A 72,089-nucleotide genomic window follows, 5' to 3' on the forward strand; every position below is an offset into this window, starting at 1 on the left:
AGTGTTGTAAATTGAGTTTTGATGATCAACAAAGCTGTTATATGCCAAGTCTCCGACCTTGGGTCTACTTGTGGATCTTGTACAACTCAGAGTACAATCGAGAATGGGATTCACTTTTGCGCCTGACAAGGATGTATATATACTATGCTGACCTGGCAGCCACACGTGATAATGTTAGGAAATCTTGGCATATTTTTATGGCTTGAGTTTAAGCCAAAAAATAAGGCAGCATTGACATTGAATGAGAATGCTTGAATGGGAATCATCTTAGCAACTGACTATAGACATGTACTTATGGAAGTAAATATTACTTCTTTGGAAGATCGAAGAAAAATCTTTTTACTTCCTTTATTTGCTAAGGTTAGGAGATTTCGTTCAACTTGGTTAACACTCTTCTATTCGAGGCCGTCTTCTTATGTATTCATATATATGGTATGAGTTTGTTTTTGCACAGGTTGAGCACCCATATATAAAGCTGAGAGATCCCTCTTGTGAGCAGCAACTTTGTAAAAACCCAAGAGCAAGAAGTAGAACCTAGTGTCAGAGATTGTTTCAAATTAGTTCATTTTGTCTTGATCTTGTAATAGGTGTTTTGAAATGTAATTTTACTTTGCTTGTATTGGAAGCTACTTGTAAGAACTTTTGAGTGACAAATCTTTGTTCTAGACTAACAAATTAGTTTGGAGTGAGAAGCTACGATTAATTTGATTGTAGACTATTGAACGACTAGATTTAATCCCTTAAGTTATAAAAGAGTTTTGTAACCAAAAACTGCTTGTTATTTTTAGTGAAATTGGTGAGAAAAATCCCAGAATTGGATCGTAATTTTTACTCCTTTGAGCAAGAAATTTTTAACGTAAAATTCATGTCTTCTTTATTTCATGACCCAAAATCTCACCAATATCGTTTAAGGTCTCGTGAAATTTTGCTAAGAATCTTAGATCTTATGGTTCCAAGATAGGATCATGTGCTTGGGAGGTTGTAGATAATTTTCGCAACTCGCAAGCTAGCTCGCCATGTCACACCTCCTTTTTTACACCCCGAGAGGGGTATACGGGAGTTTTTCCAATTAAAGTGACATTATTCGAAATGAGATTATTTAAATTATTTTCAGAGTCGCCACTTGGAATAATTTATTTGGTGTCCTAAGTCACCGGTTTATTTTAAATCCCAAATCGAGGAAGTTTTTGACTTTATTTAAAAGTCTGCGAACTAGAAATTCTAAGTAAAGAATTCTGTTAAACTGGGAGAAGGTGTTAGGCATTCCCGGGTTCCGTGGTTCAAGCACGGTCGCTTAGCAATTTGTACATGGCTTAAATTGCCTAATTACTTATTTTAGGACCTATGTGCATTTACCTTTTAACCGCTTTTAATAACTTGACTTATTCAAAAATTAAAGAATTGAGTTACGCATACGTATACTCTTTTCCTTTGGCGCGTCAAATCATGTCATGCGAACGTGTCCATGATTATTAACGCTTTTGTTGATTTAGAAAAGTTTGGTCGAAGTTGCGCGAACGCATCCCTCGGGTTACTTTTAGAATTAAATTTGCAATTATGTTATGCAAACGTATACATAATCGCAATACTAATCTAAATCGAGCGTAAAGCAAACTATGATTATTTAATTCATAAAAGCAACATTTGTGAGAGCCATGGATTTAGGGATTCGTTTATCGTGGCACGCCTCAAATGACTCTTTTTACAAGAAAACTTAATTATTCAAGGTCACCTAGAATACTCTTATTTAGGACTTAATTCATCAAAAACTAACTTATCACGGGAAAGGTCGGAAGAGTATTTTTGGGGCAAACGAAATGGGCCAGAAACGGCCCAGCTTTGAATCAACTTTGAGAGCTGAAAGATAGAGCTCACGAATGGCTCAGAATTCAGAAATCTATGACAAAATTGCAAGTTATGAGACAAACAGCCCACATTGGGCTAGGATTTTTTGGGCGGGCCCAATTGTGCATTGGCACCGACTGGGCCTATCCACCTCTTTGCATTAAAGCTTTAACCAAATTGGACAAGATAAGAAAAGCAAGGAGTGCAGTTCACTTAAAAGAAACTTCAGAAAATAAAGCACTTTGAATTCGAAGTTTTTGTCCAGCTACTATGACTTGCAAAGGAAAAAGTAATAAAGGTATGCATTTATATCAAAACTTAGGAAAGGCATTTTACACATTATTAAATTGTTGGGCTTAAAGCCCAGACTCAACAGCTTAAGTTTTCGAATCTGTTCGAATGGATCTCGACTTGGGCCTGGCTGTAAGCCTGGCCCAGTCAATGCTATGAAACATGAACAATGGGTCTTAATTGTAATGACCCAATACTTAAATAAACCAGAAAAAGGAGACTGAATTTTTAGAGTCATAGAAGTCCATTTACAATACTTGCAAGCCTAGAATATAACAAAATTTCTAAACCCAACACATTACTTTACACCTTTTGAATATAGCTAAATATACTGTATGGAACTACATTAATCAGTCTATAAGTTTATAAAGGTCCAGTCCAATTTATTACATATTCCAGGACTGAATAAGGTACAAAAATATTAACTACATTAATATCTTAAACTAAATTGCAACAAAATGAAAAGCAAGAAATTCCTAAGCTGCCACTGCTTCAGCCTTGAATGAACCAAGATTTTCATGAATTCGACCATGTGGGAAGGGTCAGACTCACAAAAGTATCTTTCCAGAAGGGACCTACAATGTTGCCAAGTTAGTCTTAATACTAAAGTGAATAAAGGAAGGATAATGTTGTCCATAGGTCTAACCATGTTCAAGGTCAACCCTATGGACATGTAAAAGTCTCCAAACCATGATTTGATCCAGGGCTTTCACTTCAGTAAAGAAGGAAAGAGGGAAAGGGGAAATGACTTAAACACATACTGAAAGAATTAAGACTATTATGCACTATTTAAGGGATGAATCTGACCATTTAAAGGGTCAGATTCATTGTCTTTTTGTGCTTCTACAGGAGAGAGGAAATAGTATGAACATATGCTGAATAAAAATCCAGATTGTTCTGCACTAAAAAAGGGCAAATCTGACCACTTGGAAGATTAAATTCACTTCCTTGTTGTGCTGCTACAGAAAAGAAACTTTGGACATGGATTCCATAAATGCATACACATACCCTATTTAGTAATACATCTCTACAGACTTCATGTTTCAAGCAATCAGGTAATACTACAATATAACCTAACTATTTAAAATATTCATGATTTCTAGACCAAAGCACAAAGATTAGCTAATTAGACAAGTTCCAAATGCAGATTTTTAGCACAAAACCGATTTCATTTAAGGTAGACATTGTACATACCTGGAAACTAAAGTGTTGACTGAAAAAAAATGACCAAATAAAGGTCAAGAAAACCAGAAGTAGCCAGAAAACCCAACTTCAAGACTGACCAAGCAGAGCAGCAGCAACAAGACCAAGAAATGAATCAAAGACCCAAAACTAAAAGACTAAGAATCAGTTTGAAATCCCACAGATCCGGCTAAGAATGTTTTGTTTCAAACCATGTTTCAAAGATTGGAATAGCAAGAGATTTTTGATGTTTGCTGAACTATTTTTGAGTATGAAGCCTTTCAGGGAAGAAAATGAAACCTTTTCAGAAAATTTGCTGGTAAAAATACCTGAGCCTCTCCCTTTTTCAGAGCAATAGAGGCTATATATAGGCTTTCTAATGGAAGGGCATCTTTTAGCATATTCCTTATCCTAAAGAATAATAGTACAGTCCTTTTTAGCAGCCCTTGGTATAGTTGTCCTATTTTCAGCATATTTTTAAACAGCTCGGACAGCTATACACTTTTTCTAAAATATCTGATTTTCAGCCTAATTAAAAACCCCTTTTTACCCTTTAGGTTATCACTTATTTCAGGTGTTACCTAAACTTTCTAGTCCAAATGGGTCCCTAAAGTTTCTACTTGTTCATATCAGTTTTCAACAGCACTTAGAAACCATTTTTTACAAAAATTAGAAATAAATTTCTAACAGAACTTAGAAATCAGTCTACAAAGCAAAACTGACTTGACCTTTTGAAAAAGAAAGAAGGGGGGCAGAAAGAAAAGAAGAAAAAGGGAAAACAAGCGATGAAAACTTACCAATGAGGAAGAAACAACCGTCAAACCCTTGGATTCCGCTTTCGCTTTGACCAACAGAAATCTTTTCTTTCAATAGATTCAGCCTTGCATGACTTTGGCTGGATCTTCATGAGACAAAAGGACTCCTGAGAGCCTCAACTTTGAAGGAAAAGAGAAACGAAGGAACTTTGGGATCAATTTGGGGAAACCAAGTTTCTAACCAGACCTTTAATCCAAGATTCAAAACGTTCAGCCATGATTCGAGGGAAATGGTTGGGGATTCATAGAGAGGGGATGAAAAGGAGTCTAGGGTGTAATTTTGGGGGGCTTTGGACCATTTAGGGTTTTCGACCGAAATTTTGATCCAAGATTCGAAGGGCTTTGGTCTGATTCGAGGGAAATGGAGTGGAGATTTAGGATAGGGAGGTGAAAGAGAGTCCGTAGTATCAATTTTGGGGCGATTAGACCACCGGAACCGCCGTGAGGCAATTTCCGACGGTGGTTCACGGTGGGGGCGGCGTGGGGTTCGTAGGCGGCTAGGGTTTGGGATGTTTGAGATAAGGGAGATGAAATGAGGAGAGGGGAGGTCTGATGGGAGGTTGGTCTCTTCAGACACTATTATAGCATAGGACAAAACAGTTCTGAGTCGTTGGATGATAGAAATCCAACGGCTGTGATGATGCGTGACCAAAACGGGGTCGTTTAATTTAGACAGGGGAATGGACTGGGTTGGGTAGGACTTGGGCTTGGATTTGGTCGGATAATTGAAAGGGAAATTCATTTGGGCCTGAGGAAATTTGAATAAAAAGGGCCCAAAATCTAATTCTCTTCAATTCTTTTCCTTTTATTATTTTTTTTTTCAAAATCTTTTCTTTTTTTCAAAATCAAAACCTAAATTAATTCTTAACACAAGTTATCCTACTAAATTAAATTAATTAACTCTAAATAATGATTACCACAATTAAATGCCAAATTAAAAGAAAACTACCACAATTCAAAACTAAAAATAAAAAAAAATGCAAAAATAAGTTAGTATTATTTTTTTTGTGATTTTTTATTTTTGTAAAATGTTAATTTACTAATTAATCAAGAAAAAATATAAAATTAAGTCCTAAATGCAAATTCAATGTATTTTTTGTATTTTGCATGAATTGAATAAAATTAAACATGCACACAACAATGCAAATAATCAGGAAAGTTCTACAATAATTCCTAAAATAACCAATAATTAAGGAAAAAATCTAATTTTGGGAATTCTGTAGGAGTACTTCATGTGAGGCAAAAATCACGTGCTCACAGCTGCTCCTCTTTTCTCGGAGACACGAAGGGTTTTCGAGCAAAGATAAAATGAGCAATTATGAGGGATTTTTGCTTGTTTGAAACTCCATGAGAAGCATTTTTGAAAAGAGTCCGACCGAACCTTGCTTCAAAGGTTGCCTACATATCCTTGGCTATAAAGGAATCAGGTCAGTGTAGTTCTGGAAGTTTTGGTAGCTGGGACTACCGAAAAGCTGTGATTTCACTGTTGTTGCTGCTGTTTCTGCTTGCTGAGCTCCTTATTACACCAAAATGGAAAGTAAAAAAGCTAAGCTAGCTGAGCCTATCAACTACGAGTTACAAGATTCCTATCTATAAATCTCTTGAAGCTTGATCTTGAGTCTTAGCTGGTTCTTGCTGTAGACTCCGATCTGAATCTTGATGCTCGTCAGTGGTAGGTGCTGGTTCTTTCTTCAGCTTTGGATCAAGGCGGGACATGCGAAGCTTGTGATTTCAATCATAACTTGAGTAGTCCGCATCTTTCTCCGCTTCAACCTTTTGAATTTATTTATTTTGTTCTTTTCCTTCTTTTCTTTATTCTATATAGAGACTCATTCTTTTGGTCAGTTCGAATCCTGTGCCTCGAGGTAAAACCTTCTCAGACACCAAAACAAACAAACGAACGAAATTTTTCTGCCCCAGTTTCGCTAGAAAAATTTCGCGAGTTATTTGTAGCTACAATCTACATTATTTCTCTATTGAAAGCAATAAAGTAAGGATTGTGTCTTTAAGAGGAAAGATTAGGGAGTGGAGCCCTATATCAAAAAACTCAACTCAGGGATTGGAGCCCTAATGTTGGCAAAAGGCGATTAGGGAATGGAAGCCCCATGTCTAAGATCTCAACTCAGAGATTGGAGCCTTAATGTTGATAAAAGGTGACTAGGGAATGGAGGACCTATGTCTAAAATCTCAACTCAGGGATTGGAGACCTAAAGTTGGCAAAAGACGACTAGGGAATGGAGGCCCTATGTCTAAAATCTCAACACAGGGATTGGAGCCCTAATGTTGGCAAAAGACGACTAGAGAATGGAGGCCCTATGTCTAAAATCTCAACTCAGGGATTGGAGCCCTATTGTTGGTAAAAGGCGACTAGGGAATGGAATCCCTATGTCTAAAATATCAACTTAGGGATTGGAGCCCTAATGTTGGTAAAAGTCGACTAGGGAATGGAGGCCCTATGTCTAAAATCTCAACTCAGAGATTGGAGCCCTAATGTTGGCAAAAGGCGACTAGGGAATGGAGGCCCTATGTCTAAAATCTCAACTCAGGGATTGGAGCCCTATTGTTCGTAAAAGGCGACTAGGGAATGGAATCTGTATGTCTAAAATATCAACTCAGGGATTGGAGCCCTAATGTTGGTAAAAGTCGACTAGGGAATGGAGGCCCTATGTCTAAAATCTCAACTCAGGGTTTGGAGCCCTAATGTTGGTAAAAGGCGGCTAGGGAATGAAGACCCTATGTCTAAAATCTAAACTCAGGGATTAGAGCCCTAATGCTGGTAAAAGACGACTAGGGAATGGAGTCCCTATGTCTAAAATCTCAACTCAGGGATTGGAGCCCTAATGTTGGCAAAAGGCGACTAGGGAATGGAGGCCCTATGTCTAAAAATCCCAACTCAGGGATTGGATCCCTAATGTTGGAAAAAGGCATAAAAGATTGAGGTTAGGAGTCCTCAGCTATCATTTTTGGATTTTCTTCTTATTTCTTTTTCTCTTTTCTTTTTTTTCTTTCTTTCATTCTTTTTTTTTCATGTTTACCTCATTTTTCAATAAAATGCAGGAAAGAAACTTGGAGTAAACTTCTCTTTTTGGAGTGGTAGTTGTGGCAAGCTGTTTCTAGCTCTTGTGCATCTTTTCCCTTCTGGTTGCACCTGTTTCTCACGCGGTTGCTTTGGATTACACATGTTTCAACTTTTCAAACAAAGAACAAATGTTAGTTTGAAACGGTGGTTGGTTTTGTGGCCTTCATTGTTTTTGATCCCTTGATTTCGGCCCAACTCTTTTGGTGAGAACCTTTGCTGCTTGCTGGCTTTTCTGAAGATTGATCTTTTATCCTAAAACCGAGGAACTCAGTTTTTTAGAATTCTTCATGACAACTTATAGGCTTTGTCCCTTTCACTTTATTCTGCCTCTAGGGGCTTTGACTTTGGATTTCTTTTCATTTTTAATAAACTCCGATTTCAGAGCATCAGTCATCATGGCCAATCGGGATTGACTTGATGCACCCGCTGAGGCCGGGTACTTTTATTTGGCTTGGCTTTTATTAAGCAAAACCCTGTAAAACCAATCTTGCCACCTTTTCTTTTCATTAGTTTCGGAACAAAGTTAGACCGAAAGGGGATTCAAAGAAAAGTAAACAAAGGACAGGAAAATGAATTTAAGGAGGAGTGTCTCTTTCAGGGAAGAAGGACAGACTTATCTGGGGTGCATGCAGACTTCAATAGACATGACATGCTTTTTGGACTGGATACCCGATCCGCATAACTATCCCAACTTCTCACAAACCCACTGCGACCCGTGTTTTCAAACCGAGAAACCTTGTCAGGACCCTTTCAGTACCAGTGGTGATGATGGGTTCTCCTTTTCGATCAACGGCGCCCTTTGCGGGTTTTCACCAATCGACCTCTCTCATTTATCTTCTCACCGTTGCCTTATAGTGCTCTTTATGAGTTTTCACTAACAAGACTCTCTCATTTTCAATTTCTCTACTTACCATCGCCTTACGGTACCCGTAGGTTTTCACCAATAAGACTCTCTCATTTTATTTCTTATCATGACTACATCAGATCCAAACAACTGCTTTCTTTGATTTCGAAAACCTTTCACCGATTGATCAGAAGGACTTGAACAAGGTTTGGGTAAAATGAATCTGGATGGAATTACAACTTTGGAACCGTTCTTGTGGGCTCATTGACGAACCATTATAACGTCTGCCCCAGTTTCAATTTTGGGGGAAATTGGATTTTTATTTTGGTGTGACTGAACCCCAGAGAGAGGATGTGTACGTATCCTTTCAGAATCAAGTCGAACATAGTTCAGGGAAACATTTTTTTTACAAACATCTTCGAGTTCCAAAGAGGGTAATGAAAGAAAAGTAAACAACTCAATGGGTTAACAAAGGATTGGAGTGTTTGGGGTAGCGAGAATGAAAGCCTTCGTCATCCTAATCGGGCAATGTTGTCACTGCAGAAAGATTAGACATAGTACCTTTTGACTGCATCTGCATTTACAGCTGCTTTGTGATCATTTCCTTCAATGTCTCCCAAGTACAATGCTCCTCTAGGCAATATCTTTCTGATGATGTATGAGCCTTTCCAATTGGGAGCAAATTTCCCTTTTGCTTCCTAATGATGGGGAAGAATACGCCTTAGAACGAGTTTCCCCATTTCAAAATTTCTAGGCTGCACTTTCTTGTTGTAAGCACGAGCCATTCTTTGGTGATACAACTGCCCGTGGCAAACTGCGGCCATCCGCTTTTCATCGATCAGGGTTAGTTGTTCCAAACGGGTTTTGACCCACTCACTTTCTTCAATTTCAGCTTCCACAATGATCCAGAGAGAAGGGATTTCGACCTTCGCGGGTATTACGGCTTTAGTGCCATAAACTAAAAGATACGGGGTTGCTCCGATCGATGTGTGTACCGTAGTGCGATATCCCAACAATGCAAAAGGCAACTTTTCATGCCACTGCCTGGAACTTTGGATCATCTTTCTCAAAATCTTTTTGATGTTCTTGTTTGCTGCTTCGACGGCACCATTGGCTTTAGGGCGATAGGGAGTAGAATTCTGATGCGTTATCTTGAATTGTTTGCATATCTCCCCTATCAAATGACTATTCAAGTTTGCAGCATTGTTTGTGATAAGAGTTGCAGGGATACCGAAACAGCAGATAAGATTAGAGTGCATAAAATCTACCACAGCTTTCTTGGTGACAGATTTGAGAGTGATTGCTTCAACCCATTTAGTAAAATAGTCGATGGCGACCAGTATGAATCTATGCCCATTTGAGGCTTTTGGCTCGATTGGCCCAATGACGTCCATGCCCCATGCAACAAATGGCCAAGGCACTAACATGGGATGCAATTCTGTGGGAGGTGCATGAATCAAATCACCGTACACCTGACACTGTTGACACTTTCGAACAAAACTAAAGCAGTCACTTTCCATGGTCATCCAGTAGTAGCCTGCTCGGAGGATTTTCTTTGCCAAAACATACCTGTTCATGTGGGGTCTACACACTCCTATGTGCACTTCATACATGATACTTCCAGCCTCTTCGGCATCAACACATCTTAACAAGTTGAGATCCGGAGTCCTTTTATACAAGACATCACCGCTCAAGAAGAAACCACTTGCGTGCCATCTAATGGTTCTCTTTTGGTCTCCACTGGCTTGCTCGGGGTATTCTTTGGTTTTCAAAAATCTTTTAATGTCATGATACCATGGATGAACATTTGGTTCTGCCTCAACCGTATTACAGTAGCTGTGCCTTTCCCTGATTTGGATTTCCAAGGGATCAATGTGGGCATTGCCTGGGTATGGCAGCATCAAGGCCAAAGTGGCAAGTGCATCAGCTAGTTCATTGTGGCAACGAGGGATGTACCTAAACTCTATCGACTTGAATCACTTGCCAAGTTCTTGCACATGTCACTTATAAGGAATAAGCTTGACATCTCGAGTTTTCCATTCTCCTTGAGCTTGTCGGATAATCAAATCTGAGTCTCCCATAATTAACAGTTCTTCGACATCTTGGTCGATTGCCATGTTCATACCCATAATGTAAGCTTCGTACTCGGCAGTGTTGTTTATGCAGAAAAATTAAAGCCTGACTGTGGCTGGATAATGTTGACCAGTGGGTGAGATCAAAATTGCCCCAATTCCAACGCCTTTTGCGTTTACCGCTCAATCAAAAAACATTTTCCAAGCATTGGCATCCTCGGATATTGCCTCAACTGAATTCACCTCTTCATCAGGGAAGTAGGTGTTCAAAGGTTGGTATTCATCATCAACTGGGTTTACATCCAAGTGATTTGCTAATGCCTGGGTTTTCATTGTCGTGCGAGTGACGTAGACTATATCAAATTCAGTGAGCAAGATCTGCCACTTTGCTAACCTCCCAGTGGGCATTGGTTTCTGGAATATGTACTTTAAAGGGTCCAACCTGGTAATGAGGTAGGTGGTGTAGGTCAGCAAGTAATGCCTCAGCTTCTGAGTAACCCAAGTTAAAGCGCAACAAGTTCTCTCCAACAAGGTATATTTGGCCTCGTAGCTTGTGAACTTTTTGCTTGAATAGTAGATTGCTTGTTCCTTACTCCCGGTCATGTCATGTTGTCTGAGGACACATCCAAAAGAATTCTCCAAGACTGTCAGATATAAGAAGAGAGGCCTTCCCGGTTCAGGCGGGACCAATACTGGCGGGTTCGACAAGTATTCTTTGATTTTGTTAAAAGCTTCTTCGCACTTGCCTGTCCATTTAATTGTTGAGTCTTTCTTTAATAGCTTGAAAATGTGTTCACATGTAGATTTCAACTGGGCAATGAATCCGCTGATGTAGTTCAATCTTCTGAGCAAACTCATAACATCTTTCTTGGTTCTTGGAGGAGGCAAATCTCGAATGGACTTTATCTTAGTTAGGTCTAACTCAATGCCCCTCCGACTAACTATGAATCCCAAAAGTTTGCCAGATGGAACCCCGAATGCACATTTGGTTGGATTCAGCTTTAGATCATATTTACGTAGCCGCTCGAAGAATTTTCTCAAATCTCACACATGGTCATCCTGAGTTTTGGACTTGATGAACACATCGTCCACATACACCTCTATCTCTTGGTGCATCATATCATGGAAAATGGTGGTCATGGCTCTCATATAGGTTGCCCCAGCATTCTTCAGACCAAAAGGCATGACCATGTAGCAATAGGTTCCCCAAGGTGTCGTAAACGATGTCTTCTCTGCATCTTCCTTGTCCATTAAGACTTGATGATACCCAACATAACAATCCACAAAAGACTATATCTCATATTTGGCACAGTTGTCACCGAGGATGTGGATGTTTGGAAAAGGGAAATTGTCCTTAGGACTTGCTTTGTTCTGATCTCTATAATCCACACACACTCGGGTTTTCCCATCTTTCTTTGGTACTGGAACTACATTGGCTAACCTAGTGGTGTATCGAACCACTCGGATTACCCCCGCTTTCAACTGTTTTGTGACCTCTTCTTTGATCTTGTCACTGATATCTGTTTTAAATTTTCTTTGCTTCTGTTGAACATGGGGATAATCAGGGTAAGTTGGCAACTTATGAACCACCAAATCAACACTCATTCCGGGCATGTCATCATATGACCAAGCAAATACATCTTTGAACTCAAACAAAAGTTGGACCAAAGCATCCCTAGTTCTTTCATCTGTGTGAATGTTTATCATGGTCTCTTGGACCTCTTCTAAACTACCAAAGTTTACCAGCTTAGTATTATTTAAGTTCGGCTTAGGTTTATTCTCAAATTGCTCCAATTCTCGATTTATTTCCCTAAAAGCCTCTTCTTCATCATAATCTGGTTCTTGGTTCATTATTTCACAGTTATCCCGTGTGTTTGGATCTAGGCAAGAAGTCCGCAAGCATGTCATGTTATTTAAAGCCGCATTATTAGAACTGAAAGAAGAAATAAAGAGAAAAATAATAAAAATTAGAAGGAAAATATTGCTTTCATTTTATTGAATTTGAAGATAACAGGGTTTACATTGGAAATTAAAAGACAGGAAACTAAAGAAAACCTCCGAGTTACACCCTGGAATAACTCGTGATGCAGAAAAGGTGGCAGGACAGGTCTATCGGGACTCCCGCCTGATTGGGAATGGCGTAGCCTTCCAATTCTGCAGTTTGGCATTAGGTCCCATATACAGCACCTCAGCGGTGCTTGAGCCTTCCCCTGGTTGGACCATGTGGGCTTCATACAGTATCTTCCTCATGGCCCCACATATTTCTTCAATTTCTTCAGTCGTAAAGGCCTCATCTTCCTCATTGTATTTCGGCTTGATAAATGTTCTATATAGATGCGGCACCGGCTGAGGCAAGACCCAACCATCATTCTTTCTATCATCTTCCCATTTTACATCAGCTGGAGTGGGTCGGAAGCCTACCCCAAAGAACTTTTCACGGGCGGTCAAGGTGATAGGTTCAACTATTCCTTGCAATAATCTCCCAAGCCCCTTCCCAGGTTTGTAGCCATGCCTGATCATTTCTTTGGCCACCATGATTGATGCATTAGAAAGAAAGGGTTGGGGGCAAGGGTTTCCTTCTCTGCATTGGTACGCGACCACAATTTCTAAAGCCTGATAGACTATGTGCTCTCTCCCCTCTCTTGCTTCAAGACACGGGACTGACGGATCCTGATAAATCGATTGCTCATCTTTCCCGTGAACCACAATCTCTTGATACTCATGTTCAAACTTCACCATCTGGTGGAGATTAGATGGCGCAGCCCCCGTTGCGTGAATCCACGGCCTTCCCAAGAGAAAATTGTATGAAGTGTCCATGTCCAAAACCTGGAAGGTTACTTTGAAGTCTACCGGGCCGATAGTTAGAATCAGATCAATTTTGCCTATTGTATCCCTCTTTATGCCATCAAAGGCGTGTACACACACGTTGTTGGGTCTAATTCTCTCAGTACCGATTCCCATATGCTGCAGAGTTGAGAGTGGGCAAATGTCTACCCCAGATCCGCCATCCAACATGACTCTTTTTACGTAGTACCCTTCGCATTTCACAGTCAGGTGAAGGGCTTTGTTGTGTGTGGCCCCTTCCAGGGGCAGATCGTCCTTGCTGAAGAAGATTTGGTTGATTGCGAAGAACCTCTCTGCCATTCTTTCCAATTGTTCTACTGTGGTTCAACGGGTACATATGCTTCGTTGAGGGTTTTGATCAGTACCTTTTGGTGTTCAGTGGTGTTCATCAACAAAGATAAAAGAGAGACTTGGGCAGGAGACTTTCTGAGCTGGTCGATTATCTCGTAATCTGCCATTTTCATTTTTTGAAAGAACGCCTCTACCTCTTCAGCACTCACTGGCTTCTTAGGTGGGAAATGCTTTTTTGTGGCATTGTTCACCTCTTGCAAATTGAAGTACTTTTCGGCCGGGCTATTTTCCTGAACTTCCGCCGATATCACTTTGCCTTTATAAGTTACCACTGATTTGTTATAGTTCCATGGAACAGCGGTGGGATCCATCGTGGGATTTTGTGGCGCGCGGCCAATAACCGCCTTGGTGGAATTATTGTCCCCAGCATTACGTAGGTTCCCTTGGGCACATACATTTGAACTCCCTTGTTCATCTCAAACCTTCTAGGAGGACTCAATGACATCTGTTCTTCCTTGCGGCCTCGAGAGACATAGAGAACTACATCTTTGGAAGGTGCTGCCCCAGTTTCAACTTCCACTTTCTTCTCTATCTTCTGAGGGGTGGTTTTGCTCTTTTTCTCCCCTTCTCTTATTTTGCGGAAACTTTTGGCTTTTTCTCCACATCAGCTATAGCAATCATGGCCTTTAGAGCCGGATTGAACTCTTTGTCTTCACAAATCATCCCAATAATTGGCCAGTTGTTGTGAGCCGGTAATGGATTGTTGGTTTCATTAGGAACATCTTCGTCCTTTAGCATGATTCTCTTTTGTTCTATAAGGTTCTCCACAGGCCTCTTCAAGGTCCAACAATCATTTGTATCATGCCCTTCTACCTCTAAATGGTAGGCACACCGAGTACCAGCTTTGTAAGCGGGCGATGTTGGATTCTGTCTTGTTTGGGGAACAGCCTGCAACAAAACCATCTGAACAAGTTTGGGGGGCAGGCTGGAGTAGGATTCACCGATGGGTGTGAAGTTTGGCCTTTTGGGTGGTTCACGTGCGGGGAAGTTGTTTTGTGGAGGCCGGGGATTATAGTGAGCTTGGTAAGGAGGTTGATTTCTGGGAAATGGAGTTCTATTTTGATTAAATTGTTGGTGTGGCCTGACGTAGGGTTGGGCATTCATTACTGCGTATAGCTGAGGAGCCATATCGTAGGCCACATCCTGGTGGGGGTAATAATGATGTGGAGTTCTTTCGAAGAAAAGTGGTCTGGGTGGACGGGGTCTTCTTGCATTGGAAGTGGCCATTGCTGCTTCTTCTTTCTTCTTTCGATTAGCTACACCTCTAGACCTACCTTGGATTTCTTGGGATGTAGCCCTTATTACGGACTGACTTAAGATTCGCCCTGTTTTCAACCCATTTTCAACCATTTTGCCAATTTTGATGGCTTCGGCAAACAGTTTACACATTGCTGACATCATGTTTTGAAAATAATCAGCCTCTTGGGCTTGGAGGAAAACTGTGACCATTTCAATCTCGTCCATTGGAGGCTTTACCCTGGAGGCTTGCTCACGCCACTTGACAGCGTATTCCCGGAAGTTCTCAGAGGATTTCTTCTTCAGATTTGTTAACGAGTTTCTGTCTGGGGCAATGTCGATGTTGTACTGAAACTGCCTAACAAAGTACCGAGCAAGATCATCCCAGATATGCCAACGGGATATATCTTTGTCCATATACCATTCAGACGTGATTTCGACTAAACTCTCTCCAAAGTAGGCCGTGAAGAGTTCCTCTTTTTCGCCCGCTCCCCGCAACTGGTTGCAATATCTTTTGAGGTGGGTGATGGGATCCCTGTTCCCATCATATTTCTCAAACTTTGGGGTTTTAAATCCCAAGGGCAGATGCACGTGAGGTAACATACATAAGTCGGCGTAGGATACAATTTTCTGTCCACTCAAACCTTGTATGTTTTTGAGACTCTGCTCCATGTTTCTAATCTTTCTCACAATCTCCTCTTGTTCATGGGTTTTGGTGGCTTTTTCTTGCCCTGCTGTGAACTCATACGGGGGTGGTTGAGAGTAGGTATAGGTGGGGAACTGTGCAGGTTTGAGTGGGAAAGATGGTGTTTAGAAAGTGAAAGATGATGGGTCAAAGCTAGGCCTGGGCAGTGTGGGCTGTGCAGTAGACAAGAAAGGCGGAGCAGTGAAGATATTTGAGGCCGCACCTGAAGCTAACACCTAGGGGCGAACCTCAGAAGGCGTTCTAACAAAGTGGGCCAAGATGGTAGGATACCCCAGTGGGTATTGGGGTGACTTATCGGGATGTTGGAGGTTCCACTTGCCCTAGGAAAAAGCTCAGGGAACCCAGGGATCACACTTGGTGGTTCTCTTCCATTGGCCCAGGCATCCCACATTTCCATTACGTGGAGACGCAAAATTCTATTTTCCTCGGCAACTGCCGATTCTGAAGTTGGGATGCCCGAGATTGGACTATCATCCTCAATAGGAATTGTTGGCAGAGTCATTTCCGAAGACATTTCAACGCTACCCTTCGACCTTGTGAAGTATGGATGCGAAGCCAGACTGCCACAAAACCAACCACCTTACTGTAAAACCTGGCTTAACAGTAGACAACAAACATGTCAGTTTGAAACAAATAACACATAGGTAATCACACGTTGGGGTATGAGGCGCCTATACAGTTTAAATATGTTTCTACATGTTTTGCAGCGGTTTGCATGTTTCATCCCAGTTGTTGCTTACCTTCCCCAATCTTCTCTTCTTGCCTCATCTCTTATTCCTTATTTTCCTCTCTTTTCTTTCCTTTCTCTTCTTTTTCATTTTTCTAGTTTAAACAAACTTAGGACATACCTTTTCTAGGAATTTAAAACAGACTCAAAACATGTTTTTTTTAAATGAAAATACAGACTCGAAAAGAAAAAGAAAATACAATCAAGAAAACATCAGTCCCTCCAACCCTGTCCTAGGAACAACCAACTGGTCTTGCAGCGGGCCTACTTGATATGTCATCTTGGAGCCGATATAGATCCTCCATTATCTGACGGATAAAGATCATTACAGTGGCGAAAAACATGGATCTGGTCATGTCCTCACACGCACTGCATTTCATTGCGATGTAGTCAGCAATCCTCCTGACCCTTTCTCTTATAATGCCCTTTTCTTGCAGCAAGCGCCTAATCTGTTGGGATCTAGCTTCGAAGACCTAGGTGGCAGTGTGATTTTGCTCTTGCAAGTGCTGTAGATCCCCTTCCAATCGTGCCATCATGGCACAACAATGTTCCCTCTCGGCTTTAAAATTCTTGGCTTGTTTAGCCATTTCACCTTCGAGGTTACTAATATCCTCTTCCCAACCTGTGACCCCTTTTTCATATTTTTCTTTCATCTGTTGAATGAAAGCTGCACGCCCCTCGGCATTTTTAGCCAACCTCGTTTGTGCTTTTGCTAGTTCAGACTCAGCTTTCTGCAGGTCATCTTCATAGTCACGCACCTTTTGGGTAAGGTTGTAAATGAACCTTTCATCTTTCTTGCTTCTGCCCGGGTTCTCGACTGCTATTTTTAGCGGTCGAACCTGGGCTCTAAGAACTTCATTTTCTCGAACCAATCTTCTCCTCTCACCCTCGGCCTCTTGTGCCTGTAAATCATTGTTGAATGTGACATTTCTCAACTTTTCTCACAAAACATGAATGGTGTCCTGATATTCCTTTTCCTTTTCCCCCAGGCTAACCTTTCTTGAATTTTGTCATCGAAGGCTTGAACATAGGGCCTTTTGGCGGGCCTCATGGGTTCGGGCTCGGGCTCCAGCTCATCGTTCACATAAAAGCTACTTTCAAACCAAACAGCATAATTAGGATCAACTTCTCCCTTAGCCGGGTCTGGTACCTGGGTGTTACTTTTTAGATACCGACAACAATTCCAGTCCCTTTGAACTAAAGCCTCAGGGATCGCTGCTTCCGGGTGTAGATCAATGACTTGGGTGCTTAAGTCTGCCTCTTCGGGTATCACCTGATATCTTCCCAGTTGTCTTAGAACTCTTTGTGGTGCATATGGTTGTATACTTCTTGCTCCCATCATCATCAAGTAGCCCTTTGAAGCGGTCACATATATGATCTCTGTTATCGGGACCCATCCTATGGTCCATTCAATTTGATTTGCTCTCAATTTTCTCAAATAGGAAACCCAGGCTTCAAACCCTCCGGCGCTTTGTAGTCTTCCACCCTTTCCTCATACTTTTTGATGAAATTGTTCCCGTCTGAAGCATATCTCATGAATTTAGGATGACGGCGAAGGTGTTCGATCATCCACATTTGAAGAAGAATGTTGCAGCCTTCAAAAAATTGAACCCCAGATTTGCACAATGTTAATGCCCGATAAATGTCCGCCAGCACTAATGGGACAAGTGTGTGATTTTTTTTGTCGACGAGGACCTGTACAATTCTGGCCATACGAAGGTCTATTGTACCCTTAGAATTTGGAAATACCATAATTCCTAGAAATGCCATGGTAAAAGCAAACCAACAATGAATTTGCCATATGCTCTTGTCTTGTTTGTTACTTAACCCCTTTTCATGTGTTTCAAACCTGGCTGAGTGCCCAAACATGAAATAAAAGAAGTAGAATGAACAACTCCCTTTGCTTGCACAGTCCTTGCTCATTTGTTTGCTAATTTTCAAAAGATCGAAAAATTTGTGTACTGAGGGAGACCTGGGGAATATGAGTTGCTGCTTTATTAACTCTTGGCCGAAATCGATGTACCCGGCTATTTCTTCCAGAGTGGGAGTGAGCTCGAAATTTGAGAAACGGAACACATTGTGAATGGGATCCCAAAAGGTCACCAAAGCCTTAATTAAATCCTCTCGTGGTTTGATGTGCATGATGTCTATCAGGGAACCCAAATGATCTTTTACCCAAAGTTGGCCATCTTCATCTAAATCACCCCACCACTTACGTAGCTGCATCCGAGCCCTTTCTATGATAGATTGCGATGATTCCTGGATGGTATTCATTTGTACCTGTGGAGGGTTAAGGTTAGGATTGACTCTTGTGGACTCTTTTTGCAAAACAGGTTTTCTAAAAAAACATCAACGAACAAGGACCCCTTTTATTGCTATGTTAGCAAAATGGTCATTTTTTCAAACGTGACCTCTTCACAATTCCAAATGAATTTTGAGGCTGGGGGTAAGTATTTTAAAAGAAAAAGACACATTTTAAACAAACTTTCTTGTTTCTCCCGAAAATGGCCTATTTGACAATTGGAATATAATCTAAGGCTATTCCAGTAAGAAATGACTTAAAAACAAACCGAAGCTGGGTCGGCTTTATTGTTTTAACCAAAGCCCTGAAACACCTTTTATTTTATTATGTGGTAAAAATGAGGCCGAACCTTATGTGGGTTGCCTACGTATCCCACATCCGCTGAGAATCAGACATGCGTAGTTTGGTCAATTTTGACATAAAAACATGATATTTGACTCACTCTTTTGAAAATTCGGCAGAGTTTCGGGATATTTTCAAATACCGAGATTTTTAGAAAATTGGGTAAATTCTCTCTCCTACCTCACTTTTGGTTTTTCTCTTTATTTCCTTTCCTAGCCGGTCAATATGCAAGCCGAAACAGATAAATATTCACATAGCACGTAGGATGCATCAGGATTGTCTTTATTTTGGGTACACCTGTCCTAGACGGACCCAACCCCTGTGTTGAGTACCCAAGGTCAAATGCACGTGATGCAAATAATCGTTCCTGCTAGGGATCTGGCATGAGGTTGTGTTATTCTACGTTTAAAACCTAGGGTTTGTGGTCTAGACTTGGGTTACCCGAGCAGACAACTGGGGTCGAGGAGTGGGCAACATACCGGGAGCACGAAAGTCTGCCCGGCCTTGTTGCTTCCCCAGCCCCGTCTTATTTGGTATAATTTCTACAGAAAAAACGGGCCACGCGAACGTGTGCACCATTTTCAGAAGACTCGTATGGGTGGCATAAGAAGGCATTTAAATACAGTTCAAGTAATATCAAAGCAGTAAATGACAATTAGCACATTAAATCCACAAAATACAGTAATATCAACAATATAGCCAACTAAAAATCGCATTAACAAGCTCGAATTCTTGAACCCTGAACCAGAGATTCTGGGTTTGATCCCCAGTAGAGTCGCTAGAGCTGTCACACCTCTTTTTTACACCCCGAGAGGGGTATACGGGAGTTTTTCCAATTAAAATGACATTATTCGAAATGGGATTATTTGAATTATTTTCAGAGTCACTACTTGGAATAATTTATTTTGTATCCCAAGTCACCGGTTTATTTTAAATCCCAAATCGAGGAAGTTTTCGACTTTATTTAAAAATCTGCGAACCAGAAATTCTAAGTAAGGAATTCTGTTAACCCGGGAGAAGGTGTTAGGCATTCCCGAGTTCCGTGGTTCTAGTACGGTCGCTTAGCAATTTTTACTTGGCTTAATTTCCTAATTACTAATTTTAGTACCTATGTGCATTTACCTTTTAACCGCTTTTAATAACTTGACTTATTCAAAAATTAAAGAATTGAGTTACGCGTATGTATACTCTTTTCCTTTGGCGCGTCAAAATCATATCACGCGAACGTGTCCATGATTATTAACGCTTTTGTTGATTTAGAAAGTTTTGGTCAAAGTTGCGCGAACGTATCCCTCGGGTTACTTTTAGAATTAAATTTGCAATTATGTTATGCGAACGTATACATAATCGTAATACTAATCTAAATCGGGCCTAAAGCAAACTATGATTATTTAATTCTTAAAAGCAACAATTGTGAGAGCCATGGATTTAGGGATCCGTTATCGTGGCATGCCTCAAATGATTCTTTTTACAAGAAAACTTAATTATTCAAGGTCACCTAGAATACTCTTATTTAAGACTTAATTCATCAAAAGCTAACTAATCACGGGAAAGGTCGGAAGAGTGTTTTTGGGGCAAACGAAATGGGCCAGAAATGGCTCAGCTTTGAATTAGCTTTGAGAGCTGAAAGATAGAGCTCACGAATGGCTCAGAAATCAGAAATCTATGACACAATTGCAGGTTTTGAGACAAACAGCCCACATTGGGCTTGGATCTTTTGGACGGGCCCAATTGTGCATTGGCATCAACTGGGCCTATCCACCTCTTTGCATTAAAACTTTAACCAAATTGTACAAGAAAAATAAAAGCAAGGAGTGCAGTTCACTTAAAAGAAACTTCAGAAAACAAAGCACTTTGAATTCGAAGTTTTTGTCCAGCTACTATGACTTGCAAAGGAAAAAGTAACAAAGGCATGCATTTATATCAAAACTTAGGAAAGGCATTTTACACATTATTAAATTGCTGGGCTTAAAGCCCATGCTCAACAGCTTAAGTTTTCGAGTCTGTTCGAATGGATCTCGACTTGGGCCTGGTTGTAAGCCTGGCCCAGTCGACGCTATGAAACATGAACAATGGGTCTTAATTGTAATGACCCAATACTTAAACAAACCACAAAAGGGAGACTGAATTTTTAGAGTCATAGAAGTCCATTTACAATACTTGCAAGCCCAGAATATAACAAAATTTCTAAACCCAACACATTACTTTACACCTTTTGAATATAGCTAAATATACTGTATGGAACTACATTAATTAGTCTATAAGTTTATTATAAAGGTGAAGTCCAATTTATTACATATTCCAGGACTGAACAAGGTACAAAAATATTAACTACATTAATATCTTAAACTAAATTGCAACAAAATGAAAAGCAAGAAATTCCTAAGCTGCCACTGCTTCAGCCTTGAATGAACCAAGATTTTCATGAATTCGACCATGTGGGAAGGGTCAGACTCACAAAAGCATCTATACAGAAGGGACCTACAATGTTGCCAAGTTAGTCCTAATACAAAAGTGAATAAAGGAAGGATAATGTTGTCCATAGGTCTAACCATGTTCAAGGTCAACCCTATGGACATGCAAAAGTCTCCAAACCATGATTTGATCCAGGGCTTTCACTTCAGTAAAGGAGGAAAGAGGGAAAGGGGAAATGACTTAAACACATACTAAAGGAATTAAGACTATTATGCACTATTTAAGGGATGAATCTGACCATTTAAAGGGTCAGATTCACTGTCTTTTTGTGCTGCTACAGGAGAGGAGAAATAGTATGAACATATGCTGAATAAATATCCAGATTGTTCTGCACTAAAAAAGGGAAAATCTGACCACTTGGAAGATCATATTCACTTCCCTGTTGTGCTGCTACAGAAATGAAACTTTGAACATGGATTCCACAAATGCATACACATACCCTATTTAGTAATACATCTCTACAGACTTCATGTTTCAAGCAATCAGGTAATACTACAATATAACCTAACTATTTAAAACATTCATGATTTCTAGACCAAAGCACAAAGATCTGCTAATTAGACAAGTTCCAAATGCAGATTTTTAGCACAAAACTGATTTCATTTAAGGTAGACATTATACATACCTGGAAACTAAATTTACTGAAAAGAAATGACCAAATAAATGTCAAGAAAATCAGAAGTAGCCAGAAAACCCAACTTCAACACTGATGCACTAAAGGATATCAAAACCATACTGAAATGGAAACCTAATTGACCTAATCTATTCTTTCATTAATTAGACAAAATATGGGAAGAAAAAAAGAAATCAAACAAACATCTTATAATCTAAATTCAGCCCTACTTGATCTAAGACAATTAAGATTAATTATCATGTTGAGCATGCTTCATATGAAACTAATTTGTAACAAATTCTAGATTAACAGGGAATCAACAGACTAATTGAACGATGCATCTAAACACGAATAAAAATGCTAATTACCCTTCAAATTAGAATGACTCATGACCTAAATTAATTTAACAAATTAAATGCAACTTCAAACAAAAAAACAGAATGAATCTGAGACAATCTAGTGTGCCCTAGAACCATTTCAAACAATTCGAAGAATAATCAGTTTTCAACAGCACTCAGAAACCAATTTTTACATAAATTAGAAATAAATTTCTAATAGAACTCAGAAATCAGTCTACGAAGCAAAACTGACTTGACCTTTTGAAAAAGAAAGAAGGGGGGCAGAAAGAAAAGAAGAAAGGGAAAACAAGTGTTGGAAACTTACCAATGAGGAAGAAACAACCGTCAAACCCTTGGATTCTGCTTTCGCTTTGACTAACAGAAATCTTTTATTTCAATAAATTCAACCTTGCATGGCTTTGGCTGGATCTTCATGAGAGAAAGGACTCTTGGGAGCCTCAACTTTGAAGGAAAAAAGAAACGAAGGAACTTTGGGATCAATTTGGGGAAACCAAATTTTTAACCGGACCTTTGATCCAAGAATCGAAACATTCAGCCATGTTTCGAGGGGGAATGGTTAGGGATTCATAGAGAGGGGATGAAAAGGAGTCTAGGGTGTAATTTTTTTTTTGGGGGGGGGGGGGTTTGGACCATTTTGGGTTTTCGACCAAAATTTCGATCCAAGATTCGAAGGGCTTGGGTCTGATTCGAGGGAAATGGATTGGAGATTTAGGATAGGGAGGTGAAGGAGAGTCTGTGGTATCAATTTTGGGGCGATTGGACCACCAGAACCACCTGAGGCGATTTCCAGCGGTAGTTCACGGTGGGGGCGGCGTGGGGTTCGTAGGCGGCTAGGGTATGAGATGTTTGAGATGAGGGAGACGAAATGAGGATAGGGGAGGTTTGATGAGGGGTTGGTCTCTTCAGACACTATTATAGCATAGGACAAAACAGTTCCGAGCCGTTGGATGATAGAAATCCAACGGCTGTGATGATGCGTGACCAAAACGGGGTCGTTTATTTTAGACAGGGGAATGGACCGGGTTGGGTAGGACTTGGGCTTGGATTTGGTCGAGTAATTGAAAGGGAAATTCATTTGGGCCTAAGGAAATTTGAATAAAAGGGCCCAAAATCTGATTCTCTTTAACTCTTTTCCTTTTATTATTATTTTTTTTCAAAATCTTTTTTTTTTAAATCAAAACCTAAATTAATTCTTAACACAAATTATCCTACCAAATTAAATTAATTAACTCTAAATAATGATTACCACAATTAAATGCCAAATTAAAAGAAAACTACCACAATTCAAAACTAAAAATAAAAAAATGCAAAAATAAGTTATTATTTTTTTTTTGTGATTTTCCATTTTTGTAAAATGCTAATTTACTAATTAATCAAGAAAAATGTGAAATTAAGTCCTAAATGCAAATGCAATGCATTTTTTGTATTTTTCATGAATTGAATAAAATTAAACATGCACACAACAATGCAAATAATCAGGAAAGTTCTACAATAATTCCTAAAATAACCAATAATTAAGGAAAAAATCTAATTTTGGGAATTCTGTAGGAGTACTTCATGTGAGGCAAAAATCACGCGCTCACACGCCACAGAATGATCTTTTTGGGTTGTGCAATGCATTATGAAGTTGGTGGAAGAAATTTACAGAAGATGGTGTTTCTGCGGCTATTTATGCGACCACAGATAAGTTCTGCAGGCTGCAAAACCGTCGGGGGAGTTGAATAGGAGAAGCTCAATTTTGAAGGTTATTTCGTGGTCCGCTATGCAATAGCATATCCATTTTACGGGCCGCACTTCCATTTCGTGGTCACAGAAGTTTCGCGGTCCATTTCGTGGTCACATAAGTGATTTGTGGACCGTAGAATTGGCCGTAGAGCTGAGGTCCTTTTCGCGGACCACAGACCTATTCTGCAGTGTATTCTGCAATTGGAGACCCGACTTGGAGGGTTAGCTATTAGAGATTTGTACTCGACTATATTTTAATAAAAGGCCTTGGGGGTTATTTTGGATAGCATCAACAATTATTTTAGAGAGAGGGGAGTATTTTCGAGAGAGAGAGAGAGAGAGAGAGAGAGAGAGAGAGGAATAAGCCCCAACCATTTTTCTCATCAATTCTTGCCCAATTTTGAAGATTCAAGGAAGCAATTCTCTTGGCCAACTATCCAGGTAAGTCCTTGTCCTAAGCTCTCATGCAATGTCCTATCATGCATTTGTGGGTAGAATTTTACTATTATGAGGCTTGTGGGATGGGGATTGAAAGCCTAAATACTATATTTTGAAATTTGAGGTGTATAGGAAGAATGAGAGGCGTGGTTCATGATTTGGGGGTGTGTCTTGGGCATTCATGTATAGAGAGAGGCGTCATGGGGGTTGTTATATTATCTAGGATGAATCTATGGGTTGATATTGGTTGTAGGATAAAGGATTACCATCATAGGACCTTGTAGTCGGATTTGCATACTAGTATGATAAAATGCCTAAATGAGCAGAACCTATGAGCACCTTTCTAACTATGGCTCGATTTTGATTATGTATCTATAGATTGAAATCGCCAGAAGTCTTGAAACATTTTACTAATTCTAAGTAAAATCTCTAATAAGGTAAGTTGGCTATACTACTCTGTTAGAATCGAATTCCACGGATTTCGTGTAAACTCCAAGCATGGTTTTGTTCAAGTTCCTATTTCTATAATTTCAAATTGCTTCTACTGATCGATTTACGTAATTGCTTATGTATCCAAGTCATATTCCAATTGCCCCTATTATGTCACTCTCATTTGAAAGAATGTTTCAAGTATGGTTAATGTATCCAATGCTTATGATTTTAATTCATGTTTTAATTGAAAATCATTATGCTCTACTATGGGAAGAAGATTCAATGTGTTTAGGACTCCTATCACTCATGCATCTAAAGTCATGATTTTTAAATGTTCTCTATATTGATGACCTACCGATGATCCTTGAAAGTGAAAGAATGAGAATATGAAGTAATTTAAATACGGCCATCATGCCAAGAATAATGATTTACGTGTATGAACAAGAGTGCCGATGAAGTGAAAGATATTGAAAAAGGCTATGAAATGGATTGTAACTCTTTTATATAAATATTTTTGGGAGTATTGTTAGGTCACTGAGGAATGGTGGGTTGAAATGACCTGAACCCAAAACTACATGTGTTAGTGTAGGAGTAATCGAGGGATAAATTCCCATGTTGATGTGTTGAGATTATTCTCTTTAGTTGGGATGAGATAATAGCAAGGAAAGGACCATGTCGACCAACATGACATTGTGGTGATGCGGCTTAGACGATCGGGCAGTGATCAGACATCATATCGCGCACATGGTGGTGGTGTTGTGTTTTTATGTCCACCCACACACACTAGGGTGATATGGCTTAGGCGATCAGGCAGAGATTGATCCCCATGTCATAAGCATGGTGGTGTATTGATACTAAAGATCTCCCAACTTTAAAACATTAATATTTACTTGCAGATTTACATTTCTCTTAACTTGGAATTTTAATACTACTTGAGTTTCTTATTGATTCCATGTTTCTCTCCTTTTTGTTGGTACTCTTTTTTATGAGCGGATATCTAGTTTTACATACTAGTACTATTTTATATGTACTAATATCCCTTTTGCGAGGGCCGCTGCATCTTTAGTGGTTACAGGTGGTTCCTCAACAAGTGGAAATTATTATTGATAACATCATACCCTCTTCTCAATGGATTTTGGTGAGCCCTATTCTATACCGGGGCCCATGTGTGTTTATTATCTTCATGTACATTTGCTTTTGAGGTATAGCCGGGTTGTCAACGGCACTCCCATATGGTACTCATGTTCTCTCAGAGGCTCCATATACATATTATGGGTTGTATTTTAATTGGAAAGACAAACTAAAAATGTTGTAATTGTCACACATGTTTCCACTTTTAAACTACGAAACTTGTAATATTTTTGGAAATCGGACAGTAAGTTTCTATAAGTAATGAAATTGGTCTTGTACATGTTATTCTCTCATTGTTTAACCCTTGATATTCATCCTTGCATTATTTATGAATAAGATTGGGTTGAAGGCACCAAGTAGGCTTGCTTGACTAGGATATCTCGGTTGAGCACCGATCGCGCTCTCTGAGGTCGGGGTGTGAGAAGTTTGGTATCATAGCCAGAGGTTTTAAAAATATCTTAGGATGTCTCAGAGCCGGATCTAGTAGAGTCATTCTTATCGGTGTGTTGTCAATGACATCTATAATTATGAGGCTAATTGGGCATTTAGGAATATCACCCTTTTTTGTTATTCAAGATCATGCGATAGATCTTGGTTATAAGACTATCCCTTTTTTAACTCATGCATTGTTCTAATTTTCTGCACATGACACCAAAGAAGAAGGAAAGAAGTGGCCAAAGGGCCAATGCCACCACATGAGTGGCTGATGATACTATACCAGATGTTGTGGGTGAGCACTCAAGGGGTGAGGATATTCCCCCAACCACAATACCGCTTAATTCTACTACTCCCGCTAAGAATGCAACAATTCCTTTTCCTAGTGAGAATGAATCGATTACTCCTTCAACTAATATCCAAGTCCCACCACCTGCCTCAACTTTCGGTTGTAGTGTTTCTAATGTGGACCTTAGGGGATCCATACAGATGTTGACTAAGATAGTGGCTTCCCAAGACCAGAGATTCAATGCTACACGTACTTCCTCTATCCCGCAATGGTATTCGGCTAGTTCTAGTGTGAAATGATTTCTTTAATTGGATCCTCTGGTATTTAGGGGTACTAAGCCCGAGGAAGACCCCCACACATTTATTGATGAGATGAACAAGACCCTTCGTGTGATGCGTGCCATTGAGACTGAAGCAGTGGAGTTGGCCTCCTACTGCCTTAAAGAGGTGGCGTACTCATGGTTTGAGTTATGGGAGGAGTCCCGTAAGGAGAAGTGGAGTGAGTTTGCAAATTCTTTCATTGATCATTTATTGCTTGCCGAGACTAGGGAAGCCTGTGCCACAGAGTTTTAGAACTTGAACCAAGGTAGTATGAGTGTATGGGACTACCATATAAAGTTTGTGGATTTTACAAAGGATACTACTTACATGATTCCCACTATGGAGGCTAGGGTTTGCATATTTGTGTAGGGCCTTAGCCCTTTGGTTATCAACGAGGCCATTACAGCCGCCTTGAACTCTTGTATGAATTATGGGAAGATGGTGGCATTTGATCAAGCCATAAAGGCCTAAAATTTGAAGAACATAATGGAGTGAGAGGGCAACAAGAAGGCCCGGTCATCGAGCAACTTTGGTGGTTCTTCCAGTGGTGGTAATGGTGGAAGGTCAGTATTTAGGGGAGGGTTGCCAGGCCATCACAATCCTTTGCTCAATCTTCAGTCAGTGCACCATCATTAGGGCCAACTCGGCAACAATGGAGTTGTTTCAGGTTCGATCAGGGCAACAAGGGATTTTATCAGCTAGGTCAGTTTGGTGGGAGACTTCAGTCGCAGCGGAGGCCCATATGCCCTAGGTGCAGGAAGATGCACTCAGGGGTCTGCTACATGGACCTACCTATATGCTATGGGTACTGTCTTAGAGGTCATATTCAGAGAGATTGTCATTCGTCCGTAAGAATGTTGGTAGGGGTATGGCGCAACCAGCCCGCTTTGCAACTACTACATCCACGACACCTCATTCACTTGAGGTACTCTAGCACTCACAGGGCGTGGTGCAGCTAGCGGTGGTGCACAGAGTTCGAGAGGGCCCAACAGATTCTATGCTATGAGGGGTCTCTAGAGTTTAAAGGGTTCTCCAGATGTTGTCATAGGTATATTGATTGTCCAATCTCATAATGTGTATACTCTTATAATATTGGTTCCACCTTGTCATATATCACTCTTTATATTGCTATGGAATGTTAAGTAAGTAGTTTGATTTTGTAATAAGCGGAATTAACTTGATATATGCGTAGATGATCATTAATCTGAATATAAGTCGAGTTCATATAAATCTAAAATATCTATTTCTTCTGATATAATTAGTTCTGTATATCCTTGTTCCATTATGTTAATTATTTCAAAAGAAATTAAAATATCATAAATTTTTCTCCTAATGTCGTTATTAAGTTGGTTCAAGGTATATAACATGAGTATTTTGTAATCATTATTGTTATCTAGTAAATAAGTGGGGTTATTCATAGGATATTATTATTTTTCAGTATTATTCTAATCATATTTTTACTAAACATATTCCCTCTAACCTCTTTGTTTATCATAGAGTTCATCATGTTTTAATAGGTTATACTGAACAATCTTTTCTGGTCACTACCATATTTTTCTTGCTTCAATCATTTTCCCTAACAGCGCCTCAACTTTGTCTACTCCCCTAAACGGCTTCCATGCCTAGCGGTTTCGACCTTAGGATGGCATATTCTGGGCTTAACTACTCTCAGCATTATTAGACATGGCAAACTTTCTCAAGATGTTCTTTATAGCAGTACTATAACATGATAAACAGTTATGATATTCAAGAGATTATAAGGAATATAAAGGTTTAGTTAGACATGATTATGGATAAACTTACATGTTCTTGTAACTCGTTTGAATGATCCATAGTTGTTTAAGAGACTTGTAAATAACTCAGATATTTCTTATAAGAGAGAGAAGATAAGAGAGAGAAGGTGAGGGTGTGTCCTTTCCTCTTCGGATTTACAATCTATATATAGAAAATTGAAACGACTTCTACTGTTTACAAATGGCTCTTCATGAACGACCTTTACTGTTCATGAATATGACTTGTACTATTTACTTTACGACTTTTTTACATGACTCTTACTATTCATGGACGACCTTTACTGTTCATGAATATGACTCGTACTTTACGACTTTTTTACATGACTCTTACTATTCACACTTTTTTCTTTACGATTTTTTTACATTATTTGTTTTCAAATAGCTGTCTTCCTTATTTGTCTTCTTGCTGATTTCTTCATTCCAGTTGCACTTCTGGTACATGGTTATCTTCTCTGTTGCATATTGAACATATATGATCTGGATATTTGTGTCCTACTAATTTGCAGTATCTCGTCAATAATTCATTGGAAATAAATCCTTTCTTTAGTGCTCTTGTAGTTGGTTGTATCTCTGGTTTTAGTAATGATAAAATCCATTTTTGGACTTCATCCATATCTCCTTGTCATAGTTCCCTTGAATTGGCATATATCATTAGCTGGTCTCTTGAGTAGTAGCTCCAGATAGCATTTTCTTGTAAATAATTGTTGGCTAGCTCTTGGATAATAGTTGCTATGCCAATTATTCTTTTGTTGGCATAAAAACCCGGTATCTCAATTTTCGGTATTTCTGGTTGTTGTTCTATTTCTTCTGGTATTATCATATCTCGTGTTAAGCCTATTTTTACAACTTGTATAATAGGTTTTATTTCATCATATAGTATCTCAGCTGGTGCTGTATAGAATTTTATAAAAAATAAGTTTCCTTTTGTAATTCTTTTGAATGTAATAAATGCTTTGTATAGCTCTGGTATTCCACTTATCTCTTCCCCATCATAGGTATATACCGTACTAAGTAATCCGTAGTTGTAACATGTTTTTACTAAATTGGCTCTAGTTTTTGGCTGTGCAATAAGCCTATTATATCCTTGGAGTTTTTGGGTTATATAATCCTCTGTTGGATCTGTTGTAGTAGTTGCTCTGGGGTTCAGGTTTAGAAATGTTTGAATTTTGTATATATTCTCAATATAGGTCTGAGTAATATGGTTGTATATCTTTTTGTTTTGGTGTAGGCTGTTGGCATAAGTTGAGGTTTGTGGTGTCGTAACTATTGTTTCTTTTGGCCTTTTTGGAGTAATTGGTTTATCAAATATGTAGTTTAAATTGACATTGGTATGTGGCTTCTTGTTAACTTGTTTACTTGTACCTGCAGCTGTATATAAACCAACTGTGTTATGGGTTTTTTGAAGTTTCCCAACGTCTCCTTCTAACTCTGGAAGTTTAGAGTCTTCCGATCGACTTAGCTCCGCATTTTTATAGTCATGCTGCTGACTTGACTGGCTTTTCTCTAGCTGTTGTAATCTTTTTCCCATACCATCCATCTGTAAAGATAGCGTAGTAAGGATTGCAAATATATCTTTTGATTCTTGGCTTTCATCTGTTTGGGTACCTTTGTCTTGATAGGTAGTCTGCAATAACATTTTTGTCAGTTCTTATTACTTCAATTGTAAATGTAAAATTCTGTATATTTAATACAAGTATTCTTATTTCCTTTGTAGTTACTGAATCTTGTACTTTCCGTGTTATCCACCATTTTACTTGTGTATTATCTGTTCTCACAATAAACTTGTTATAAACGATATATGGCTCGAATGCTAACAAACATTTATATAATCCAAATAGTTCTTTCCTATTTATCTCCCATTTTAATTGTGGTTCCGTATATGATCCTGAATAATATCTATAATGGTGTTCAATCTTTTCATTATCATATTTATATTTTAGAACTCCTCCGTAGCTGTGATCACTAGAATCAGTTTCTACTATGTATGTGAACTGTCTTTTTTCATCTGGGAAATATAGTTTTGGTAATTTTTTACACATATTTTTTATCTTCTTTATATGTATTTTATCTTTTTCGTCAAAATGGTATTCTACATCCTTTTTAAATTTTTTCTGTAATGGTTTTAAGTTTTCTGCTAATCTAGGGATATATTCCCTTATTTGGTTAACTAATCCTAAAAATGATTGTAACTTCTTTTTTGTATCAAGTGTTTCATTCAAGTTAATTATTTTTTGTACTACATGGGTTTGCATTTTTATTCCGTTTTTATCTATTTGTATACCTAAAAATTCTATTTGATTTTTCATTACTTCTGCTTTCTTTTTACTTAAACTTATTCCTGATATTTCTACAATGTGTATGAATTTTTCTAGTAGTTTTATATGTTCGTTCTCTGTTCTAGAATATAACAGTATATCATCTATATATATTATACAATTTTCTAATTGGTTAAAGTAGTTATCCATAAAATGTTGGTATCTACCTGGTGCATTTTTATATCCAAATGGTAATACGTTCCATTCGTAAAATCCTTGTGGTACTGTAAATGCTGTTAACTTTTTAGATTCGTCTTCTAGTTTTAAATGGTAAAATCCTGATTTACAGTCAAATTTACTAAAATAGTTATATCCTTGTATTTGTCTGATTTTTAGTATTTTATTTGGTATCGGATAATTATATGTTTTTGTTTTTGCATTTAAATTTCTATAATCTACAACCATACGACTTTTTCCTCGTTTTTGTTCGCTATGCTTATTTACTATAAATGTTGGGCTAGTGTGTTTACTATTACTTTCTTGTATGTACTTATTGTCTAATAATTCCTGTATGTGTATTTTAAATTCTGTTAGATCATTAAAATTGTATTTCAAAGGTTTTTGTGTTATTATACTATTTTCATCTATTAGTTCAATTTTTATTTTTGTTTTATGTTTTTCCCAACCTTGTAGTGGATTATCATTATATAATAGTTCTAATTTATCTTGGATTAGTTTTATCTTATTTATTTAGAAAATGATTATTTCTATATTATGGTTGCTTTGTGTCATATTTTCTAATTTCTGGGTAATTTTTTCACTTCCCTTAATCCAGGGTGTTGTTTTTCTCACTTTATTATTTACTCTTTTTGCTCCTAATCTTTGCTTACACGGGGTAGTAAACCACCAATGTGTTTTTGTTATAATATGTGGGTATAACTTATCTTAAAATGACATTCCTAATAATATATCTTTATTTGTGAATTCATAACTATATATTTCTTCTATGGTTAATATTTTATCCCATATTTGTATTTTTAGATTCTTTGCTTTGTATGTTATCATACTTTCCTCATTGTTAAATCCTGTTACTACTATGGGGGTTTTTAGCTTTTCCCATTTACTTTCTGGTAGACAATTATGCCTACACATGTTAGCTTCTGCTCCTGTATCCATCATAGGTGTATAATATCTATTATAATATCCTTCTATTATTATTTTGGCAAGTATATATATTTTTGGCATTATATTAAGGTTCTTTTTATTATTATTTTCTTATTTTCATAACTTATTGTTAATTGTCTATCTTCTAATTTATATGGTTTGACTTTTTCTAACCATTTTATTCCTAGTGTAATGTTTTTATCTCCTTGATATATTTTAAAATTTATTAATATTGGTATTCCTCCAATAATTAATTCCTTTTTCAGTTGTTTCTTCATTTTTTCTTAATGCTTTTGATAATTCTGAATTTTGCTGTTCTATCGTCACTATCTCTTGTTCTGGTATTAATTCTCTTATAACATAATTCTCCTCTTGCCCTGTATTTATTAATATTAAATATTTTCTTTGGTCCATTATTCATGTTATATAATAATGATGTGGGTTTATTTCTTCTATTTTTTGTTCTATTAATTTTTGTGGAGTTATGTAATCTATTCTTCTTGATGTACTTCTTGATGTACTTATTCTTGATGATGTCTCTGGTATTTCATTACTTGTTCGTTTTGACGTGCTTAATCTTTCTTTTACTATTTCTAAATCTTCTTCTATATCCATTTCCTTATAACTATAATCATTGTTGTCTATAACTGATACTATTCTTTCAAATGGATTTTCTATTTTTATTTTTTTTATTTTATTTTTAGTTGTTATCTTATGTTTTGTTGTTAAAACATATAGATTTTTACATATTGCTGTAAATATCTTACTTCCTGGTGCTAGTTCTATTCCAGACATTTTCTAGTATAGTACTAATGATTTATCTATATTTTTATCATCTATTGCTACTGAATAGTTGGCACTTATTATGAATTTGAATTTTTGGTATATTAAGTTACCTCTTACTGCACTTATTATACTCTTTTCTATAGGTTGTACAATTCTATCGTCTGCCAAGTATATTTCTATAGGGGTATCTATTCCTTCTCTAAAACATGCTTTTATTAGTATCTCTGTTCCTCCTAAGTGTACATATTTTATTGGATTTTTTGCTTTTATATCTTGTATTTCTTTGTTTAATAGTTTTTTATTTAAAATTGGTATTCTTGCTTTACCTTTAATGTATTTACAGTCTATTATGTGTTCTCTTTGGCTTACTACATAGTATTCTTCTTTTTGTCTTTTAAACCAATTCTTTATTGTTGGTACTTCTAATATTTTGTCTATGCTTAGATCCAATTCTTTTCCTTTTATTTGTTCAAATATAGTGGCGTCAAAAATTATTTTTTGTTCTGAAGATTGTTCATCTTGGTGTTCTTCTTGTTGTATAATTTGTATGTCTTAGTCATAATTATCTTCGTCTGATTCTTCTATTTCATTATTATTTATATCCTTTTCATTCTCTGAGAACTCGTTTTCTGATATCTCATATATGTTGTCTTCACTGCCTATTTCATAATCTACATATTCTATTTGTGTATATTTATCATTGTCTATCATTATTTCGGTAATTTATTTCTTCTTTGGGTTTTTTGGTAATCTGCAATCTTTAGCTAAGTGTTCTAGCTTTCCACAATTATAACAAGTACATTCTGTTAGTTTTTTCTTTTTTCTATATGGTTTTTTATGTTTGTAATTTTTTACATAATATCTTCCTCTTGGTTTCTTATACTTATATTTGGATTTATATCTTTTTCTCTTTCCTTCTTTTTTGTAATATTTATCTGTGCAGCCAAATTGGGGTGCTATTCTATTTTTGCAGCATGCCAAATTTTTTACTAATATTTTATCCATTCTGATATTTTTTTTATATTTTTCACATAATTCTATAAACCAGTTTTGTAGAAATTTTATTCGTGCTCCTAGAGTATCTGCTAATTCTGCTTCATTCCAATTTTTTATTATTTTTGAGCTAAACGGTTCTGGTAATTTTGTAAAATATAATTTTCTTATCTCCTTACTTTCATCCGGACTATATGTTCCTTCATAATAATAGTCTCTAAATGCACAAGTATATTCGTCTATATAACACATATTACATATTGCTAATTTTGTCATTAAATTTCTATTTATAGTCTTTTCTTTATTTTGTTCTTCTACTTCTGTTGTCATACTACTAAATTCATTTCTTATTGCTATTTTATATTTATTCAATATATCTGTAACTGTTTTTGCAGCTGTACCATCAAGTTTTTTATTACTTCTTAATGTATCTAAGCTTTCACTTGATAAATTTTGTAACCATAGTTTTACCGTTCCTATGAGTGTTCTTTCTATATATCCTGGTGTTTCAGCTATCACTATTTTATTATCTATTAGTTGTTTTGAGATATATCCTATCCATAATTGGATTGTTTTATTTATATCTACGACACAATCTAGATCTAAAAAATTACATTGTTCAGTTATCTGTCTTGGTGTCCATTTCCTATTTAGCCTTTTATCCCATAATGTTTTGTTTCTATCATATGAATCATAACTTACTCTGTAATAGGTTGGGTTCAGTTGTCTTGGATTTTTTATTCCTGATGTACTTGGTTTATCTTCGGCCATATCCCCTGTATTTATTTCTGGATTTATTTTTATCTTTTCTGTTTTTTCTATAAGTTCTGTGTACGTCTCACTTATTTCCGAATAGTTTTCTACTAGATCTTTGTCGTCATCACTTTGGTCATTCATTTCATTTATGCTTATATTTGGTGGATTATCATGTACCTCTTCTAACTGTATTTTAAATTTTTCTATCTCATTTGTCAGTCTTAGCTCTTGTTCTTCTTCTTTACGTTTTTCTTTTTCTTTTAGTTTATTCGTATATAGCTGTTTTAGCATTTCCAATTCTTTTTCTAATTCTGTTATTTTAGTGTTTTTTACTTCTTCTATCTGTTGTATTTTTTCTTTAGCTTGCTGTTGTATTTCTTTAATTTCTCGTTTTCTATCTATTTCTTCGTTTTCTTTTGTTATTCTAACCATTGCGGTTAAACTATATTCTAGTTTTACAGTTTCTTTTTCATATTTTCTAATTTCTGGGTAATTTTTTCACTTCCCTTAATCCAGGGTGTTGTTTTTCTCACTTTATTATTTACTCTTTTTGCTCCTAATCTTTGCTTACACGGGGTAGTAAACCACCAATGTGTTTTTGTTATAATATGTGGGTATAACTTATCTTAAAATGACATTCCTAATAATATATCTTTATTTGTGAATTCATAACTATATATTTCTTCTATGGTTAATATTTTATCCCATATTTGTATTTTTAGATTCTTTGCTTTGTATGTTATCATACTTCCTTCATTGTTAAATCATGTTCATAAGCCATTCTCTGTATCTACTATAGCCGAAGAGTCAATCATGGCCACGCGGGTTTATACGGATTTTAGTGTCACGGTACATGGCCGAGACAACACAGCCAATATCATTGATTTGGTGATGGTGGATTTTGATATGATAATGGGGATGGATTGACTTCACTCATGTTATGCCAAGTTTGATTGCTGAACCAGAACTGCTAGGTTTGAATTTCCAAACGAGCCAGTCATTAAGTGGAAGGGGGTGATGTTATGCCAAAGGGTAGGTTTATTTCTTACCTTAAGGTTGCGAATATAATCAACAAGGGGTGTGTTTACCACTTGGTCCGATTCACGAACATTGAGGCTGAGTCAGCGAGACTTAAGTCTGTGCTAGTTGTGAATGAATTTCCAGACGTCTTTTCGGATGAGCTTCCTGTGATTCCACCAGACAGGGAGATTGATTTGGGATCGATGTGATTCCATGTACGTAGCCTATATCTATTCCATCCTACAGAATGGCTTCGACAGAATTGAAGGAACTGAAGGAGCAATTGAAGGATTTTCTAGAGAAGGGTTTCATCTGGCCGAATGTGTTGCCTTGGGGCACACCGATTCTCTTTGTAAGGAATAAAGATGGGTCACTGATAATCTGTATTGACTATCGGCAGCTCAACAAGGTCATAATTAAGAACAAGTACCCACTACCAAGGATAAATGACTTGTTTGATGAGTTGCAAGGTGCTAAGTACTTCTCTAAAATTGACTTAAGATCAGGGTATCAACAATTGAAGATCAGGGAGCAGGATATTCCAAAAACTGCTTTCCAGACTCTATATGGGCACTTTGAATTTCTATTAATGTCTATTGGGGCTAACAAATGCCCCGGTAGCTTTCATGGATCTTATGAACCGAGTCTTAAAGCCTTTCCTCGACTCTTTTGTGATTGTGTTCATTGGCGATATCTTTGTCTATTCGCGAAGTCGGGAGGACCATGTCGATCATCTTAGGGCAGTTCCGCAAACTCTAAACCAAAACAAATTGTATGCAAAGTTTTTGAAATGTAAATTTTGTCTTGAATCTGTCACTTTCTTGGGTCATGTCGTCTCTAGTGAGGGGATCAAGGTTGATCCTCAAAAAATTGCAGTTGTGAAGAATTGGCCTATACCTACAACTCCGATAGAGATTTGTAGTTTCTTGAGCTTAGCTGGGTACTACAGAAGGTTCATGGATGGGTTTTCTTCTCTTGCCACACCATTAACTTAATTTATGCAGAAAGAAACTAAATTCCAGTGGTCAGATGCTTGCGAAAAGAGTTTTCGAGAGTTTAAATCAAGGTTGACTACGACACCGGTATTGACCTTACTAGAGGGAATATATGGGCTCGTTGTATATTGTGATGATTCAAGAGTTAGACTTGGGTGTGTGTAATGAAACATGGCAAGGTGATCGCTTATTCTTACAAGCAACTCAAGAACCATAAAAGAAATTATCCAACACGACTTAGAACTTTTAGTGGTGGATTTTGCGTTGAAGATTTGACATCATTATTTGTATGGGGTCCATGCAAACATATTCACTGACCATAAACAAGCTCCATCATATGTTGTTACCGAGACAATTATCTTTCTACGTCTATAAGTACAAAAACATTTTCTTTGCTTCTTATTTTTCAATCCTTGCAATACTGTTCTTACCGCAATTTGCAATTTTTTTAAAGTCTTATGTAGTTTCATCTGTAATTTTTGCTTAGTAGATTGAAATTATTCAACATTAAAGCCATGGAATTCCAGAACCACAACCTTCTATCAACTACTATCCCTACTTCACAAAGTCTCGATACCACCGTGAGGCGTACCACCATTTTTTGCGAGCTCTAGAGAAGGAAAAAATACTAGTATTGACCATACAGAGTCTTCGAACCCGAAAAATCTGCAATCTCCGAATAACATGATCAGTAGCTCAACAGCTGCTGAAATATCGGAGAATCGATATTAATTCTTTGGAATTAATTCTTTACCAGTTGCATATCATTCAAGCGTAATGTACAAGCTGGATAAATAATGCTCATAATGGACAAGCCCAATTCTAGGGTACAGTTACACTTGCTTTGTGTTAATGTTAATAACAATTAGATTTGATTTTGTGGTTCTAAAAATATGTGATCTATTTTTATGCTAGTTGTTAGGCAATAGATGCTAAGTGAAGGATTAGAAAATAAGATAATAGCTTGTAGACAGTATAATAGTCAAACCGAATGGCTGGAAATCGGGGCCTTGAGCTTGCGTATACGAGGCATCGAGATCGAGTCGGATGCCCGGCTAAGGGCAGTTGATGGAGGATTAACAGTTATGATAAATTTGATGGCAGCTATTTATGACCAATAATGAGCAATAAATGAAGAACAATTAATGAAATATAGCAAATATAAGTAAGACAATAAATGTAAGCAATATGATCAAACAGAGAGTATGTTTGAGTTAGAGAGCAGAGAATGTTCTTATATTGAATGTAGTGTGTAAAATATTGTGACTTGTCTACAAAATGACCAGGATCCCTTTATATATCAGGGGGAACCCTATCATAGTACAAAGTGCATTTATTACAAAGACACGTGGAGGATGCAGTCATTTAATGCCATAGTACGGGCACATACTAGCTTGTTAGTCTCAATCAAGTACCTAGGGAATTTCCTGTTTCTCTATCATAGCTGTCGATCCACATTTCCCCAGAGTTGGGAATTTGGAAACCCTATGATGTTGTACCTCGATCTCTACCTCGAGCCCTAGGAAACGTGCCTATGACGCACCATGATGACCACAAAATTGGCCCCTCTGATTTTACCGCATACAGATAGTCCTCGTGTTTCCTAGAATAAAATGATAGTAAATGATTTTGAACTCCTACTTCTTAGGCACTACTATCATGACATCAGCCTATCAGAGCATTAAATGCCATAACTCAAAAAGCCGCGCAAGGGTCGCTGTCAACACGATTATCGAGAAGCCCACAAACCGTTATTGGTTCGTCCTTTCCGCTGTCCATATGGCTTCTATAAATACCTCAATCGTTTAGTGATTCACACTTTTGCAACACCTTCAAACTTTTAGAGCCAAGGTCATCCCTTTTCACATTCTTCTTTCTTCCGTTCTTGGTTCCTCACTTCCTTTCTCAGAAAGATCTTTCCACCACTATGGCTAGAACCACTAAAATAGTGCCTCGAAAAGAGGGTGTTGCCACTTCGTCTTGAACATCCAAGGGCAAACCCAAAGTGGCCCCCACCGTTGAACAGTGTACCCCTACCGAGTTCGATACTATGAACAATTTTTCTATCGAGAGACCCTCATCTACACCGAGCCGATACGAACATGTGTCCCGGTATATTAGCATCATGATAAATATACAAAAATTGAGGGAAGATTGTCAATAGGAGAGGACAGTGCTGGTTGAGATTCCTAGTTCTAATGAGGGCATAACAGATCATAAGGTCGGTTTTATTTATGTATATACATACCCATTCACTTTGGGTCATGTCGATTCTTTAGATCCTTCTTCCCCAGCGATAGATCTGGTTATTCTCGACTTCTGTCATAAGTATCACGTGATGCTTGGCCAAATTTATCCATCTTTCTAGAGGATAGTCTATATGCTCCGTTATTTCTCCAACAAGGTCGTGGGTATGACTTTCACCCTTGACCACTTGATTAGACTATATACCCTCATCTTTTTCGAGGTTTGATTAAGCTTCACCCTCGATCTACGAAGCCATTTTTCTCAAGCATCGATAAGAACAAGGATTAGGGGTGGATGAGCAGGTTTGTCCGAGTGAGGACCTCGGACATCATCCCGGCCGAAAGGATGCCATTCCCGGAGAAGTGGAATATGGAGTGTAAGTGCCTCTCCCTCGAACATGCTTTACTGTCTTCTTACCTTCTTCTTACAAAATGATCTTCCCTTTGTTTATGCAGCTACCGTTTCATATCCTGAAGTGGTCCAGGACCTGTCAGGGTGGATTAGGCAATTGAATACTTCATTTCCTTATCTTAGGCGTTCATGGCCCGACTTGACTAAAACGTGGTGGCCATCCAAGAATCACGGTAAGCCTTTTGTTGCCGCTTCTACCATGTTTCAATATCTCTTTTGCATACCCTCCACGTTGACAATCTTTGAGTATTATGCTTCTGCAGGCCTTGGCGATGGAGTGCTAATGATACCATCTCCCGACAGTGAGGAAGATAACTCGAAGCCCAATAAGGGTAAGAGGAGGAAGAAAGAGGCGCCTGCTGAGTCTCCTACATCAAATAAGCCCAAATCATACAGACCTTGATTTGATGCCAAGGTCTCGACTTCAGCTACTAAGGAAAGTCCCAGTGTTGAGGATGAAGATGACGACAATGATGAAAACCCTTTGGTACAAAGGATAAGGTCGGGCACGGATGCACCGCAGGTGACTGGGCCGAGAGCCGCTGAATCGGGAACGGCCAATTCGACTTGAGCCCATGTTGTAGAGGCCCTCGAGGAGGGTGCGGGTACGATCCCTGAGTTCCTAACCTGACATGGTACAGTCCTTGTCGAGGAACCCGTTGCTGATATCTCCAAAGGGCCTGGGCCCGAAGATTTTCGGGGACAGGACTTGCCCTTCGGAGATATTGATGTCCTGGGTGGCCTTAATTTGGGTCCTCGATTCTCACCCGGGGAATTCAGGAATGCATAGGACTCAACTGTCACCAATGTTGGGGGCCTTCATGAGGGGGAGATGTGCTTGGAAAATTCCTCGATGGTGTTTGTGAGGATATTTATCTCGACGCTCCCGATGCTATCGAGGAGGAGGAGAGGCTCCAACAGCAGGCGATACCTTTTTATGTATACTTTTTGTGTTTCAAGTATTTTTCCTCATTTTTCTGACTCTTTTGTTTTGTTGTAGGCTAAGAAAATATATGATCATGTTATCTCTAAGCTGCGAGATGAGCTTATATGACGTAGGAAGGAGGTCGAGAATCTCACCTCGGGGTTAAAGGAGTCGAAAACCTCTTTTGCTCGAAAGGAGGAGGAGCTGAGTAGTCTTTTGGCGAGGTTGGAAGGAATGTGCCGAGAAAAAGATAACCTTGCCGAGCAGGTAATACTGTATTTGCGAACTTGCTCTTTGTCCTTGTAACTTTGTATTTTACCAACTTTCTTTTCCCTTGCAGGTCAGGCAAAAGAATGCCCTCGTGGAGAAGTTTCGAGAGGAGGCAGTTGCCAAGGATGTAGAGGTTCTCGATTTGAGGGGACAAAATGGGGTCGTGGCCTCGGAGAGGGACCTTTTGCAGACGAAGCTAGCATCGACACGGGACCTTCTACAAAGTGCTAAGGACGAGGTTGATGCACTATCGTCGGCTAAGTCTTCGGCAAAAGAAAAGGTGTCCTCATATAAGAAAGATGCCACCACTGCGAAAGAACGAGCTCGAGAGATATTAGTGAAGGCCAAGAAAAAGTTGACTCGGGTCGTTGCTTATGCTTGTGCGCAAGCGAGGAGGCAGGCTCTTGAGGAGGCGAGTGATAAGGGCGCCGATCTCTTAGCTGAGACCTAGGAAGCCCAAACCTTGGAGGAAGAATCTGCTTCTTCGGCCACTTCAGATGAGGGTTCCGATGATGATGTCAAGGGTATTGGGGGTGAAGAGTAGACTTAGGTCGTCTTTTTCCCTTTTTGTGCAAGAGTTTCTTAGGGGAAACATTTTGTAAATGATCCTCTGTTGTAAATGTGTATTTGGAAATATAACAATTTTTCTACTTCATGTATTTTTCTTTCCATGTTTTAATGCTTTTGTCTTCCAATTCTGGTGTTGGCTCTTCGGAGCATATACATGGAGCAGTCGAGGCCTTTGAGATTGGGAACCATCTCAAAATTAGGCCGATAGTTTCTATAGGGTCAATGCCTGTAATAGCGAAAATTCTCGGGGTCTAATGACTTATGAGCGCTTGCATGACAGTGTCATTTATGTCGCATGGTTGCAAAGTGATCGAGGAATCCCCACCGGTGCACTTCCCAATAAATGATATTGACAAGGTCAGATTCCGTTGGTCTCCAGGTCAGGCGAATAGTCACCGCCTGATCTATATATGTACTTGTTTTCCCTTTATTTGAAGATATTGCTATATTGAACGACTATCTTCTTTATAGGGTTCTCCTTTCTTGCGCCAATTTCCCTTCACCTCAGAGCTTTCGCCTAAGTCTTTTATTTCCCCTTTCTTTGTTTTACCATAGCCACGGCTATTGTGCCCACATCTGCTTGCCAAGGAGAGGAGGGTTCTTCCCTAGTTTCGCACTCGATCGGTGGTACACCACCGGCATCTGGTGAGCTAACATCGAGGTGCTTTGTCTCGAAGAGGGACTTTACATTAGTGAAACCTCCCAATATTCTGGGCCACCGGGAGCATACGTCAAGGTTTATCTCCTTAATAGGGGAGGAGCATCTCGAGGCAGTCAGAAAAGACTGCAGACGGGGAGAAGAGGTGGTATTGCAGGTACCTTCCCTGGAAGAGAGCATTATGGCCCATGTCGAGGGGTTTTTGAATGTATATATGTACCCATTTACATTGGGCCCTCTCGATAGGGTCGTGCTCGAGTTTTGTAGAAGGTATCAGGTTACCTTGGCGCAGGCTCACCCATCCTTTTGGAAGATAGTACTAATGATAAGGTACTTTGTAGATGAGGTCGGGCTCAAATTCACCCTTAGTCATCTCATTAGGTTATACCGGCCTTTGCATTACTGGGGCATGATTACTCTGCGATGCCGATACACCCGGCCCCTTACCATTAGTGATGAAGAAGATGAGGACCAAGGGTGGATGAGCTGATTTGTTCGAGCACGGATAGTTGATATTATCCCTGGAGAGTTTCTATCATTTCCTAAGAAATGGAATTTCACACGTAAGTGGTACACTTGTTTTTCTATTGTCTTTGTCCATAGGGGAGGCGGGCTCCGTAAAGATGTTTTCCTTTTTATTTTATTTAGCGATCCCTTGGCTGCCGAACGAGGTTCCTGACCTGACCGAATGGTCTCGCAAGCTGGCAGCTTGCTCGACTTATGATAAGTGCAAATGGCAAGACCTTTCCAAGGGGAGATGGGAGGCAAAACATCATGGAAGGTGCTTAGTGACTTGTTTTCTCAGAAAGGTACTTTCTTTTTAGTGCATTATCTCTGCCACCGCAAGTGTTGGAGAATTTTCCAAGATGAGGTCGTGTCCCCTTGGGGAGGAGGAAATATTGCCAACCTCGTGGTCGAGGATTGATAACAAACGGAAGGAGTCTTCGAAGGGTGAGGATGCTCGCAGCGGGGCGAGCCCTGCTCGGAGGTTCAAAAGAGACGTGTCGGTCGCACCTGCGGCCTCTGAATCCTCTATTTTTGGAAAAACGGTTCCTTTCTTGCCGCCATCTCCCATTCCCGTCGAAGGTACTTCGAGAGACAAGGGTTTCCTCCTGCCTTCCTCTTCCGCTACCGAAGGTATTTCGAGGGAAATTCGAGGCCAGGGGCCAAGTGAATCAAGTGGAACATCCGGCGACCGCGCTCCCATCGGGAGTAGGTTTACTGGGGTCGATGAGGCCAAGCCAGTAAATGTGTGCACAACTTTTGACGAAGCTCAACGGCTCAGTTCCATGGTGAGTTTTGGTAGTCGGTACAAGCTTTTTTAGTTTCGTGCCTTCCCTTTCTTATTGAGCTCCCTTTTTGCAGGGCTTTGACAAGCTCAAGTCCGAGCTACTTCGTCGTAAAGCCAGGTTGCGAAAAGCTTTGGATGGAGAGAAATCCCTCAGGCTTCATTGTAAGAAGAGGGGAGATGAGTTGGACTACCTGTGGAACGAGGTGGATCGGAGTCAGAACTACGAAAGCTATCTCGAAAGACAAGTAACCTTTATTTCGAGTCGATGTTTGCTCCTCCTTCTGCTTTTGGAGATTAATATTCCAATGTTTCAGCTGCAAAGTAAAACGGAGGACCTGGAACGACTTTGGGGAGAAGTTGGCCGGGTTAAGTATGAGTGTAACGAGCTAAAGGCTCAGGTAGATGCCTAAGTTGCGGCCAAGAGGGATGCTTTGGATAAGGCTTCCGCCCTCGAAGTGCAACTCCGGAATGCTCGTGCAAACAGCTCGGTCCGAACGAGTATGATAGCGAGGCTCGAGTCTGAACTTCTAAAGATGAAGGTCGAGGTTATAGATGCTCGGGCTGAAGCCAAAGAGACCCGAACCATGGCTAATAAGAAAGTGGTCGTCTATTTGCAAGATATTGCCGACGCTCGAGCTGAGCTGAGAGGGGCTCTCGACCGGGAGAGTAGGAGCAAAGAGTATGTTAAGTGTAAATCTCGGAGGGAAACCCTTGAGGATGTTACACCTCGCAATATTACGATAATGTTACGCTTCGCAGTATTAAGTTACAGCGATGTTGCACCCTGTAGTATTGTACGTTGGATTTGTCGTAAGGTAATTGGCATCAGCCCAAGAAAAAGATTTTTTGGAGATTATAAGCATTATGCTATTTTAAACAAGTGATGAGTAAATTCGTGAAGGTGAGAGGGGAAGCTAGATCAAAGAAAATGGGTTTCGTCAAAGTTTGGCATGGTAGGATAAAATATGGCCTGAGCTAAAATACCCGGTAATTATGACTAGTACCATACAAGGTACCACATGGCCATGATAGTAAGATATATAAGGTATGTTACAAGCGAATAGTATTTTAAGTAAGTTTAAATAATTCTTAATTATGCGGGTAATTGATTAATTGTCAGATAATGAGATATTACCTAGCTAATTAATAATTTTAGTGGATAAGATTAATCCGTCTCCCCAGAAAAACGTGGAAGCCATTAAGCTAATCAAATAAATGACTAAGAGTCATATTAGCTTAGGTGGCGAGACTTTAACATGTCCAAGACAATCTACTTAGTCTCTTAGTCATAAGACATATCTCTTAGTAATAGGAATCAGATTCTTTCTTTCAAATTCAAAATCCATTCAAAAAACAGAAGCAAAAACCAAGTCATATGTCACTTTCAACGTTCTGATAAGTTGCCAAAATACAAGGCCTTTTGCTAGCCATTCTTGTGGTTTTCAAACAAAAACCTAAAATTTTACGGTTCTAAAGGAGTACGGTGAAATATTCTCCAAGAATATTATACGGAATTTCCCCTACTCCAGGTATGTTAAGGCTATCCCTTCTTTCTTTTGACATGATCTATAAGACACAAACGAAACGTGCAAATGCACAAATTCCATAAATGACTATATTCATAAAAGTATTAGAGATATCTATGTTCTTGAATTTCCATGTGTCATAATATTTTATCATCTGTTCATGGGCCTCAAAAAAATACGAAAGTTGAAAAGAGTTTACTTTATGATATTGCTCAAAGACAAAATGGTCTTATGACATTCGGAAAGATTTTATTAACGTACGTTTCATGCATTGCATTCATGTACATTGACTCATGACCATATGGTGTTTTATATATATATATATATATATATATATATATATGGGAAAGGTTATGGCGTTATATACGCACCACCACCTGATCAGCTGGTTTACGTTGATAATTTTGCTCATAGTGGCCAAGATGATATGATGGGATGCCCTCAGAGGCTGATGATGTTATGAAATATGTACCTATGCACGACATGACATTCATACGCATATGCATGATACTATAACCATTTCATGATTTACAGAGTTTTCAGACTTACAGGTGGAGTCATTTTGTTACATCTCGCATTTTCATACGTTAAAATTTTGTTTTCAGTTAACCGACGTAGACTCAGGGATGAGATCATCTTGACATTAACGTACTTACGCTATTTGTACAAGTGATAAATAAGTGTTATGAAAGATAAAGGGATACACGAATTAAAGAAAACGAGTTTTATTAAAAGTAGACAATTTGGAATAAAATACGGGTCGAGCGATAATACCCGATAATTATGAACTAGTACCATGCAAGGTACCATGTGAGCACAGTAGTATAATATATAAATTATATATGAAGTATTTTAACAATAAATAGAATTTTTAGTAATTTGGGGCAATTTTTAAATTATGCGGGAAATTGGTTAATTACCGGGTAACAGGACATTACTCGGTTAACTAATAAGTAGGTAAATATTTCTAATCTTCACTCACTCTCCACATGGCACAAGGCCACTAATTAAGAGAAATGACTCATAACAAATGGTGAGTAGTTGTCAACCTAAGAATAAATGGGCATCTAATAAAGCAGGACTTATAACTAGTCTTGGAAAAGGAGGAACCAAAAACGTTACTCTCCTAAATAATACCCTATCCTTCTTGATTTGAATGTTTCAAGGACAGAAGGATTAAAACCTGTTCAAACAACATTCAACAACGCAGAAGCAAAATATCGTTCAAGGATTTCAAAAAAAAAAAAAGCACAAGCTAATTTCGTTCAAGGATTTCTAAAGGCAGAAGCTTAATCCGATTTTTGGAGTTCTAAAGAATATTATACTGAGTTTTTCCTACTCCAGGTATATTAAGGTTCTCCCTTCTTTATTTTGGCATGGTCCAAATTATACTGAAGAAACGAGCAAACACACAGTTTCTATAAATTACTCTATTCATAGAAATAGTAGGGGTATCTATATTCTTGATTCCCCATGAAAAATATTATTATCTTCTGTTCGTGGGTCTCAGAATAATACACAGTTGAAAAAAAAGTTTATCCGGAAGGAATATTGAGATTATTACATATTTTTCATGCATTTCACTCATTTATACATGTGCATTGACCCATGACCAGATTGCGTTATATACATGTATATATGTATATTATATTTATATGGGATACAAGAAAAAGGTTACGGCATTATATACGCAGCACCACCTGATCAACTAGTATATGATGATGATGTTGCCTACAGTGGCTGAAATATGACTCAGACGGCGTTATATATACGTATATATGTACATATATGTATATGATATATGGGAAGAAGTTATGGCATTATATATGCACTACCTCCTGATCAGCTGGTACATGTTGATGATGTGCCCATAGTGGCCCCGACTGTAGATATGTGATTTTTGACCTTCCCCAAGATCTTTCATATTTTAGCACGTAAATATTTAATTTAGGCCTAATATAGCTATTTCAACTCATTGTTACTCTTCTACTTTATTTTATTACAAGAAAACGAAAATTACAAAAAATAGTTTCATTAATGTTTTGTAGTCAATTTTTTATCTTGAAAAACACAAAAAAAAATGTAGATTCGTTTTAACAGTCAGTCTTATTTTAACAGTTATTTTACTTAAGTAGGACTAATTAATAAAGGGGATCGTATTTGAGTCTCGTTTGTGGGGAAAGAATGAAACTTGAGCTCGAGCAACCTATTTTTAGGCCTAATTTTTAGACCTAGCTCATAATTCTCAAGCCCATAATCCTAAGGCCCATACCCCCTAACCTAAAAAAAATCCTATAAAGCAAACAAGACTCTAGACCTAGATGGACACACTAGTCAGCCGTTTTTCATCAGATTTTCCATACAAGAAATCCAAAAAAATCCCTTACACCATAGAAACGGTGCCTTGGACCTTCTCACTCGTCCCTCACTTTTCAGCAGCGAGAACCAATGGACCTCCTCCCCCTTCCCCTCGATTTCTTTCATCAAAACAAAGGAACCTCACTCACACACTTTCAGCGATTAGAAAATTTGAAGCTAAGAAAAACCCGGGACCTGAGGTTGAGATTTTGGGAACGCTTGACCAGATTTTAAAGCTGTGGAAGGCTGAGTTGTTTGTCGTGATTCGCTGCGTGTTATTTCTGCCTCGTTGAGCTCCATCAGCCCTTATTTGGCATATTTTTTTCGGGTTGATTTAGTTGCTGAGCCTCGGTTGATTTTGCCTTTGCATTTTAGATACAAATCCTTTGAGTTGTGGGTGAGGTATCTTCTTTAACTATGACCTTGTACGTATTCTTGTTCTATTGGTATTGGATATGTATTCTCTATATAAGGTGCATTGACTTAACTGATTTAATCCATTTAATGTAGTCTTTGGCGATTTGGCATGAGATATTTAACCAAAAGATGAAAACAACAAAAGAATTTCAGTTTAAAAAGAATGTCTGTTTGTCCATATGCATTTAGAATTTGGACATTTGGGGAATTTATGTTTGGCTATGGTTACTACATAAAAGAGGAAGAGAAGATTAGTTATAAGTCTTAACTGTATACTTATCTTTTGATTCTTATTCTTTCTTTTCATTTTGATAATATTTCTTGTTCATTTGAATAAATTTTCTGAATCTCATTTGGTTCAATGATTTCTCAAGTTAAGAACGAATTACTTCTAATTTGCAAATATTTAGCCTTTTTTTATCACTTGATTTGGAAATCTTTAATGTGCTAAGTTTGTGCATATTTGAACATCATTTTTATTATGGAAATCTGGTTTTTAAATTTCACTACTATTTGCAGCCAAGTGTTCCTTTATTGCTTCCATTAAATTCTTATTATTTACTTTGGTAATACTTAGCTCAAAATTGCTTCTTTCCAGATTTTCCTTACTGCCATTGCTTTAGTTTTGGATTATCACTTGGCACTCTGGTACACATTAGATCATCTCAAACCGTAGAAAAAATAATCATGAATATCTGTAGTTTGTTTTAGTTGAGTAAAGCCTATTTGGAATAATTTGAGGCGTACCATGCCAAATAAGATCCAAAAACTCATGGCCCTCATTTAATTAATTTTAATCCTTAGAAATCGAGGAGTGTCATTTAGTTGAATTTCCATGGCCCTCGCAAACTTGAAAGTGCATAGTTGCTTTAGGCGCGTTATTTTAAAAAGTTACCTTCCTAAACTCGGGTGTGCATTTATGTGACCCAAATCCAAATCTCAACAATGTTAGATAAAACATGTCGGGGACCGCGAGTGCATTTATGTGACGTGGTTCAAGACGTGTTTTAAATAACGTTGAAATCTTCCTAAAAAAATATTAAATAAAAGCGGTTATAAAGTTAAAATGCACACAGGTTTAAAAGTGTTTTAAAATCAGATAATTAGGCCAATAATAACAGTTGAGCGACCGTGCTAGAACCACGGAACTCGGGAATGACTAACACCTTCTCCTGGGTTAACAGAATTCCTTACCCGGATTTCTGTGTTCACGAACTGTAAAACAGAGTCAATCTTTTCCTCGATTTAGGATTTGAACCGGTGACTTGGTACACTATAAATTATGCCAAGTGGAGACTCTGAATCTTTAAATAAATAAATCTCGTTTCGATTGTCACTTTAATTGGAAAAAAATCCCTTATACCCTTTTGGGGTGTAGGAAAGAGGAGGTGTGGCAGCTACCCTCATACCCTATATAGCCCACCACAACACTACTACCCACCACCAGACCCCCATTTTTCTGTCCACCATGCCCAAACATACACTCAACCTCCTGCCCACATGCAATGGCGTGCGCCAACCCCACAGAATACCTACCCAGCTCCACAAAATGCCTATCCACCCCCGAGAGCCTACCGAAACCCACCTGGAATAGGTTTCTGGCCTAATCAAGCATTCAAGAATGAGAGGTTGCAGAAGAAGAAAACCTTCACTCCATTAGGAGAGTCATATACTAGTCTATTCCACAGGCTGAGACAATTGGGTATGCTGAATCCGATTGAGCCAAAACTACCAAATCCTCCCCCGAGAAATCTTGATCACTCTGTGAATTGTGAATATTGTTCTGGTGCTTTAGGGCACGACACAGAGAAATGCTGGCAGTTGAAAACAGTTATTCAAGAGCTCATTGATACCAGTCGGATTGAGGTCCAAGATCCGGAGGCGCCCAATATCAACCAGAATCCGTTGCCGGCCCATCATGAGACAAATATGATCGAGATAGTGCATAATGGAGGGAATCCCAAGAAGCCTTCACAGACCGTCATGATGATTCGGGCCAGCAAGGTCAGGCCGGATGAAAAGTCAACAAGCAAGAAATCAGTGATCAGGTTGAGCGGGGCAAACAGTGGTCTTCAAGTGGTGTTGTAGTGAAACAAGAAAAAGCAAAAGTGGTGGTTCCAGGGGTGGCGAACAAGCCTGTCATAATTGTGGAGTGTGCTCGCACAGATCCTGTAATTATCAAACTTGTCACCCAATTACCAATAGTCAACAGCAAGGCTATCCCGTTGAATTATGAATGAGTGACAGTGACTTACAAAGGGAAAGAGGTTAAAGAAGAAGTTTGTGAGACCCATGGTTTGACTCGACTGGGGAGATGTTTTGCCCCCGAAGAGTTGAGAAAAGTTAATATCTCCAAAGATAACCCAGCGCTGGTGAAGAAAGATGTGACCGAGGAAGAAGCAGAGGAAATTTTGAGAAATATGAAAGTGCAGGACTATTCCATTGTGGAGCAGTTGAGGAAGACACCTGCTCAGATTTCACTATTTTCATTATTGATCATTCAGACGAGCAACGTCGGGCTTTGATGAAAATCCTGAATAAGGCCCACGTTCCTGAGAAAATCTCAGAAAACCACTTGGAAAAGATAGCTAACAAGATATTTGAGGTAAACAGAGTCACTTTTTCTGATGATGAGTTGCCCGTGGAGGGCACTGATCACAATAGAGCCCTCTATCTTACGGTGAAGTGCGAAGATTTCGTGGTTACTCGAGTATTGATCGACAATAGTTCCAGCGCCAACATTTTCCCTATCTCCACCTTAAAAAAGTTGAAAGTAGAGGATGAGAGAATTCACAAGAATAGTATCTGCGTTCGGGGATTTGATGGCGGAGGCAAAGATTCAGTCAGTGATATAATACTGGAGCTGACGATAGGGCCAGTTGAATTTACCATGGAATTTCAAGTGCTGGATGTGGCTGTTTCCTACAATCTGCTATTGGGTTGACCTTGGATCCATGCTGCCAAGGCGGTCCCATTCACCCTACATCAGATGGTCAAATTTGAATGGGATAGACAGGAAATAGTTGTGCATGGTGAGGATAATCGGTGTGCTCATAGTGATGCCATTGTGTCGTTCATTAACGTTGAGGATGACAAGGGGCCATGGGTCTATCAAGTCTTTGACACAGTGTCAGTTGAGAAAATTCCAGAGGGGAAATGCGTTCCAGTTCCAAAGGTAACTGCCGCGTCAGTCATGGTAGCTTTCGAAATATTGAAGAATGGTTTTGTACCTGGTAAGGGTTTCTGTGCATCTCTACAGGGCATCGTGCGACCGGTGTCTCTTCCTAAAAACTTGGATACATTTGGTCTGAGATTCAAGCCCACGGCCGCAAATGTGAGAAGAGCCAGAAAAATGAAATAGAGGGTATGGGCCCTTCTAAAGCCCGTCCCGTGTCTTTTCAGATCATTTGTCAGGCCTGGTACCAGAAAGAGCCCAGTGACGACGAATCCCAGTTCAGTGGTTGATGTGGATGAAGATTTGATTGAAAATTTCGAGAGGTTATTGGCCGATGTAAACATGTTGGAAGCTAGAGAGGGTTCGAGTAAAGCGGATGTGTAGTTTGGTAGGCCTAGTGCAAATATTAACAATTGGGAAGCTACTCCTCTTCCTACTCGGAGGGAGTTTTGGTAGTTTGCTTTGATTTTCTTTCAGTTTATCTGGATTATTCCAGGGTTGTAATTCAGATTCTATGTTCCGTTTGTTTGGATGTATAAACCTTGTTGTCTTTAATTTCAATGAAATGTAATTTCCCTTTTTCTTCATTCCTGATAGTTTTATTTTTGTTTTTCTTTTCTTCCTTGTACAGTTCTTTTTTTGTTGGTTTTAGTGACATGACATGCATGAGGAATCTTCGGTGCAGTCTTAAAAGCCAATCTTATTCTGAAATAATAATTCGAGAAATAGAATGTGACGATGAATCAGAATGTGATGAGGATGTTGTCACACCTCCTTTTCACTACCCCTCCCCCTCCCCCCCCCCGTAAGGGTATAAGGGAGTTTTTCCAACTTTAAGTGACAATCGAAATGGAATTATTTATTTATTAAATTCAGAGTCGCCACTTGGGATAATTTTATGGTGTCACAAGTCACCGATTCAAATCCCGAATGGAGGAAAAGATTGACTCTGTATTACAGTCCGCGAACACAGAAATCCGGGTAAGAAATTCTGTTAACCCGGGAGAAGGTGTTAGGAATTCCCGGATTCCGTGGTTCTAGCACGGTCGCTCAACTGTTATAATTGGCATATTATCTGATTTTAGTACATGTTTTAGCTTATGATGCAATCTTAAATCATTAGCCGCTTTTAATCATCTTTAATGAAGATTGCAATGTCATTTAAAATACGTCTTGAACAACGTCACATAAATGCACCCGCGGTCTTCGACATATTTTATCTAACATTGTTGAAATTTGGATTTGGGTCACATAAATGCACACCCGAGTTTAGGAAGGTAATTTTAAGATAGCGCGCCTAAAGCAACTACGCATTTTCTTGAATTATTTTCCTAAAACTAACTTAAGATTATTGTAAGGCCAAGAGTTATGGGAGTAAAATTGTAGAGAAGATGTTATGAATATCATTGATACACTTACATAGTAATTAAAGAAAAGGACACCTTATGTATTTACAATAATTGGACCAACTAGTTTACGAAATGGATGAGGAAATTAAATGGAAACGGGGCAGCTATGTCTTGACTAAATTAAACATAAAAAATTCATTTTCAAATATGACCCATTATCCTTAAAGGAAAATCAAATTCCCCTGCCCAACACAAACTTCCCCTTTTTCTGAAAATATAATCAAAAGCACATGACCCATTTGATATCTTCTATCTTCAGATATTAAACTTCAATCAAGGAGCATATGGATTCTTCTTTCAAAATTTAACTTACAACACACTTGACAATAAATTAAAGACCAACAAGAAGTTAACAACAAATAATCTCAATCAATCAAATGATGCCAAATAATTATAAATTCAAAAAAAATAACTTGAGATAAAATTAGATATTCATAAGCATCCTAAATGAACGAGAAAAGGGAGACAAAATTAGACCTTTATTATTAAACTTACTCTCTCTGCTGCATACAGTGAAAATGAGACTCCGAAAGAAATAACAAGGTGAGCTATTCATCAGAACCTTGAACCGACGAACTCGACAGCTGCGACCCCACTTGAATCGAACTCGTTGGAAGCCTATATCGTTATACTCTATCGGTATTCGGAGGTATGGTTGACATTGGAATTTTGCTGTTTTTTAAGGTTGTTTGGTGGCTGATTTTTGCAGTTGTTTTGAGGGTTTGAGAGGCAATTTTTCAGCTGGTTTTGTTAGGATTTTAGTGTGGAAACAAGGTTGGTTTTGGATATATTCTCAGGTGTTTTTGAATGGTTTTGAGCCAGGATTTCACGGCTGTCTTTTTGGACTGATTTTCGTGGCTTTAGGGACTATTTTAGGTGACAATTTCAGATCTGTTTCCTTGGTTTTCAACGGTGGCTAAAGGTGGCTTTAATGGAGTTTTGGGGGTTGGTTAACAATGGAGAAGGAGGTGAAGCCTATGGATCTTTCATGGTTAAAAATTTAGGAAACAATATGGTCTTTTTTCAACGGAAGTTGCTGCCTTTTTTTTGTAATGTCGCTGCGCCAACCTTTTCTTTGTTACTCTTTTTAGCCCCCTCTTTTAGCTCTAAGGGTCTATGTATTTGTAGGGTTTTCTAGGTTAAGGGGTATGGAGCTGGAAATTATGGGCTAGGTCCAAAAATTAGGCCTAAAAATGGGTTGCTCAAGCTCAAGTTTCATTCTTTCCCCGCGAACGAGACTAAAATACGATCTCATTTATTAATTAGTCCTACTTAAGTAAAATAACTATTAAAATAAGACTGACTATTAAAACGAAACTACATTTTTTGTGTTTTTCAAGATTAAAACTAACTACAAAACATTAATGAAACTATTTTTTGTAATTTTTGTTTTCTTGTAATAAAATAAAGTAGAAGAGTAAAAATGAGTTTAAATAGCTATATTAGGCCTAAATTAAATATTTACGTGCTAAAATAGGAAAGTTCTTGGGGAGAGTCAAAAATCACATGTCTACAGAGATGATATGATGGGATGCTCTCAGTGGCTTGATGATATTATGTACAACCATACCTATGCATGACACGACATTTATACGCATGTGCATAACGTTACAAACGTTTTAGAATTTACAAAGTTATTCAGATTTAAAGACATGTTTCTATATTCCATGTTTCATCTATGCCTGTCACGTACTAATTTTCATGCCTTACATACTTAGTAGATTTTTCATACTGACGCCCTATTTCACGGGGTCTGCGTTTCATGCCCGCAGGTGCAGGTAAGCAAGTTGATGGTCCGCCTTCTTAGGATCCCTAATTAGCGAGAGTTGGCATACTCCTTTAATCCTGAGCTGCTTTTAATTTTGGTACGATACATTTGTATATATATATTTTTATATATATGGGTATGACGTGGCTCAATTTCGTCTTTGTACCGTTATGTTTCTATTAGAGGTCTGTGGACAGTATGTCTAGTTGGGTTGTACATGGCCTTGTCGGCTTTCAGTTTTGGATATATAGCTGTCTATGGAAGCCTTGCCGGCTCTCCCACTGTATTCTGCATGTATACGTACATATGCCTTGTTGGCAGGTTTCCTTCATATGAGCTATTTTCGTAGTTCAGCAGATGTTATACAGGCTCATATCCTAGACTCATACTTAGTGGTGTTTGACAGGTAAGACTTAGGCACCTGTCATGGCCCATCGGTTTGGGCCGTGACAAAAGTGGTAGCAGAGCAGTTCTGTCCTAGGGTTGTCTACAAATCATGTCTAGTAGAGTCTTGTTTATGGGTGTGTCATGCACCACACTTATAGATAGGAGGCTACTGGACATATAAGACGTTATCCTCTCTTCTTATCTTAGATCGTGCGACATAAGCATTCCTGTTCCTAACGATGTGTTACATTTTCAGCGATGCCTCCGAAGACTACAGCCGCTAGCACGGGTCAGAAGGCTACGAAGGTGTTATAAAGATAGATAAGTTATACTATGGCTTCAGACTCATCGGAGATCATGGGTTCTATTGAGGAGGATCCATCCGAGGATCCATATGAGCCATCCGTTCGAGTTGTTTCGACCACTCTGGTAGTAGATGGGGTGAGAAGTGTTCCGACCTCACCAAGGCCCTTAGTTTCATAGCACGTTGATCAGGGTATGAGGGGAGTAGTGCATGGATTGTTACATCCGGTATTCCCTCAGGCTCAAAACTATGTCAAGGTATTTAAGGACACTATCTCGTCTGAGGTTCCGGGTAGTCCCCATTCTTGGGAGTCCGTCAATCAAGGTTCGTTGGTGTATGTTATGGGATACACAAAGGAAGAAGATAGTAGTCGGGCTAAGAGGAGGAAGGTAACTAATAAGGACATGAAGATTCCACTTCGAAGTGTGTCCGATCGAGGTTCTTATATAGGACGAGGCAAGGACCCTCTACTATAGACTTCCTCCAAGTGTCAGTTTTTGGTTGGTGAGTTCCACCTCTTCTTGGAATATTACCAAGTTAGGGTTTTAAATGTGTTTGGTTGTTTTATGAGGATATAGGGAGCCCCGTCCCGACTTGTATATATTATGGTTATGCCTACTTAGAGGTTTTGCAAACATTATCTTGTATATAGTTTTGGGTATAATAAGCCTATGGCCTAATCGACCCCTATGTATATAAACCTTTTCTAAATTAGTTATGCAAATTAAGTTTTTTTATTGTTACCTATATATATGGATCTAGCCCGAAATGGCCCGTGATAGATTTGATAATAAACAAGGATAAGGTACGTGGTGTTCGGTTGGGTAGAACTTGATACTATAATGGGTATGGATTGGTTGGCCTTTTGTTATGTTAACATCAAGTGTAGATCAAAGATAGTCCGATTTCAATTTCCAGGGGAGCCTGTTTTGGAGTGGGAAGGTAATTCGGCATTGCCGAAACGCAGATTTATTTCCTATCTCAAAGCAAGGAAGATTATTAGTAAGGGTTGTATTTATCACTTAGTTGGGGTTCAGGATACGGTAGTAGAGTCACCAATCATTTAGTCCATCCCAATGGTTAGTGAGTTTCCCGATGAACCTTTTGGTCCTCCGCCAGAGCGAGAAATTGAGTTTGCCATTGACCTACTACCAGATACTCATCCAATATATATATTTCCCCCTATAGAATGGCCTGGGCTGTAAGAATTAAAGGAACAACTAAGGGACTTGCTTGAAAAAGGTTTTATTAAACCCAGTACATCACCGTGGGGAGCACCTATTTTGTTTGTAAGAAAGAAAGATGGTTCTTTACGAATGTGTATTGATTATAGGCAGCTGAATAAGGTGACTATCAAGGATAAGTACCCGCTCCCGAGAATTCATGATTTATTTGATCAGTTGCAAGGTGCCACGTATTTCTCAAAGATATACTTGAGGTCCAGATACCATCAGGTAAGGGTTAAGGATGAAAATATTTCGAAGACAGCATTCAGGACTAGATATGGGCACTTTGAGTTTCGGGTTATGTCGTTCGGTTTGACCAATGCCCCAGTAGTATTCATGGATTTGATGAACCATGTGTTCAGGCTTTTTTTTGTCTTTTTGTAATTGTATTTATCGAGGATATATTTGTGTATTCTCGTTCAGAGGATGAGCATGCTGATCATCTGCATACTGTGCTCAGAGTTCTACAAGAAGGGAAGTTGTATGCCAAATTTTCTAAATATGAATTCTGGTAGAACTCTATAACTTTTCTTGGGTATATCATTTCGGTGAAGGCATCCAGGTGGATACACAAAAAGGTGAGGCATTGAATATTTGGCCTAGACCCACAACATCGACGGGGGTTCGTAGCTTCTCCATTTGGTAGGTTATTATAGGAAACTTGTAATTGTCTCACTTAATGTTCTGGAATAACATAAGGAAATCTATGATGCAAGTAATTTGAAGAAAGATTACGAATAAGTATAAATAGATATATGTAGGTCGCAAGCTAAAGTACGGTAGAGCGATAAGTTTTTAGAAAGACACGAGGAAGGATATGAAAGGATGAGTGAAAAGGTGATGAGAATGGATAAGTCCTTGGGGTTAAGCTCATAAGAGAGCCGATTGCTTCTCTAAGTTATAGAAGGCTCAGTATAGCCTTAATGAACCCAAAAGGAGCCTAAGAGTAGTAACATTTGGAATAAATGAAATGTTGCCCTGGTAGTGGAATAAGGGCGTAATTGTGATAAATAAAGGATGAAGCTTGGGCCTTTGAAAAGGGGAAGTTTACGAATTGTAAAAGATTATAATACCCATGTAAGTTAACTCATAATGGAGCTAAGTTTCAATGGACCGATGCTTGTGAACATAGTTTCCAGGCATTGAAGGATAGATTAACTTCAACACCGGTTCTAACACTCCCAGAAAGGACCAATGGTTAGGTTATCTACTGTGACGCTTTAGGCGTTGGATTGGGTTGTGTGTTGATGCAGCATGGTAAGGTTGTAGCTTATAGACAACTAAGAAAGCATGAGAAAAATTACCCGACCCATGATCTAGAGTTAGCCGCAGTGATTCATGCACTAAAGATGTAGAGGCACTACTTGTAGGATATTCATGTTAATATCTATACGGATCATAAGAGCCTCCAAAACATCTTCAAGCAAAAGGAATTGAATCTATGTCAAAGGAGATGGTTGAAGCTACTTAAAGACTATGATGTTGATATTTTATACCATCCGGAGAAGGCGAACGTATTATCCAACACCCCCAGCTGTAGATTTATAGGTAGTATGTCGTATTTACAGCCAGAAAAAAGGGGAATAACCCATGAGGTTAATCATCTAGCTAGTTTTGGAGTTCGGTTACTGGACTCAGGTGACATTAGAATTACTCTTCAGAATACGACAACATCCTTTTTAGTAACTGAAGTAAAGGAATGCCAATACGAGGATCCTGTGTTAGTTCATTATAGGGATACCATCCTTTAGAAGGAGAAGAATCCATTTGAAATTGTAGAAGATGGAGTCCTCAGATATCAAGGGCGGTTATGTGTGCCTAATATTGCAGGGCTGTATCGGCAGGTTATGGGAGAAACTCACTATTCTCGTTATTCTATCCATCCATGAGCAACAAAGATGTATCATGATATCAGGGAAGTATATTGGTAGGATGGAATAAAAAAAGATATAGCAAAATTTGTTGTCTAGTGTCCTAACTGTCAGCAGGTTAAGATTGAGCATCAAAAACCCGGTGGGTTATTGCAAGCTATGGAGATTCTGACTTGGAAATGGGAAGTAATCAATATAGACTTCATCATAGGTTTACCTCGTACCCAGCATAAGTTTGATTCGATATGGGTGATTGTTGATAGGCTTACAAAGTCAGCCCATTTTCTACCCGTTAAGACTACATATTCCTCAAAGGATTATGCAAGACTTTATATTAAGGAAATAATACAGCTGCATGGTGTCCCTGTATCTATTATATCGGATAGAGGAGTTCAATTTACAGCTAACTTTTGGAGGTCCTTCCAAAAAAGATTGGGGACTCTAGTAAGTCTTAGTACAACATTTCATCCCCAGACAAACAGACAGGCTGAGCGTACTATTCAAACACTAGAGGATATGTTACGAGCTTATATAATAGACTTCAAAGGTAGCTGGGACGATCATCTACCGCTTATTCAGTTCGTATATAATAATAGTTACCATTCTAGTATTCAGATGGCTACATACGAAGCTCTTTATAGACGGAAGTGTAGGTCACCTATAGGGTGGTTCGATGTTGGGGAAACTACATTAGTAGGACCAGAATTGGTACATCAGGCAATCGAGATAATTAAGCTTATACAGGAAAGGCTATTGGCAGCTCAAAGTCGTCAGAAGGCTTATACGGATAATCGATTATGAGACTTAGAATTTCAGGTGGGAGACCGGGTATTCCAAAAAGGTATCACCGATGAAAGCTGTCATGAGGTTCAGAAATAAAGAAAAACTTAGCCCTCGGTACATGAGACCATAGAGGATCATACGCGAAGTAAGCCAGGTAGCATATAAGTTAGACTTGTCTTCGAGTTTGGAGTCTATACATCCAGTATTTCATGTGTCTATGCTCCGTAAATGTATCAGAGATCCTTCCAAAATTGTGTTAGTTGACGACATTCAGGTCACATAGCATCCATCGTATGAAGAAACTCCCATTGCTATATTAGACGGACAGATTCGAAGATAGAAAACTAAAGACGTAGCTTTGGTGAAAGTACTTTAAAGAAACAATAATGTGGAAGATGTGACTCGGGAGGTCGAGGAAAACATGAAGTCTAAATATTCCTACTTATTTCCTCCTCAAGAGAAGGATCCGACTGAGACGTCATAATCATAAGGTATGTGTATAAATTCTTGTGTTGGGTTATTAAGTTTCTACGGGGAGAGTTGGTAGTGATGTTTGTACACGATGAAATCTGGGAGACTGATTTCTCCTCAATTGAACACTTCGAAGGATGATCCCGGGAGCCGGGATCTCGGGCTGGTCACTTCCTGCAAGATCGAGAGGCATTCCGCCAAGGATAATGTCGGCCAAAGCCTCAGCGAATGCAGGTATCTCTCAAAGAATGCACCCGGGGTCGATCAGGATTATTCAAGCAGCTCGGTATCGGCCCACGCACACATCGCGGAGTTAGTCGGTTGTCCCATCCAATTTCCTGCATCACGCAACGTATCTTGTACTAAGTTTGGACTCCCCCATTTTCTATAAAAGAGGAATCACTAACACCCTGCAAAGGCAGAGCTCCAATTATTCTACAAAAGGGCAATAATATCTTCTCTCTCTCCTTCTCCTCTGTAATTCACTTGTCCTCACCGGTTCGAAGTCATTTAGCTTTGTTATCTTCTTGTCTATTCATTATTTGTCACGTGATATTGTCCTGAAGTCACCTCGAGATTCATCGTTTTATTACTTGTTCTTCGTCATATAGCTTAGTATTGGCCATAAAGAGCCTTGTTTAATTATATCTTCAACTATTATCCCATCCCTGACTATCCCCGATAGCTCGAGCTCGACCCCAACCTCCTTCATCGATCAGACCTATGTCCGGGCATCAGGCCCTGCGGTTCGATTATCATCCCGTTTTAGCTTGTATTTAATCTTTAAACTCCATATTATTATCATCAACTGCTCTAACAACTAGCTCGGGAATAGATCATGTATTTTTAGAATTTCATTTGCAAATTTAATTGTTGTTACCATTTTCACAATAAACAGTGTTGTTACAGAGACGACCATGCCGAAGTTATATAGATCACGGGGAGTTGAACATTCGAGGACGAATGTTTCTAAGGGGGGAAGGATGTTACATCTCGCGTTTTCGTGCGTTAAAATTTCGTTTTCAGTTAGCCGACATAGACTTAGGGATGAGATCATCTTGACATTAACGTACTTACGCTATTTATAGAAGCGATAATAATTGTTATGAAGGATAAAGGGGTACACGGATTAAAGAAAACGAGTTTCATTGAAAGTGAAAATTTTGGAATAAAATACGGGTCGAGCGATAATACTCGATAATTATGAACTAGTACCATGCAAGGTACCATGTGAGCACGGTAGTATAATATATAAAGTATATATGAAGTATTTTAAAAATAAATAGAATTTTAAGTAATTCGGGGTAATTTTTAAATTATGCGGGAAATTAGTTAATTACCGGATAACGGAATATTACCCGGTTAACTAATAAGTGGGTAAAGATTTCTAATCTTCAACCACTCTCCACGTGGCACATGGCCACTAATTAAGAGAAATGACTCATAACAAATGGTAAGTAGTTGTCAACCTAAGAATAAATGGGCATCTAATAAAGCAAGACTTATAACAAGTCTTGGAAAAAGAGGAACCAAAAACGTTACTATCCTAAATAATACCCTATCCTTCTTGATTTGAATGTTTCAAAGGACAGAAGGCTTAAAATCTGTTCAAACAACATTCAATGAAGCTGAAGCAAAATATCATTCAAGGATTTCAACAAAAATGCAGAAGCTAATTTCGTTCAAGGATTTCAAAAAGCAGAAGCTTAATCCGATTTTTGGAGTTCTAAAGAATATTATACGCAGTTTTTCCTACTCCAGGTATGTTAAGATTCTCCCTTCATTCTTTTGGCATGGTCCAAATTATACTGAAAAAACGAGTAAACACACAGTTTCTATAGATTACTCTATTCATAGAAATAGTAGGGTTATCTATATTCTTGATTCCCCATGAAAAATATTATTATCTTCTGTTTGTGGGTCTCAAAATAATAAACAGTTGAAAAAATATTTATCCAAAAGGAATACTGAGATTATTACGTATTTTTCATGAATTTCACTCATTTATACATGTGTATTGACCCATGACCAAATGGCATTATATACGCGTATATATGTATATTATATTTATATGGGATACGGGAAAAAGGTTACGTCGTTATATAGCATCCACCACCTGATCAGCTGGTATATGATGATGATAATGTTGCCCACAGTGGCTAAAATATGACTCAGACGGCATTATATATGCGTATATATTGTCATGGGCTGCTTTCCAGACATGCCCCATGACCCCTTGGCCGCCCCCCATGGCGGCCTAGAAAGCCTCACAATGCCTAGCGCCATGGTCGGCCCCGTGGTCTTGGCTGCGCCAAGTGACAAGCGTGCATGTGCCTTTGTCGCCCCACCGATGCCTCTCGCCAGCGTCCAATGGCTAGCCAATGACAACAGCGTCGCGCGCCCTGACAGTGCCGCGCGCGCAGATCCTGATGCCTCGCCAGCGCCCAGCTGCAGGCCCATTCCAGCAACGCCTCGTGCACAGACCCTGATGCCAAGCACCAGCGCCTAGCCTCAGGCCAAAACAATAAGTGTCGCGCGCGCCCACAGCACTGCGCGCGCAGACCCTGATCCGCAAGACAAAATTGCTGCCATCGGACTTAGTTCTACATTGTAATAAACTAAGTCCTTTTCATTGTAATTATAGGCTAGTTTACATCATTTTCACTCAGTGTGCTTCTATGGCTTTATTAGGACTAGTCTTGCAACTTTGGTTTATTTTTTTTAAGCATTATTAGGGGGGATCAAGCAATCAAACATTTTCAAGCAATCAATTTTCTGTACTGGTGCCTCTCCCCCTCGACACCGCATCTTTGTAATCAGCATTTCATTCATCAATAAAATCATCATCATCATTCAAAACCTAATTCTCTCTCAGCTTCCGCAATTGCTCGTGACATTGGTTTTCCCGCACGGCACTGACAATCTAGTCTAGCGTGCGGAGGGGACCTCATTGGCGGACAACAACCTCACTGACATCGGTTGCTTAGCCTTACGTTGCCCTTCCAAAGAACATCAGGAAGGTGTTGCGTAACAGTTGGTATCAGAGCCTAGGCTCGACATCGGACGAGGGAACACAGTTTCCATCATCGTCATTTCTGACCATGGTGAATCATGGGGAGCGCCTCGCATCCCTAGAAGAGACGGTTGACCGATTACGATCCATCGTGGATACGGTGCCTGATCAAAACAACAACCTAGTGCAAAGGTTGGACGACCTGGACCGCCGAATGCGGCAGGCAAAAAATGACATTGCAAACATCAGTCGTGACTCTGACGATGACCGACAAACTGTAGCCATTGAAACTGCCAATATTCATGGCAAATTTGAGGACCTCCAACAGGAGCGTGCCGACTATTTAGCCCATCAGCAACAAGAGGCAGACAAACTAACTTCCATGCAGCAAACCATAGACGACTTGACAGGCAAGCTCAATGTTGTCAATGCTTCCCTGTAGAGCCTACTTCGAGGAGGCGATAACCACATCAGGGGTGCAGCAAACCTCACCCCCATTCCACAAAAGCTTAAGATACTGGAGCCAAAGTCATACGACGGATCCCGGGATGCTAAAGAAGTGGAAAACTTCATCTTCGACATCGAACAATACTTCGATGTCGTGGGCCATTTGGAAGAATCCAAAAAGGTAGAGACTGTTTCCATGTATCTTCAGGGCGATGCCAAACTTTGGTGGCGGGTCAAATACGAAGCCATCAAGGCCGGTGAGGATACTCTTCAGACATGGGATGAATTGAAAGCAGTCATACGCCTGCAATTCTTCCCCAAAAATGTGGAATACAATGCAAGGAGAAAGATACGGGAGCTCCGCCACACCAGATCAGTGCAGGAGTATGTGCGCGAATTCTCCGCACTCATGCTAAACATACGCGACATGGGGGACAAAGACAAACTCTTCGCATTCATAGAAGGTTTGAAACCTCATGCCTGTATGGAACTACAGAGACAACGGGTAGACACCCTGCCCAAGGCCATTCAAGCTATAGAATGCCTTGGAGATTATCATTTGGGAACTCAGAACGACAGGCCTCAGCCGTCTGTCCGAGGGGGATTCAACGGGAACCATCCCAGCAATGGTGGCCCAAGCAAAAGTAGGGGAGATCGGAGTGCATCCAAAACTAAGACTCCTCTCTCCAGCAGCAATAGTGATGCATCCATCAACAACAATCAGGGGAGAAAGCCTCCCTCGGAATGCCGTCATTGCGGCGGGGCACATTGGAACAATGAATGCCCAAACATAAAGGTCAATGCTCATCAGACTGTCGAGGATGAGTTAGACGCATCAGACACATCAGAAGAAGACCAGGTAGGCGCCTTCAATGCAATTGTTGGCTCTATCCCGCATGCCTTAGCGGGGACCAGTGTATGTCCTCCTAAGAAAATCACAGTCCCAATCACCAAGAAAGGGAAGGAAAAGATGGACGAGAGGCCTCCTAAACAAGCGAGGACCCTAATGTTTGTCGAATTGAAAGTGAACGGCAAGCCCTTTCACACATTGATAGACACGGGTGCTACCCACAACTACTTGTCTTCAACTCAAGTAGAGCGCCTGGGTCTTGTTGTGCAAAAGAGCAAAGGCCGCGTCAAGGCCATCAACTCGCCTCCCCATACATTGGGTGGAACAGCTACAAATGTCCCAGTGAAACTTGCCCCATACAAAGGAAGCATCGACCTGCGCATCGCAATCATAGATGACTTCGACATGATAGTGGGGTTGGAGTTTATGAGGAAGACCAACACCATACCAGTGCCATATGCCAACATGATCCTGATGTTGGGGGAAAACGGGGCCAAGCCCTGCACCATACCATGCTTTCCCATAAAGATGATCGCTGGAAACATCTCAACCATGCAGTTGAAGAAGGTAGTCAACAGACATGAACCCTTGGTTCTGGCTACTCTTCGCAGCAACAATCAGCTATCATGTCATCGGCCTCAAAAGACTGGTAACGCTCCTCAGTGTGTGAAGACTTGTCAGCCATGCCACAAGGACAAGTCTGATCACTCATCACAGAAGGGACCCTTGCAGCCATTACATGTCCCTCAGAGACCATGGGAAAGTGTTTCCCTCAGATTCATCACGGGATTGCCCCAAGTCGGTAATCTTGCAGCCATCATGGTTGTCATAGATCAGTTTTCAAACTATGCAACCTTCATAGCAGCCCCGCAAAACATCTCAGCAGAAGATACAGCTCGACTCTTCTTCTCGCACATTGTCAAACATTGGGGCCTGCCCAAAGACATTATTAGTAGGCGCGACTCACGCTTCACTAGCAACTTTTGGACCCATCTCTTCAGGTGCTTTGGGTCAACATTGAGTCACAACTCAGACATCCATCCACCATCGGATGGCCAGACAGACCGGTTCGATGACATGCTGGAGGAATATCTCCGCAACTTTGCAACCGAATCACAGAAGCATTGGGTGAAGCTCTTGGATGCTGCTCAACTATGTTTCAATTCTCAAAAGAGCCATTATACAAACAAAAGCCCTTTTGAAATTGTTACCGGACAGCAACCGCTTCTCACGCAAACAGTGAATGCATCAACTATGCCGAAATCTCCTCGAGTTGCCAACTTCTCGAGCGAATGGGAGCGCAACATGGGGATAGTGCGGAGCTATCTCATCAAAGCCCAAGAGCGGGAAAAAGGATTCACCGAACAAAAGCTTTGCTTTGCCCAACATAAAGCAGGGGATAAAGTAATGTTATGCATCCCAAAGCGATACTTGTTTGCAGAGAGGACCCATGACCCTCGCCTGCAACAAAAATACATCGGGCCCCTGCCCATCAAAAAACGCATTGGGAAGTCCACATACCAGGTGAGAACTCTATCCTGGTGGAAGATCCATCCAGTCTTCCATGTCAGTCGCATGAAATCATTGCATCGCTACAACATCAAGCTCAAAGAACAGAGGGGCGCAGACCTCCCATCCAACAACCACCAGAATCATCATCATCATCATCATCATCATAAGGCTCCGAGGATGGTGCCAACTCAGGTGGGGGAAAATGTCATGGGCTGCTTTCCAAACACGCCCATGAGCCCTTGGTAGCGCCCTATGGCAGCCTAGCAAGCCTCACAATGCCTAGCGCCATGGACGGCCCCGTGGTCTTGGTTGCGCCAAGTGACAAGCGCGCATTCGCCTCTGTCACCTCACCGATGCCTCTCGCCAGCGCCCAGTGGCTGGCCAATGACAACAGCGTTGTGTGCCCTTACAATGTCGCACGCGCAGATCCTGATGCCTCGCCAGCGCCCAGCTATAGGCCCATTCCAGCAACGCCTCGCGTACAGACCCTGATGCCAAGCACCAACACCCAGCCTCAGGCCAACACAGCAAGTGTCGCGCACGCCCACAGCACCGCGCGCGCAGACCTTGACCCGCAAGACAAAGTTGCTGCCATCGAATTTAGTTCTATATTGTAATAAACTAAGTCCTTTTCATTGTAATTATAGGCTAGCTTACATCATTTTCATTCAGTATGCTTCTACAGCTTTATTAGGACTAGTCTTGCAACTTTGGTTTATTTTTTAAGCATTATTAGGGGGATCAAGCAATCAAACATTTTCAAGCAATCAATTTTTTGTACTAGTGTCTCTCCCCCTCGACACCGCATCTTTGTAATCAGCATTTCATTCATCAATAAAATCATCAGCATCATTCAAAACCCAATCCTCTCTCAGCTTCCGCAATTGCTCGTTACATTGATTTTCCCGTACGACACTGACAATCTAGTCTAGCGTGCGGATGAGACCTCATTGGCAGACAGTAACCACACTGACATCGGTTGTTTAGCCTTACGTTTCCCTTCCAAAGAACATCATAGAGGCGTTGTGTAACAATATGTACGTTTATGTATATGGGATATGGGAAGAGGTTATGGCATTATATACGCACCATCACCTAATCAACTGGTATATGTTGATGATGTGCCCACAGTGGCCGAGACAATATGATGGGATGCTCCTAGTGGCTTGATGGTATTATGTACACCCATACCTATGCATGACACGACATTTATATGCATCTGTATCACGTTATAAACGTTTTAGAATTTACAAAGTTATTCAGATTTAAAGACATGTTTCTATATTCCATGTTTCATCTATGCCTGTCACATACTAATTTTCATGCCTTATATACTCAATACATTTTTTGTACTAATGCCCTATTTCACGGGGCCTGCGTTTCATACCCGCAGGTACAGGTAGGCAAGCTGATGGTCCCCCTTCTTAGGATCCCTTATCAGCAAGAGTTGGCATGCTCCATTTGATCCGAAGCTGCTTTTGATTTTTGTACGATACATTTGTGTGTGTGTATATATATATATATATATATATATATATATATATATATATATATATATGTGTGTGTGTGTGTGTGTGTGTGTGTGTGTGTGTGTGTGTATGGGTATGACGTGGCTCAGTCCCGTCTTTGTACATTTATGTTTCTGTTAGAGGTCTGTGGACAATATGTCTAGTTGGGTTTTATATAGCCTTGTCGGCTTTTAGTTTTGGATGTATAGTTATCTATAGTAGCCTTGCCGTCTCGCCCACTGTATTCTGCATGTATACGTACATATGCCTTGTTGGCATATTTCCTTCATATGTGTTATTTTCGTAGTTCAGCAGATGTTATACAGATTCATATCCTATACGCATAATTAGGGGTGTTTGATAGGTAGGACTCAGGCACCCATCGCGGCCCAACAGTTTGGGTCGTGACACATTTACTCTATATTTCCCCCATGTCTGTTATGTGCTTACTTATGTACCTTACATACTTAGTACCTTATTTGTATTGACGTCCCTTTTTTGCTTGGGGACACTGTGTTTCATGCCCACAGGTCCAGATAGACAGGTCGACAGCCCTCCAATTAGGCTATCAGCTCAGCGGAAGATGTTGGTGCGCTCCATTTGTTTCAGAGTTGCTTGTTTAGTTAGTATGAGTTAGATGTGTATTGTTTGGTATGGCGGGACTCTGTCCCGACCTTTATGAAAATTATGTATTCTTAGAGGCTTGTAGACAGATATCGTGCACGTAAAAGGTTGTATGGCCTTGTCGACCTATATTCAGTGTTCAAGTGGTTATTTTGGTCTTAGAATCCCATATGTATTATGTATAAGTTGGCATTACCTGTTGTATTCTACCTATTTTATGGCAGCCTCTCCGGCTCAGTTATTTATGATAGTATGACATGAAAAGATACGTTACATTGGTACTCGGTTGAGTAAGGTACCGGGTGCCCGTCGCGGCCCATCGGTCTGGGTCGTGACAAAGGAGATCCATGCCAGGGGCTTTGATCTCTCGGAAGAGATAAAGCATGCAAAGGCAAACGAATATGACGCTAAGTTCCTTCTATTCGATGCTGAATATAGCGAGGAAGAGGTCGACGGGCCATAGTCCCCGAGGGGGACATAGATTAGGCCTTTTTTTCTGATTTTGTGTATAGTGCCTTTAAAGAACATTGTAAATGGCGCTTTGTATTTTTTCACATATACATATAAAAGGAAGCCTTGCGGTTTCATTTTTCGTGCACTTTCCTTTGATTCGATGTTTGTCAGTCATTAGCCAGATGAATTGGTCTTCGAGTTAAAAAGAACCCTTAGGTTTATAGTACGACCCTGGGGTTCGTGGGGATAGCCCGTAGGCTCTTACGCGTTTGGTCGATACGACCTTTTAGTATAAGCCGGCGTTTGAGCTCTTATGTTTTTACTCTTAAGCATATTCAGTTAACTGTTTCGGGTTCAGTTTCCAAGTCAGGTTTCGACTCGAGCTCATTGACCCTTAAATTTTTGAATTTAAAGCTTGCCCTTAGGCTCTTACATGTTAGGTCGGTACAACCTCTCATATGGGCTGGCGGCAGTGGCTCTTATGCATTGAGTCGGTACGACCTCTAATATAGGCTTTATTTTCCCCCCGTTAAGGAATTTTTGAAATTGTGTTTGCCTGACTCTTTGACGGTTCGATAAAAACCTCAATTGTGAGTCATTATGTGGTGATGAACGAGCAACTCGGGACGTTTACTCGGTGGCTGAGTGTTTTGAAGCCTATAGTTTGGAGCTGACATGGTCGAAGCTCTTTTGCCTATGTCGACGGTAGCCTATTTAACCGGTTCTTTTCGAAGTACTTTCAAAGTAATTGAAGACCTGTGATTTTATAGCGATGGTCGGGCATCCCCGAGTCACGTTAGTTTGGCCGGAGCCTTATGACTGTAGTCATTTATGTTTGGCCGTAGCCTTTTAGTTCTCGAATGAAGTAGTTTTGGCATCTATATATGCCATTTTAGGGGTCTTACAAGTTCGAATATATAGCCTTAACTTTAAGGCCGGGATAATGCCTTTTTGTATGGTCTCATAATTTTTATATGCCTTACTTGAGGTCATACAGTTTTGGTTAAGTATGGTTCATGCCTTGCTTGAGGTCTTACAGTTTTGGTTACTTGGTACAAGTATGGTTCATGCCTTGCTTAAGGTCTTACAATTTTTGGTGTTGCCTTATAAAGGTCTTACGAGGTAGAGGTTGCCCATATGGGGTCTTATGGCCTCGGGTTTTGATAAGTCGATGGGATGGCAATTGGCGGCAGTCCCCGAGACATTGAAAGTTTTCTTGGCTCTGGAGCCGTTTTTGTAGACTTGACATTGCCTCATTGAGGGCTTACGAGTTTGAAGCTTCCGACCCGGGGGTCATATAGTTTTGAGTTTTTTACGACATTTCCCGAGTATTGGGGACGTTTTTGGCTTCTGGAGCCATTTTGTAACCTTGATGTTGCCTCAATGAGGGCTTACAAGTTCGAAGCTTCCGACCTAGAGTTCATACGGCTTTGAGTTTTTGACGTCAGTGCCCGAGTGTTTGGGACGTTTTTTGGCTCTGGAGCCGTTTTTGTAAAAAATACCAAACTTCTTTGAAATGCGCAATGTTTTGATGGAGGGGAAAGTATTCTTTGATTACTTGGTACAAGTATACATGTTTTTGATGTCAAGGTCTCGGTTATTCTATACGGATACGATTCGTTCGACCGTTTTGCCCGGTACATCATTTTCCTATCGAGACCCTATTTAGCATATACTGGCTTCTTCGAGGAGGTGACCTTCCAGGGGGACCCCCCCCCCCAGTATTTGAGGTTGATTGAAGAGAAGCCTTGAATACTTGTTGAGTCTTCCTTAGGTAGCATATGGATGTTGCTTTGTTAAAAACCTTATCGGTAAAACCCTTGTTGGGATAAAAACCCGGCCGAAGGAAAAGAGTGCAACGCATGCTTTTGGAACCTAAGGCCTTAAAGTTGGAAAGTGCTTCAACTGTTTCGATTGGATACTAGCACATAGGTTAGTATAGAATGTAACTAAAAAAGGAGATGATTATACCTTAGTGTCGTCGGTGCCTTGGGCCTCGATATGCTTCGATGGTTTGTTCTGGGGACGCAGTATGGTCCTTTACTTGTTTAGTCAGGTGTAGCCGAGAATATAACTTGTTATTGCTATTTTACTGTTTGCTTATTCGTTGGCTCCTTCGATGGTGGAGGTATTGGCGCCGGTTCCACATCGTGCACCGCAAACATCTCTTTTGCTGCATGTTGTTCCCCGTAGACGGTTTTTATCCCATTCTTTGTCAGAAATTTCATCATTTGATAGAGGGTGGATGGTACCGCTCTCATGCAGTGTATCCACGGCCTTCTAAGCAATGTGTTGTACCTTATGTCTCCTTCGATGACATGAAACTTAACATTTTACATTGTGTCAGCCATGTTGACCGGGAGGGTGATTTCTCCTTTTGTTATTTCGCTTGCCATTTTGAATCCTTTGAGGACTCGAGAGGCGGGCACAATCTAGCCGAGCAGTCCGAGCTTCTCCACCACCCTCGACCTGATAATGTTGGTCGAGCTACATGGATCCACAAGCACACGCTTAATTTGAAATGTATTTACAAGGAAAGAAATTACCAATGCATCGTTATGAGGATGAGATAGAGCCTCGATGTCTTCATCGCTGAATGTGAGGGCGTCCTCAGGTATATAACCTCGAGTTTGCTTTTCCCTGGTAATGGATATTTTTGTTCTCCTGACCATGGGATCTTGTGGAGCGTCGATGCCCCCAAAGATCATGTAGATTACATGTTGTGGCTCATCTATTTCATTCTTCTTGGTTGCCTCTCTTTCCCGGAACTAATTTTTGGCACGGTCGCTAAGGAATTCTCGAAGGTGACCTTTGCTGAGTAGTCGGGCTACTTCTTCCCGGAGTTGTCGGCAATCCTCGGTCCTGTGACCGTGTGTGCCATGAAATTCACACATTAAGTTGTGGTTCCTTTGCGAAGGATCTGATTGTACAGGCCTTGGCCACCTGGTGTCTCTGATTTTACCGATGGCAAATACAATGTCTGAAATGGCAACGTTGAAGTTGTATTCCGACAAGTAGGGTGCCTCCGTCGGCCATGTGCGCCTAACAAATCCATCTTTGCTAATGAGTCCTCGAGGATTCTGGCCTCGATCCATCCTTTGGTGATTGCGGGGTATGTTGCGCCTTGGGGCGTTTATTCTATCTTTAGTGTATGGTTGGTATCTTTCTTTGTTTGGCTTTGGATCCTTTACCGGAAGCCTGCTAGGATATACCGAGCCTAAGGGAACTCCTAGTTGGTCGTCTCCTAGTTGGTCGTCTCCGACCAAGTCACGACGGGATATTCGACTAAGTTCTGCTTCAGCTGCTTTGAAGCTACTAAGCTTCGCTCGTTCAAACCTTGAGTGAAGGCCTGCACTGCCCAGTCATCGGAGACTAGTGGTAGTTCCATCCGTTCCATTTGAAAGCGAGATACAAACTCTCGCAGCATCTCGTTCTCCCTCTGCTTGATTTTGAAGACGTCGGATTTCCTTGTAGCTACCTTAATGGCACCAGGATGTGCCTTTATGAAGGACTCTGCTAGCATGGCAAACGAATCTATCGAGTTTGGGGCTAGGTTGTGATACCACATCATCTCCCCTTTTGAAAGTGTCTCTCCAAACTTTTCTAGTAGGACGGATTCGATCTCATCGTCCTTTAGGTCAATGCCTCTCACTGCACAAGTGTAAGCATGACGTGCTCGTTGGGGTCCGAAGTTTCATTGTACTTCATAAGGTCGGGCATTCTGAACTTCTTTAGAATGGGTTTTGGAGTCACTTCGTGTGGGAACGACTTTCGTACGAACTTCTTTGAATCTACACCCTTCAGGATCGGGGGTGCGCCCGGAATTTGATCGACCCTAGAATTGTAGGTCTCTACCTTCTTGTCGTTGGCTTCTATCTTCTTCTCGCCCGACTCGATCCTCTTTGTGAGGTCCTCGAGTATCTTTATAATGGCGGGGTCGGCTGCCGACCCGTTGTTGCTTGATCTTTCTGGTACCTGCTCGGCTTGGGGAGCCATTTCCGGTGCTACCGTGCTGGGAGTTTTCTGGTGGCTTTGCAGCTGAGCAATCGCCAGTTGTTGTGCCTGTAACATCTCGAAGATGACGTGAAGGCTAACCTCTTATTCTTCCTGAGCCGGGGTTTTTTGGGCTTCTTGTTGGTTTTCTTGATGTATACTCTTGTTGGTGTGGGAGCTTATCTCGATGTGTTGACCGTTGTGCGAGACCACATCCATTGGAATTGGTTCTAGTATATCCTCAGGGTTTCGTGGTGGTACACCTACACCTGAAACAGCTACACTATTTTCTCCATGGTACTCAAGACTGTTGTTTTCATGTGCGTTTACTGAGTTAGATATTTTGACCTAAAATCAAAGATCTTGGACAAGAAAAAGTGTGAAAGATAACTTGTGTTATGTAGTAAACTAGCAAGAAAATAATCACTATTATTTTTAGCCCCACGGTGGGCACCAAACTGTTTACCTTAAAAATGCTAATAACATTTAAATTTGATTTTGTGGTTCTAAAAATATGTGATCTATTTTTATGCTAGTTGTTAGGAAATATATGCTAAGCGGAAGATTAGAAAATAAGATAATAGTTTGTAGATAGTGTAATAGTCAAATCGAATGGCTGGAAATCGGGGCCTCGAGCTTGCGTATACGGGGCCTCGAGATCGAGTTGGATGCCCGGCTAAGGGCAGTTAATGGAGGATTAACAGTTATGATAAATTTGATGGTGGCTCTTTATGACCAATAATGAGCAATAAATGAAGAACAATTAATGAAATGTAGTAAATATAAATAAAACAATAAATGTAAGCAACATGATCAAACAGAGAGTATGTTTGAGTTAGAGAGCAGAGAATATTCTTGTATTGGATGTAGTGTGTAAAATATTGTGACTTGTCTACAAAATGACCAGGATCCCCTTTATATATCAAGGGGAACCCTAACATAGTACAAAGTGCATTTATTACAAAGACACGTGGAGGAAGCAGTCATTTAATGCCATGGTACAGGCA

The 72,089-nt window shown here is 39.7% G+C and overlaps 3 protein-coding genes across 3 annotated transcripts; all 3 read right to left on the minus strand.

The window, feature by feature from the left end:
• Positions 1-10,311: 10,311 nt before the first annotated feature.
• On the minus strand, positions 10,312-13,272 carry LOC138868854 (uncharacterized). Its single transcript, XM_070146427.1, has 4 exons — positions 12,365-13,272; positions 11,623-12,061; positions 11,177-11,418; positions 10,312-10,741 (listed from the first exon to the last, which is right to left on the minus strand). The coding sequence occupies exons 1-4, from the start codon at positions 13,270-13,272 to the stop codon at positions 10,312-10,314; spliced, it is 2,019 nt and encodes a 672-aa protein (XP_070002528.1).
• A 621-nt stretch (positions 13,273-13,893) lies between these two features.
• Positions 13,894-15,779, minus strand: LOC138868855 (uncharacterized). The gene is made up of 2 exons (XM_070146428.1): positions 15,585-15,779; positions 13,894-15,339 (listed from the first exon to the last, which is right to left on the minus strand). The coding sequence occupies exons 1-2, from the start codon at positions 15,777-15,779 to the stop codon at positions 13,894-13,896; spliced, it is 1,641 nt and encodes a 546-aa protein (XP_070002529.1).
• A 13,489-nt stretch (positions 15,780-29,268) lies between these two features.
• Positions 29,269-35,032, minus strand: LOC104223678 (uncharacterized). Its single transcript, XM_070146429.1, has 2 exons — positions 34,547-35,032; positions 29,269-30,270 (listed from the first exon to the last, which is right to left on the minus strand). The coding sequence occupies exons 1-2, from the start codon at positions 35,030-35,032 to the stop codon at positions 29,269-29,271; spliced, it is 1,488 nt and encodes a 495-aa protein (XP_070002530.1).
• Positions 35,033-72,089: the final 37,057 nt, after the last annotated feature.

This window comes from Nicotiana sylvestris, chromosome 5 (genome assembly GCF_000393655.2).
Source record: "Nicotiana sylvestris chromosome 5, ASM39365v2, whole genome shotgun sequence".
Taxonomy (NCBI): domain Eukaryota; kingdom Viridiplantae; phylum Streptophyta; class Magnoliopsida; order Solanales; family Solanaceae; genus Nicotiana; species Nicotiana sylvestris.

Excerpts from the sequence above, each read along its gene's own strand:
- LOC104223678 (XM_070146429.1), bottom strand. The coding sequence starts at position 35,032 with ATGGTTAGAATAACAAAAGAAAACGAAGAAATAGATAGAAAACGAGAA. Across the intron at positions 30,271-34,546 it reads TGAACCCAACCTATTACAGA|ACTACCTATCAAGACAAAGG; the intron begins GTAAGTTATGAT and ends ATGTTATTGCAG.
- LOC138868854 (XM_070146427.1), bottom strand. The coding sequence starts at position 13,272 with ATGGCAGAGAGGTTCTTCGCAATCAACCAAATCTTCTTCAGCAAGGAC. Across the intron at positions 11,419-11,622 it reads GTGACAAGATCAAAGAAGAG|TCTTTTGTGGATTGTTATGT; the intron begins GTCACAAAACAG and ends TATGAGATATAG. Across the intron at positions 10,742-11,176 it reads AAAACTCAGGATGACCATGT|ACAACATGACATGACCGGGA; the intron begins GTGAGATTTGAG and ends ATGTGTCCTCAG.
- LOC138868855 (XM_070146428.1), bottom strand. The coding sequence starts at position 15,779 with ATGTCTTCGGAAATGACTCTGCCAACAATTCCTATTGAGGATGATAGT. Across the intron at positions 15,340-15,584 it reads TCCCTGAGCTTTTTCCTAGG|TTCCCCACCTATACCTACTC; the intron begins GCAAGTGGAACC and ends AAACCTGCACAG.